Source organism: Nuphar pumila, chromosome 5 (genome assembly GCF_984573655.1).
Source record: "Nuphar pumila chromosome 5, dmNupPumi1.hap1.1, whole genome shotgun sequence".
Lineage (NCBI taxonomy): Eukaryota > Viridiplantae > Streptophyta > Magnoliopsida > Nymphaeales > Nymphaeaceae > Nuphar > Nuphar pumila.
The window spans coordinates 90,829,051-90,901,139 of NC_143253.1; positions in this window are offsets into that span (position 1 = coordinate 90,829,051).

Consider the following 72,089-nt stretch of genomic DNA (forward strand, 5'->3'; position numbering starts at 1 on the left):
GGCCAACAGCTTCTTTCAGTGGTGCAGTACCGATCCATGATTGACAACATTCAAGAAGATGACGTAGTCTAGGATTACTTTGATCGACAACTGTCTCCCCCCAGATATACGTACGCTTATGGCAAGTGGTTCAAATTGTTGGGACCATTCTTCTGCACTTACTACCAACTAGAGAGATGTGTTCGGCAGTTCTCCCAGAGGCAGCAGTACGTCAAAGCTCGATTGTTATCAGGAGATATGGCAGAATTTGATCTCACTTTCGCACAATGGTCCGGGGCATATCATTCTGCCCGCTACGGCTGGGATTCCTTTGTCTCTCTTAAAATCTTTCCTGGTCCTAGAGTGTCTGCCGACTATCGTGAATGGTGGAAAATTGTTTGTCCTCCACCTCTTTGTCAAGATCACTAAAAGTTTGAAATTTTCTCATTTTAATAAAATTTTTCATCTTTCTATTATGGTTTGACGACATCGCCTAGGTAACAAGGCACATTTTCCGTTGTTCATTTCGCTTGCAAAAGATGACAACACAATTGTTGGGATTTCTGTGACGACTCAGTCCCTAGTAATGGGATATCTTTTTCAAATTGTCTACCATATTTCCAATAAATATTTCTTCCAAAAGCCAATTCCTTCAGAATCTAATCAGGTCTTTGCCCTGCAGAGAGCATCCACAGCATTTGATGGTTCGAACAAGGTCAAGAAGAAGAACAGCATCACCACAGCACTCCTCAGCCTCAGAAGGAGAAATGGATCCTCTCGGGAGTCAAGGTCAGCAGCAAGAAGATGATGGCATAGATCTGCAAATGTATGCCATGTTCCGAAAGATGATGAACAAAATGATGAGTGAATAGGCTGGGACCAGTGCAAAGAAGAATCCATTCAGAGAGAAGTTCCACGGGCACAAGAATAAGAAGACTTCCAAGAAGCAGGTTCAACCAGAAGAAATTTCAGATGAATCAGAATCAGCGGAAGACAATGAGGAAGAATATGAGGTGCCTCCGGCATTTCAAAAACGTGGCCGAGAACAAAGGAGAAATCGCAAACCAAAGAGTCAAGCCACAGAAGAACCCCTGCAGTCACAATTTAGGGAAATGGCCAGAGTGGTTAAAGATCTCCAAGCTCGCGACAAAGGCAAGAAAGTCTTCACCAGCGAGGACTTCTATGACGGTTTCGAAGGGGATGATGATCTTGAAAACCTTCCCCAAAAATTCATCAAGTTTGATGGTTCTGGCGACCCGAAAGCCCATCTCGCCATGTTCTTTGCTGAGTGCTCAAGGTTCAAGAGAGACAACAGAGCATTATATTTGTGTTTCCCCTGCAGCTTGGAAGGAGTTGCCGCTAAATGGTATGCTGAGCATATCAACCCCATCGAGCTCAAGGAGTTTGATAAAGTGGTGAACTTGTTTATTGAACGCTTCTTGTTCAAAACAGAGGCGCTCCCGACATTAAGCCATCTCTGCAATCTAAGGCAGAATGAGAATGAAAAAGCACGGGATTTCATTTATAGATGGAGGTCAGCCTACAATAAAATGAGGGATCCCATATCAGAAAGACATGCTTTATCACTAATCCTCAACAATTTTTCGTAATCTTTGAGAGGATTGATCTCCACCGCACCATCCAGGACCTTCATTGAATTAACTGAATAAGCAGAATGGCTCGAGCTGAGTGTGGAGAATGGAGACTATGAAGGCTTCACATTTTCCAAGAACAACCCTCAAAGTGAACAAAAGAAGAAAGCTCACTTCACCTTCCCTGCCAAACAACAACAACAATAGCCAAAATCAGTATAAAGGGCAAAAGAAAGATTATTGCTATGATGCAGGCAATTCTAACAATAAAGGAGATCAGAAAATGAAGCCTGCTCTTCAATACAGCAAGCCTTCTCAGCAGGATCAAGGGCCGAAACTGCATGAGAAAGTTAAACATGAAGGATGGAGTTACGACCGAAAATTTACTCCTCTCGATCAATCGCTCGAAGATGTGCTCGAGTATATGCTGTCGAAGGAAATGGTCAAGTTGCCTAGACTGGCTGATCTTCCTGTGCCTATGGGGAAATGGAAAGATCAATTCTGCAAGTTCCACAGAACAGTGGGACACAACACTGAGAACTGTTTCGTTCTCAAGAACATTGTGCAGGACCTTATTGACAAAAATTTATTGGTAGAAGGAGAAGAAGAAGAAGAAGAAGAAGAAGAAGAAGAGAAAATGAATATTCTCAATTAGCCCTTTCCTGCACACAGCACAGCAATGATATCAGAACAAACATTTTTACCTCACGAGCACATCAAGCCATGTTCTTTTCAAGACCTCCAGATGCAACATCAGGTGTCACTGATACGACAAGCAGCTCCAACTTCCAAGAAGATGGACATAATATCGACATTTGGTAGGATGAAGGTAGCTGAAGAACCCACAAAGTCATCCCCCAAGTTAAAGGGAATTCCTGATTTTCTTAATCAGTTCATCAAGCCTATGCCGGAAAAGGAAAATCAAAAGCCTTTGACTGCTCTGTCCAATGTCTCAATTTTGGACTTAGCCAAGAGTTCCTGCAAGCATCAACAAGTACTGGATGATTTGCTTAGAAAGATTAAAGTTAAACCCAGTACCACGCCTGAAGACATGGCACAAATTGTGAATTCAGTCATGACTAATGCGCCGATCACCTTTTCGGATGAGGACCTTCCAAAGCCTCATTCCTTTCATAATAATGCTCTGTACATCGTCATTCGAGTAAGAGGAATGACAGTACCCCATGTGTTAGTTGATGGAGGCAACAACCTCAATATATGTCCTGAAATGACAGCAAAGGCGCTAGGCATCAAGGAGAATATATTCCAGATCTTATCACTATCTATGAGTTTGACAATCATGGTCAAACAGCAAAAGGCAAGATATTTCTGAAAGTATTCATCAATTATTCTGTGCATTCAGTGCTTTTTCATGTGGTCAATGTACCACCCACCTACAATTTACTGCTCGGAAGGACATGGATTCACAATGCGAATGCAGTGCCGTCCACCCTTCACCAATGTGTAAAATGGTCCAAAGGTGGAATGATCACAACAGTATTGGGAGAAGACCCAGAAGAAAGGCTCCCGCAGCCCATGATCCCTCGACCATCATTCACTGCAGATATTCCCAACATCAGGGACAACAAAGAAATCAGTCTTGGAGAAAGTCGAGAAATACTCCAGACATCCTCAAAATTATCTTTGCACGTCGTAGCCAAGACCCGATGGAGAGGTCCTCAATTCTTCAAGGTTGGAGGTCGTGTCAACTACAACACTATCAAAGATCATCCATTGTTCCCACAATTCATAAAAGCAAGAAAGGGATTTGATTTACTTCTAAAGCATGGTTATCAACCCTTCAAAGGACTGGGTAAAAATGAAGATGGCCGCATCGAGCCAATGATTCAGAAGCATCGTCCCCACAAAGCAGGACTAGGATTCTCCAGCAAAAGCCAGCAAAAGAAGATTGTTTTTGTTAAAGGGCCACATTAAGATAATCGTTGTTGCATTTCCTTTTTATTCCTTTCAAAATAAATGTCTCAGTGTTTTTGATCAAGTCAAATCAATAAAATGTCAAGTTTCTTTGTCTATCTGGATGCCATCTATCTTCCTTCTCTATATCTTCATTTTATAATTCAATGTCATTTTATGCATGATTCTTTTCAAATGATTGTTTGTCGTATGATGGACAATTTTTTTTTTCTGAATCCAATTTCTTATCCAAAATTTTAGAATATCTTCCCGAGCAATCAAGAAGCTCGTTCTCAATCCAAAGGCTTTCCGGAAGTTGACAGCAATTCATCGAGTCAAAACAAGCACATAAAATAGCAAAGTTGCAGAGCAGTCAGATGATTATGCAGAATTTGATCAGTCTCTTCAGGAATTACCAGAGTTCGCCTCAGTTCAGAAACAGGATGAACGATCTGCTCTAGTACAAGATCCTACTGAAGATGTCAATATCGGTTCAGAGGACAATCCCAAGGTTCTCAAGATCGGTACTAGTCTAAGTCCGGAAGAGAAAGAAAGGCTTACAAATTTTCTCAAGCAATATGAAGAAGTGTTCGCATGGACATATGAAGATATGTCGGGCTTAGATCCCAAATTGGTCGAACACTGACTCGTTTTGAAGTCAGATGCTAAGTCGGTTAAGCAGAAGCTGAGAAAAATGGATCCCAGAATAGAACAACAAGTCAAGGAAGGACTTGAAGATTTGCTCAAAGCAGGATTTATCCAAACTATTGACTACCCAGATTGGTTAGCCAATATTGTCGTTGTTCCAAAGAAAAATGGCAAAGTGAGGATTTGCATAGACTTCAGAGACCTCAACAAGGCAACTCTGAAAGATGATTATCCACTCCCAAGCATTGATCTCTTAATCGACAGCATGGCAGGACATGCCATGTTCTCTTTTATGGATGGATATTCTGGCTATAACGGTTACGACAATGAAGCCATACATGATACTTCAAGTACAAGGTTTTGATGATGAGCAAGTAGAATCAACTGCATTTCAGCTAAGGCAATGAAGAAATTGAAGAATTTGGTGAAGAATCCTTGAAGACTAGTGTGCAAATGTTTAATTCATTAAAAGTCTTAGATTCTTGTAAGAGCCTTACTTAGAGTGCATAATTAGGTTGCATTTCACCTTAAAAGTCTTTAGAAAAACTTTTCTAAAAGAAACTCTTTTGAAAATCTTTTTAGAAAACTCTTTTCTTAAATTTTCATGTTTATTAGTCGACCAATAGACTTATCAGTCGACTAATCCTTTCGCACCATATTTTCTAAAAAGTCATTCTTGTCAAATTAGTCGACCGAAGGTTTTATAAGTCGACTGGACAGAATGTCTGTTTTCTGTAAAATTAGCAGCAGTCGACTGAACAGAATATGTGTTTTCTGAAAAAATTTAGCAGCAGTCGACTAATGCTTTTTATCAGTCGACTGAACAGAATGTTTGTTTTTCAGAAGTTTTTAGGAGCAGTCGACTTAAAGGTTTTTCAGTCTACTGATGATATTATCAGTCGACTAACTTTTCTCCAGTCGACTAAGTTTCAAAAGTTCAGATTTTCAAATGGCTCGATTAACAGATCAGTCGACCGACGATAACTGTCAGTCTACTAATAACCAACTATTAGTCGACTAACTGATGTTTCAGTCGACTAATTTTGTTGTTTTCCTGAAACTTCAAAAAGGCGTGTCTTTTCATTTTTCAAACGTTTTGATCGTTCGAAATGAACCATTTTGACACCCTTTCATACTCTCAACGTATGGAATCTTTTAACTATAAATATGAGTGCATTTTACACTCAAAAACAACAATTCAATCGATTTGAATCTTGCTTTTCACTCCTATCAATTCAAGTATTTGTTTTCTCACTCACGTGATATTTTCACTTCAGTTTTTCACTCAAATCACTTTGAGAGATAGTGAATTCGTGAGTAGAGTGTTTCAACAACCTCAAAAGCCAATAGCATCTCATTTGCATTCAAAAGGAAGGCTCATAGGTTGTATTGTAAGTTCTTATTTCTTTTGTGTAAAAAGAAGGACTTCTTGGTGTAAAGGAGTTGTTTGCTTTCAGTTGGGTTGTTACTGAAAGTGAGACCGGTTATGGTATGTGTGATCTTGTAGTTTACAAGGTTGATAGTGGAAAATCTCAAGCGGGTTTTGCTTGGGGACTGGATGTAGGTCGGGTTTGACCGAACCAGGATAAAATCTTGTGTTCTTTGTGTGTTTGCTTTGAGATTTGCAAAATCTTTCAATATTCCGCAGAAAGTTTTTAAAAGCACTATTCACCCCCCCTCTAGTGCTTGTTGCCTCGATCCTAGTGCACTTTCATTTGATATCAAAGCACAGGTTTGCTATTACTTTGATTTGACCATCATCTAGCATGGCAACTACAACATCTCAGCACAAAGAAGGAAGCTCCTCTGTTCGTCCTCCTCTCTTCGATGGAACAAACTATGGATACTGAAAGTAAGAATGACAATATTCCTGCAATCCATTTCAATGAATTCACATATATATATATATATATAATCAATAAAATCAGACAATTATAATGAATTTTTATATTTTGCACATATACATGATAAACTAATCAATTGAATTCATGTATAGTAGCAATATATATAGTAGAATGTAGGTGATTGAACATTAGGTTCTTGTGAAAGTACTTGATGGGGTTTTCAAGTTTTTTTTTGTTTTTTTTTTAAATTCTGACCATATAGATGTGATCTAAGTACTTGATTTTATAAGGATCCACTCTTGAAGTGTTTAATTATCCAAACTATTGACTACCCAGATTGGTTAGCCAATATTGTCGTTGTTCCAAAGAAAAATGGCAAAGTGAGGATTTGCATAGACTTCAGAGACCTCAACAAGGCAACTCTGAAAGATGATTATCCACTCCCAAGCATTGATCTCTTAATCGACAGCATGGCAGGACATGCCATGTTCTCTTTTATGGATGGATATTCTGGCTATAACTGTTACGACAATGAAGCCATACATGATACTTCAAGTACAAGGTTTTGATGATGAGCAAGTAGAATCAACTGCATTTCAGCTAAGGCAATGAAGAAATTGAAGAATTTGGTGAAGAATCCTTGAAGACTAGTGTGCAAATGTTTAATTCATTAAAAGTCTTAGATTCTTGTAAGAGCCTTACTTAGAGTGCATAATTAGGTTGCATTTCACCTTAAAAGTCTTTAGAAAAACTTTTCTAAAAGAAACTCTTTTGAAAATCTTTTTAGAAAACTCTTTTCTTAAATTTTCATGTTTATTAGTCGACCAATAGACTTATCAGTCGACTAATCCTTTCGCACCATATTTTCTAAAAAGTCATTCTTGTCAAATTAGTCGACCGAAGGTTTTATAAGTCGACTGGACAGAATGTCTGTTTTCTGTAAAATTAGCAGCAGTCGACTGAACAGAATATGTGTTTTCTGAAAAAATTTAGCAGCAGTCGACTAATGCTTTTTATCAGTCGACTGAACAGAATGTTTGTTTTTCAGAAGTTTTTAGGAGCAGTCGACTTAAAGGTTTTTCAGTCTACTGATGATATTATCAGTCGACTAACTTTTCTCCAGTCGACTAAGTTTCAAAAGTTCAGATTTTCAAATGGCTCGATTAACAGATCAGTCGACCGACGATAACTGTCAGTCTACTAATAACTAACTATTAGTCGACTAACTGATGTTTCAGTCGACTAATTTTGTTGTTTTCCTGAAACTTCAAAAAGGCGTGTCTTTTCATTTTTCAAACGTTTTGATCGTTCGAAATGAACCATTTTGACACCCTTTCATACTCTCAACGTATGGAATCTTTTAACTATAAATATGAGTGCATTTTACACTCAAAAACAACAATTCAATCGATTTGAATCTTGCTTTTCACTCCTATCAATTCAAGTATTTGTTTTCTCACTCACGTGATATTTTCACTTCAGTTTTTCACTCAAATCACTTTGAGAGATAGTGAATTCGTGAGTAGAGTGTTTCAACAACCTCAAAAGCCAATAGCATCTCATTTGCATTCAAAAGGAAGGCTCATAGGTTGTATTGTAAGTTCTTATTTCTTTTGTGTAAAAAGAAGGACTTCTTGGTGTAAAGGAGTTGTTTGCTTTCAGTTGGGTTGTTACTGAAAGTGGGACCGGTTATGGTATGTGTGATCTTGTAGTTTACAAGGTTGATAGTGGAAAATCTCAAGCGGGTTTTGCTTGGGGACTGGATGTAGGTCGGGTTTGACCGAACCAGGATAAAATCTTGTGTTCTTTGTGTGTTTGCTTTGAGATTTGCAAAATCTTTCAATATTCCGCAGAAAGTTTTTAAAAGCACTATTCACCCCCCCTCTAGTGCTTGTTGCCTCGATCCTAGTGCACTTTCATTTGATATCAAAGCACAGGTTTGCTATTACTTTGATTTGACCATCATCTAGCATGGCAACTACAACATCTCAGCACAAAGAAGGAAGCTCCTCTGTTCGTCCTCCTCTCTTCGATGGAACAAACTATGGATACTGAAAGTAAGAATGACAATATTCCTGCAATCCATGGATCTCGATATCTAGAGAGTTGTTTCAGAAAAGTACCAAACTCCATCAACTGATTTCAGCCGATGGACCGATGATGAAAAGAAGACTGCTTCACTGAATGTGAAAGCCATGAATGCATTGTATTGTGGCGTTGACAAGGTAGAGTTCAATCGCATCTCTCAATGCTCTACAGCTAATGAAATCTGGCATACTCTTCTCGTAACTCACGAAGGTACATCAAATGTAAAGGAATCTAAAATTGCTTCTTTAGTTCATAAATTTGAATTGTTCAAAATGAAGCAAAATGAATCTATATCGGACATGGTAACTAGAATGACCGATATAACTAACACTTTGAAATCCCTTGGAAAAGAATATTCACAAGTGGATTTAGTCAGAAAGATTTTAAGGTGTTTAACTCCTGAATGGGAGAGAAAAACCACTGCTATTGAAGAAGCAAATGATCTCAATACTCTCACTCTTGAAGACTTAGTTGGTAACCTAATGGCATATGAGGTCCAACTTCAAGACAGACAAGAAGAAAGCCTAAAAAGAAGTCTCTTGCTTTTAAGGCTACTTCTGACTCAGAAAATTCAGAAGAAGATGAAGATGAAGATATTGCCCTCATCACAAAGCAATTTAGAAGATTCATCAAAAAGGGAAGATTTCAAAGAAAGTAGACTCTTCCATTCCCAATGAAGTAAAGTGCTTTAACTGCAAAAAGGCAGAACATATCAAGAAAGATTGTCCTCTTCTCAAATTCAAGCCCAAGGACCAATTCAAGAAGAAAAAGGCATTTCAAGCCTGTTGGGATGATAGTGACTCCTCTTCCGATGAAGAATCAAATGAAGAAGTCGCCAACATGTGTTTTGTAGCACAAGAAGAATCGGTAAGTCAATTTGACTACGATGAGTTATTTGAAGCATTTAATGATTTGTATGCTAAATTTAAGAGTCTTAGTTCTAAAAATAAAGAGTTAAAAACTGAAAATTTAACTCTTGACTCTCAAAATAAAGTGTTACTTCAAGAAATAAAAGATCTCAAGAAGGAAAATTCTTGCCAGACAATTGAGATAAAAGAAATTGGAGTTAGAACCAATCTCTTACAAAAAGAAATATTTAGTCTTACAGAAAAGTCAAATGATCTTCTTTCTATAGTGACCAAATTCACAAATGGTCAAAAGAATCTAGAAAAACTTCTTGGTTCTCAAAGATGCTCGGTTAATAAAACCGGATTGGGATATAGCTTCTTTGATACTCAAAATAGACCAAACTATGTGGTGAAAAATCAAAGACATTATTCTCAACCTTTTGTTCATAGAACTAAACTTTCTAGTTCTAATAGAAATGCATCTAGATATGATTGTTCTAGACATGTTTATTCTAAATCCTTTTATAGAAATAATACTTATTATCAAAGGAAACCAAAATCCAAATGGATATGGGTTCCTAAGACTAACTCTCATGGACCCGAAAATAGAAAGGGGTCAAATGCTCTGTTTTCTTATTTTGTTGTAGGTACACAACATAAGGAGCAAATGGATATTGGATAGCGGTTGTTCCAAACATATGACTGGAAGGCCGGAGTTATTTTCCACCCTCCAAAATAAGGATGGAGGAATCGTCACCTTTGGTGACAATAACAAGGGAAAAGTGATAGGTATTGGTAATATTGGTAATCCAAAATTTTCCTTGATAGAAAATGTTCTTTTAGTGGATGGTTTAATGCATAATTTAATATCTATTAGTCAATTATGTGATAAAGGTTTTCATGTTTCTTTTGAAAATGATTTATGCTTAATTTCTGATTTTCAATCTAAAAAGATCAGTTTTAAAGGTAAAAGAAGAAATAATGTGTATGAACTATATCTAGATGAATTACCCTCTTTTAATGAAAAATGTCTTATTGTTTCAAATGAAATTCAATGGTTATGGCACAAGAGACTTGGACATGTTAATTTTAAAAATATTTCAAAATTATCCAAGAATGATCTTGTAAGAGGCCTACCTAGAATACCATATAAAAAGGATCACTTATGTAATGCTTGTCAAAGGGGTAAACAAATTAAGAGTTCTTTTAAAGCTAAAGATATAGTTTCAACAAAACGTCCTCTTGAACTTTTACATTTAGATCTATTTGGACCATTTAGAATTCAAAGTTTGAATGGTAACAAGTATGCTTTTGTTATAGTAGATGATTATTCTCGGTTTACATGGGTGATTTTTCTAAAAAGCAAAAATGATGCTTTTTCAGAATTTTCTAAACTTTGTAGAAGAATTACAAATGAAAAATCTACATCTATTATTAAAATTCGTAGTGATCATGGTGGTGAATTTGAAAATGAATCTTTTCTAAAGTTTTGTGATTTACATGGTATATCTCACAACTTTGCTTTTCCTAGAGTGGCTCCACAAAATGGAGTTGTTGAAAGAAAGAATAGAACTTTGCAAGAATGTTCTAGAACCATGCTTCAAGATAAAAATTTACCAAAATATTTTTGGGCTGAAGCGATTAATACAGCATGTTATGTCTTAAATCGTGTTCTTATTCGACCAATTTTACATAAAACATGTTTTGAATTGTATTATGATCGTATACCCAAGATCTCATATTTCAAAATTTTTGGTAGTAAATGTTTCTTGTTAAATACCAAAGATAATCTTGATAAGTTTGATTCAAAATCAGATGAATCTATATTTCTTGGATATTCTTCTAGAAGTAAAGCATATCGTATTTTCAATAAAAGAACATCTTGTATTGAAGAATCTTTACATGTTGCATTTGATGAGAATTGTGAGCAGGTTATTCCTCTAAGCGAAGAAGAAGAAGCAACACTTTAAGAAGAACCCTTGATAGAGAGTACTTCTCAAGAAAATATTCCTCTTCAACCGGTTTGGAAAGAAGTTCCTAATCATCCACATGAATAAGTTATTGGTGAAATAAAGAGTGGTGTCCAAACTAGAAGGCAGTTAGAAAAATATATTGCAAATGTTGCTTTCATATGTAAAATAGAACCAAAGAATATCAATGAGGCATGTGATGATGAATTTTGGCTTTTAGCCATGTCTGAAGAACTTAACCAATTTACTAGAAATGATGTTTGGGATCTAGTTGATAGACCAAAGGATCATCCAGTAATTGGAACAAGATGGGTCTTCCGAAATAAGCTGGATGAAAATGGTGAAGTCATTCGTAACAAAGCAAGGCTAGTGGCACAAGGCTATAATCAAGAAGAAGGCATAGATTTTGATAAAACCTATGTACCAGTGGCTCGATTAGAGTCAATCCGTATGATGCTTGCTTTTGCTAGTTACATGAACTTCAAGTTATATCAAATTGATGTTAAGAGTGCATTTTTAAATGGACACATCAATGAAGAAGTTTATGTAGAGCAACCCCCAGGCTTTGAAAATGAGAAATATCCAGAAAAGGTCTACAAATTGAAAAGAGCTTTGTATGGACTCAAACAAGCACCAAGAGCGTGGTATGAAAGACTACGAAATTTTTTAGAACAATCTGGTTTTTCCATTGGTCGGGTAGACTCCACTTTATTTATTAAACATTTTAATTCAGATATTCTTATTGTGCAAATTTATGTTGATGACATAATATTTGGTTCTACTAATGATTCTCTTTGTAAAGAATTTGCTAAGGCTATGCAGGAAGAGTTTGAAATGAGCTTGATGGGCGAATTAAACTACTTCCTTGGACTTCAAATAAAGCAAACTGAAGAAGGAATCTTCATCAATCAGGCTAAGTATACAAAAGAACTTCTCAAGAGATTTGGGATGGACTCATCGAAATCAAGAAGGAATCCTATGAGTACAATTACTTCTCTTGATAAAGATGAAAATGGTAAAAGTGTAGATACTAAGCTCTACAGAGGTATGATCGGATCTCTATTATACTTAACTGCTAGTCGACCTGATATTATGTTTAGTGTTTGTATGTGTGCAAGATTTCAAGCTAATCCAAAGGAATCTCATTTAACTGCAGTAAAACAAATTCTTCGTTATTTGAAAGATACTTCAGATTTTGGTTTGTTTTACCCAAAATCATCTTCCTTTGATTTAGTTTCATATAGTGATGCAAATTTTGCAGGAAGTAAATCTGATCGCAAGAGTACTAGTGGAACTTGTCATTTCTTGGGAAATTCCTTAGTCTCTTGGTTTAGTAAAAAGCAAAATTCAGTATCACTCTCAACAACTGAAGCTGAATATATAGCGGCTAGTTTAGCATGTTCACAAGTACTTTGGATGAAACAGACCTTAAAAGATTTTGGTTTGAACTACTCCACAACAACTATTTATTGTGATAACACTAGCGCTATAAATCTTTCGAAAAATCCTATTCAGCACTCAAGAACTAAGCATATTGAAGTTAGACATCATTTTTTAAGAGATCATGTGTTAAAAAGAGATATTTCGTTAAATTTTATTTCCACTAAAGAACAACATGCCGATATCTTCACTAAACCTCTTAAAAATGAAGATTTTATGAGAATTAGGAGAGAGCTAGGTATTTGCTCATTTTTGGATTTATAAAAATGCTGATTTTTGAACAAAATCTCAAAATCGCACTACATTAGTCGACCGATAAAATTCTAGTCGACTGATGTTTTATATTTTGGAAAGTATCGCACCATATTAGTCGACCGATATATTTCTAGTCGACTAATGATATTTTTAGAATTAGTCGCATTATTAGTCGACCGATAAAGTTTTAGTCGACTAAAATTTTTTAAAACTTAAACGAAGGGACCCGACACCCCTTGGATTTGTTTTTTTTGAAAAACCCATTTTTTTTTAAAGAAGGCATCGTTTCATTTTTTTTAGCACCTTTTCATTTTTTTTTTAACGAAACCCTTAAACCGAAAACCCCTCTTTCTCCTTTGCCTCTCTCTCTCTCTTCCGAAAAACCCTCGGAGTACCGTTCGACTCCATCATCGCCGGGAGTTTCTTACTGTAACAGGGAGACGCCGGAATCTTCTGGCCGTGATCTTCAAACGCCAGAATCATCTTGCAGCAACTGGCGCATCTTCAAAACACTCCTGAACTCTCTTTCCGTGACAGTGCATTACCGGAATCCCCTTTTGGCCGACCTCTCCTCACCGTCAGCCACCACATTGTCCTTCATTTTTGATCGTCGGAAAGCTTTTTTCCTTTGTCAAACATCATTTGGAAGCCGACATTTTGGTAACCATGCCTCGCACGAAGTCTACATCTGCTAAAGGTTTAGGTTCTCCTCCTCCTACACCTACTTCAAGACATGGTTTTTCACTAAGATTACTTTGTAACCCTCTTCTCTATGACACTTTTGGATCAATTTCTGCACTACCTATTTTACCAGGCCGAAATGTTCTATTTCACTTGTTTTCTCGTTACAAAATAAGAGAATTATTTCCTGGTATTTCACATCTTTTTTATGCTTGTGCAGATACACTTCACTATCCTTTTCTCATTCACTTGTTTTACACAAATTTACAAATGAATCATGAAACTGGAATTTTATCTTCTCTTGTTCGTGATGTTGAAATCGAGTTTGATTCAAAATTACTTGGAGAAATTCTTGAAATTCCATCTTCAGACACTCTTTTCAACACTATTGAAATGAATGATGAAAGAGTTTTTGAACAAATTCTTCTTCCAGAAGCACCTCACTGCCCTCCTTTCAAAAATACTAATCTTCAAACTCGTGCACGCATTGCTGGACGAATCCTTGCCCACAATGTTCTACCCAAAACTGGTTCTTTTGATTATTATTCCACAGATCTATCTACGGCTCTTTATGTTTTATTTGGGAATATTTCTGTCAACTGGGCCAATGTGTATTTTACAAACTTGTGGAAACAAAAACCATTTCTTCCTTATGGTTGTCTTTTAACCCGTATTTTTAGACATTTTAAAGTTCCTTTAACAAATGAAAAGTACATTGAGCAAAAAGAGTTCTTTGATCAAACAATTTTTAAAAGAATGAAAATTAAATATCTGCCTCCCTTAAATGTTGATCAAACTGAACCATCTGATCCTAATGAACCATCTATTTCTGAACCTTCACCTTCTGCGACACCTTCATCTCATGCAAAAAGAAAAAAAATTTTGACAAATCAAGACCATGATGAAGTTATGCAGAGACTGGAAGCTTTGGAGCTACATCAACACACCTTTCGTGAAGATGTGACTCAACAACTTGCTTCAATTCAGAAGGATGTAACTGCCATTAAGGATTTTCTAAACTCTCTTTTCTGATCTTTGATCTTTGAAAAACATACTTTATGGGTTGTAATATTTTAAACTTATCTCTATTTCTGCTTATGCTATTTTTGCCCTTACTCTTTTTTATTCTGACAAAGGGGGAGAAAAAGATAAAGATAGAATTACCTTGAAATTGCAAGGAGATCTTGAGAAAAAGATGATAGCAATTACATTACAGGAGATCTTGCATGAGAAATGCAAAATTAAGAGAAAAAGAAAGCTTTGAATGAATGTATTTCTAAATGCATGAAGAAATGATGAATGGAAATGCAAACCAATCAATATGTGATATATGTGCTTTAAATGTGCTAACTTTTAATGTTTTGCAGCATATTGATAGGGGGAGTAAAATCTCCATCTATGTATCTAAATGTTTCATCTTTGATTAAGTTTGTCATCATTAAAAAGGGGGAGATTGTTACGACAATGAAGCCATACATGATACTTCAAGTACAAGGTTTTGATGATGAGCAAATAGAATCAACTGCATTTCAGCTAAGGCAATGAAGAAATTGAAGAATTCGGTGAAGAATCCTTGAAGACTAGTGTGCAAATGTTTAATTCATTAAAAGTCTTAGATTCTTGTAAGAGCCTTACTTAGAGTGCATAATTAGGTTGCATTTCACCTTAAAAGTCTTTAGAAAAACTTTTCTAAAAGAAACTCTTTTGAAAATCTTTTTAGAAAACTCTTTTCTTAAATTTTCATGTTTATTAGTCGACCAATAGACTTATCAGTCGACTAATCCTTTCGCGCCATATTTTCTAAAAAGTCATTCTTGTCAAATTAGTCGACCGAAGGTTTTATAAGTCGACTGAACAGAATGTCTGTTTTCTGGAAAATTAGCAACAGTCGACTAATGGTTTTTCAGTCGACTGAACAGAACATGTGTTTTCTGAAAAAATTTAGCAGCAGTCGACTAATGCTTTTTATCAGTCGACTGAACAGAATGTTTGTTTTTCAGAAGTTTTTAGCAGCAGTCGACTAAAAGGTTTTTTAGTCTACTGATGATATTATCAGTCGACTAACTTTTCTCCAGTCGACTAAGTTTCAAAAGTTCAGATTTTCAAACGGCTCGATTAACATATCAGTCGACCGACGATAACTGTCAGTCTACTAATAACTAACTATTAGTCGACTAACTGATGTTTCAGTCGACTAATTTTGCCGTTTTCCTGAAACTTCAAAAAGGCGTGTCTTTTCATTTTTCAAACGTTTTGATCGTTCGAAATGGACCGTTTTGACACTCTTTCATACTCTCAACGTATGGAATCTTTTAACTATAAATATGAGTGCATTTTACACTCAAAAACAACAATTCAATCGATTTGAATCTTGCTTTTCACTCCTATCCATTCAAGTATTTGTTTTCTCACTCACGTGATATTTTCACTTCAGTTTTTCACTCAAATCACTTTGAGAGATAGTGAATTCGTGAGTAGAGTGTTTCAACAACCTCAGAAGCCAATAGAATCTCATTTGCATTCAAAAGGAAGGCTCATAGGTTGTATTGTAAGTTCTTATTTCTTTTGTGTAAAAAGAAGGACTCCTTGGTGTAAAGGAGTTGTTTGCTTTCAGTTGGGTTGTTATTGAAAGTGGGACCGGTTATGGTCTGTGTGATCTTGTAGTTTACAAGGTTGATAGTGGAAAATCTCAAGCGGGTTTTGCTTGGGGACTGGATGTAGGTCGGGTTTGACCGAACCAGGATAAAATCTTGTGTTCTTTGTGTGTTTGCTTTGAGATTTGCAAAATCCTTCAATATTCCGCAGAAAGTTTTTAAAAGCACTATTCACTCCCCCTCTAGTGCTTGTTGCCTCGATCCTAGTGCACTTTCAATAACCAGATTAAGTTGGTCGCCCACGACCAATCAAAAACTTCCTTCACTATGCCTTGGGGCACTTTCTGCTACACAGTTATGCCTTTTGGGCTCAAGAATGCAGGAGCACCGTATCAACAAGCAATGGCTGTTATCTTTCACGATCAGATGCGCAAAATCATGGATGCGTATGTTGATGATATCCTCGTGAAATCTAAAGAGGAAAAAGATCACCTTGAAACCCTTGATCAAGTTTTTAAGCGACTTATTCTCTATAAGTTAAGGCTTAACCCTCAAAAGTGTGTTTTTGGAGTCAAATCAGGCAAATTATTGGGTTTTCTAGTCAGCAAAAACGGAATTGAAGTTGACCCAGTCAAAGAAAAGGCTATCATTGATATGTCACCCCCAAAGAATCTCAAAGAATTGCGTAGCTTTCAGGGATGCATGCAATCAATTCGGCGATTTATTTCCAAATTGGCGATGAGATGCGAGCCTTTCAATCACTTGCTCAGAAAAGGAGTGAAGTTCAAATGGGGACCAGAGTGTCAGCAATCGTTCGATCGGATCAAGAAATATCTTCTCAATGCTCTAATCCTGAAGCCGCCAAAATTAGCGAAGCCTCTTTTATTATATATCTCAGTCAACCAAGTCGCATGTGGCAGATTCTTGGCTTAGTATAAAGAAGGCAGTTTGATAGAGCACACCATTTATTATGTGAGTAAGACTTTCATAGACTATGAGAAGAAATACTCTCAAATAGAGAAGACTTGCCTAGCTCTGGTATGTATGTGTCAGAAGCTAAGACACTATCTGCTGGCATCTGAAGTCAAAATCTTGTCCAAACTCAATCCTCTCAAATACATTCTAGAGCAACCTTTTCTCAGCGGATGAGTCGCCAAATGGCAAGTCTTACTGATGCAGTATGAATTAGAATATGTCTCACAGCAATCAATAAAAGGCCAAGCAATTGCAGATCAATTCGCAGATTTTTCTCTGACAGAAGAAGTGAAAGCCGAAGATGACTTCCCTGATGAACAAATATGCAATATCCAGCAATCTCCAATCTGGAATTTATTTTTCGATGGTTCCAAGAATATGGTTGGAATAGGCATCGGGATCTTATTAATCACTCCTGAGAAGGAGATGATTTCATTTTCTCTCAAATTAGATTTTCAATGCACCCACAATATGGCTGAGTATGAAGCTCTGATTCAAGGTCTAAAAATTCTACTGGACTTCAATGTCACGAGAGTGCATGCCGACGGTGACTCATTACTCGTCGTCAATCAAGTCTGAGCCGAATGGCAAGTGAAGGATCAAAAGCTATTTCCTTATCAGAAAATCGTTTCGGCTCTTGTCAGCAACTTTGATTAATTTCAACTCTTTCATATCAAGAGAGATTTTAATCAAGTGGCCAATAGCCTAGCCAGTTTAGGCTCCATTATGGCATTTAAAAATGGAAAATCTTGCCGCTCTTTTGAAATTGGCAGACTTGACCAACCTGCCTTCCTTCCAACAGAACGAGTAAACCAAGCTAAGCAAAAGAAGAAGCCTTGGTATTATAATATCAAAACTCTCAAAGAAAGAGCAACGAGCAATCCATCGTATGTCTACCCGATACTTCATTCTGGCCAATGTTCTCTATCGTCGCGAATTCAGTTCAGAGTATTCCAGATGCTTAGACGAAGACGAAGCCAAAGAAGTCGTGCGAGAAGCACACGAAGGCATTTGTGGTGGCCACGTCGGCTACCAAACTCTTGTTAAGCAGATTATCAGGGCAGGTTATTATTAAAAAACTATGCAGCAAGATTGTTATTATTATGTGAAGAAGTGTGTTCAATGTCAGATGCATGCACCTTCTATTCATGCTCCAGCAACATATTTACAATCCGTTGTCTCTCCATGGCCGTTCTCTATGTGGGCCTTCGACGTCGTAGGTCCCATCACTCCCTCTGCGTCAAATGGCCACAAATACTTCCTCGCCGCAATGGAATATTTCACCAAGTGGGTAGAAGCCATCACCCTACGTACAGTAGAAGGCCGACACGTGGTCTCTTTCATCCACAAGAGCATCCTTTGCCGTTTCGGCATCCCACATGACATCGTGTCAAATAATGGCAGTCACTTCAAAAATGAAAGAATGAAGACCTTTTGCTCAAAGTTCAAGATATATCATCATTTCTCTGCTCCCTACTATCCTCAAGGGAATGGTCAGGCAGAGGCCACCAACAAGATTTTAATTCGTATCTTGGAGCGAACTGTAGAAACAGGCCGTGACTGGCATGAAAAGATCCATGATGCACTATAGGCCTACCAGACCACCATTCGCACTCCCATAAATGTTACTCCATCAGAATTGGTCTATGAAACAGAAGTAGTATTGCCGCTACATGTTCAGAAGCCCGCTTTGAAATTTGTTTCACTACTACAATTACCCCTTGATCAATACCAACAGCAACGACTAGTACAGCTAGACTTGCTCGATGAGAGAAGACTAAAAGATGCAGAGCATGCTCAATCCTATCGCCAGAGAGTAGACAGGCAGTATGCAAAGTCTGTCATCGAAAGGAGATTCAAAGTCAATGATTTAGTGCTTCGATCCACAGCTTATCTCAAGCATCATCCTGGCGGTAAATGGTCGCCAAATTGGGAAGGTCCCTATGTCGTCAAAGAAGCATTACCCCGCAACTCATATCGGCTCATCAACGCCGATGGGGTAGAATTGCCAAATCCCATTAATGCTCGACACTTGAAAATATTTTATACTTGAAGCATCTATTCCTCCTCTTGTAATCCTCCTATTTTCTTCAAATAATGATCAAACTTTCTTTCCTAGTTACACTGGGGCATTTTTAAAATTTTGTTTTGTATGCAGGCAGGATAAATAAATTCCTCATTTTACACACTCATGCATTCATGAGCATCAATTTGCATTCATCTACATTCAACTGCATTAATAACAATCTGGTCAATATTGGGATTTCAACAAACAGTTCCATCACAATTCCTAAATTGCTATTCAAAAAATTGAAAAACAACCATTAATACTGAACCAAAATCCAATGCTCGAACTGGTATTATTTCAAAAAAAAATTAGTGCTCGGACTGGTACTATTTTCAAAATCCAACTTTTAAGTCGGTCTTTAAAAAACCGAGTTCTAACTCGGGTTTTTATTCAAATTATTCTTTTTCCTTTGAAGATCCGAGTTCCGACTCGGGTTTATTTCAAATTATTTTCTTTGAAAAATCGAGTTTCGACTCAGGTTTTTCTTCAAAATTATATTTTCCTTTGAAAAACCGAATTCCAACTCGGATTTTCCTTTAAATTTCGTTTGAAAAACCAAGTTCCGACTCGGGTTTTCCTTCAAATTATTTTTCCTTTGTTGATCTGAGTTTTGACTCGTGATCTCTTTACTTTATTCGAACTCTGATTCAAGCTCTTTATTTTCCTTGGTTGATCCGAGTTCCGACTTGTGATATCTTTACCTTATTTGAGCTCTGATCCAAGCTCTCCATTTTCCTTTGTTGATCCCGGTTCTGAATCATGATCTCTTGATTTTATTCGAGCTCTGACTCGAGCTATTTATTCTCCTATGTTGATCTAAGTCATTTCGATCCTCAGGGTCAGTCAACTTCGCAAATTTGATATTTTGCCCACCAATTCCCAATTTAAACCTTCGGATCATTCAAATTCTCAACTTCGACCCTCGGGTCATTCAATTCCCAATTTCGACCGTCAGGTCACCCAATCTTCAATTTTTGACCTTCAGGACACTCAATTCTCAATTACGACCTTCGGGTCACTCAATTCCCAATTTCGACCTTCGGGCCACACAATTTCGACCTTCGAGTCAACCAAATTCAATTTCAACCGTCAGGTCATTCAATTATCCAATTTTGACCTCCGGGTCATCCAATTTCCAACAATCAATTTCCTAATTTCCAATTTCGACCTTCAGGTCAATCAATCTCAATCTCCAATTTCAATCATTTTCTCTTACGAGAGACCTTTTTTTTAGGGAGAGTTCGAGGGAGCTTGTTCTTTTCGCATGCTATCCAATTCGTTCACTTAGCCCTTTTTCAGGGAGGGTTTGAAGGGACTAGCGTCTTCATGAACCGTTTGCAAAACAATTTCCAATTTCACACAAGGAACCATTTTAAAGGGAGAGACTCGACGGAGACTCGCTTTTCTTGTGACCCCCCAATTTCATACTAGGCCATTTTCGTCATGGAGGACCCTCTTTTTAGGGAGAATGTGATGGATTCGTTCCTTCATGACCCAATTTTCTGACCTCACTATTATCGGCCCCCTTTCCATAAGAGAAGCCTAATATTAGGGAGCTTTGACGAAAGCTTAAATTTCTCTTCGAAAGTTCATTTTGCAAACACCTCCTCTTCAGAGAAGAGAGGAGTATCTCCCATTTCCCATTTAGGTAAGGGCTAAGCCTGAGTCTCTCTTTTTGGGGAAAAAGAGAGGAGAATTTTCGTCACGGATGTATTCAGCCGGACCTCAAACGCTCTCTTTCACCCAGGATTTCAAGAACATTTTGTCAATTTGTCAATCAATTAATTGTTGATTTCAGAATCTTTATTGCACAAATCTTTACCTCAGTTTACCTTTAGCATTACTTCCAAAAGAGTGAAGCTTTTGCGAAAAGAGATTCAAAATTCAAATTCTTTTTATTGGCCAACCAAAAGGATAAAGGATAAATCCTCGATATGGCCAGAAAAGAAGATTCAACGTTATTGCAAAGCCATAAATGATTTATATTGATCTCAGTCAATGGCACATCTTTAAAGACAATTCTTGCAAAAATAAGGCAGTGAAAATATCCTGAGTGCTAGAAAAAGAGAGAATTCACCCAAGCCCTGCCTCCTTAAAATCACCTAAGCTGCAACTAAATATCCGCAAAAGGGATCTCTCAATTGTCATCAAGATGAAGGCGAATTAAGCGAGTAGACCCTCGGAGCCAAAGAAGATTTGAAACATCTCCAAGATGACAGAGTTTGTGACGGATCCTTCCAAGGAAAGTCCAAAGCACTGTCGAGATGAAGGCAAATGTGATGAACCTCCCGACAATCCCTAAAAGATATTTAATTTCAGCTATCATCTAAAGATCTCTAACCCATGAGCCAATATCGTCAAAGAAGGATCGAAACATCTCCAAGTTGAAGAAGTTTGTGACGTACCCTCCCAAAAGAGAGCGAGAAAGGAAAAAGAAAGAGAAAAAAAGTCAGAACATCTCCAAAATGAAGGAGAATATAGCCAAAACCCAAGAAAACCAAAAGAGTGCAGAAAGATTATCATGAGAGAGGCTCCCAGAATATCAAACTACCACATCTATCAAGAATCTTCTTTAAATTCATGAAATTTTATTATCAATATCCTTTCATCAATTGCTTTTATAATATTAAATTCTCTCTTTCCTGTTCATATCAACGAAATTGATAGCTTCCTTGAAGAAGGTCAATTGCAAGCAATTTGGATTTCAAATCTCGATTCTACGAAGTAAACCTTGTTTGGAGGTAATACTTTAGGTAGAATGAATATTTTGCAACAATATCCATCATTTCAAATATTTTGAATCAACAAAAAAACTTTCAACATTTTGATGATATTTTCTAGCTATCCTGACATGAAGTGAGAGCTTGATGTCCGTCTTTGATACATCCAGACACCAATTTTAAATCCCTCTTAAGGACTTGATTCCTTCCCTTCTTTGAGAGCGTGAGCTCTCAGATTCACACACTTCTCTGTGTCTCCACTCTCCCACCATAGACAGTCCCATTTCGGTTCAAGGTCGAACCACCAATCATTTCCTCGCAAAAGGCAATTTCAAAAGCTATTTAGTCTCAGCAATGAGATGCCCAAAATCAACCCCTTTTCAAGCTTTAGGGACCCCATTTTCCTTCCTTTTGCAAAAACCCCTGTCGGATTTATTGTGCAAAATCTGAAGGCTCCATCATGGTCTCTTTTTTCGAGGATTCTATTTTCCGCTCGATCAGGATAAGGGTACAAACTTGAGCCTCATTCAAAGAGGTATTCCATTTTTCCGCCCAATCAGGATAAGGGTACAAACTTGAGCCTCATTCAAAGAGGTATTCCATTTTTTCGCCCAATCAGGATAAGGGTACAAACCTGAGACTCATTCAAAAAGGTATTCCATTTTTCGCCCGATCAGGTTAAGGGTACAAACTTGAGTCTCATTTCGACGAGATATTTCATTCACCAATCAGGTCAAGGGCTAAAACCTAAGCTTTGTTCCATACAAAGCATTTTCTGTCTCATCCAGGTTAAGGGCAAAAACCTGAACTTCACTCGAACCAGAACAAATCTTTTCTCTTTATTCTCCATTTCATATCTACCATCTTCCTCGGACTAATTTCTTCATACCCAGTCAGATCCTTCTAACTAGGGCATTATATATATAGCCTAAATTTGGAGTGTTTTCTTTGCCACTAAGCTCGACCACAAGCCGGCTTAGTAGCAAAGAGGGGCATCTGTAAACACCCCAAATTTTCACTCACCTTCCTGACATCTCTACCAATTATCATATTTCAGTTCTCCGGAAGCAATAAAGGGAAAAATGGTCATTTTCTGAGATTGAACCTTGCAGAAAGTCTAAAATTTCATTTTTTGAGCCTCAAAATTTCTATATTTAGGTTCAGAAACATTTTCAAGCTACAAATTTTCAAAATCCTATTCCTGACAAGAAGTTAGAATTTCCAATTCTAGATTCAGAAGGACATTTCATAGAACATGTCTTTGCATAGCATTGCATGAACACTTTGCATTATTTCACTGCACAACATGTCATTTTGAGATCCAGAACTCCTGATTTTCCAAATTGTCAATCCAGATTTGATTTTTAACTTTTCAAAGTTGATTTTCAAAACCCTGGGTATTCAAAATTACCAATTTTTCCGATTTTACCCCCCAGGACTTTGAATTACAAAAGTTTTTCTCAGGAAAATAATCTAGATATTTGGATATTGATTTTAAAGATTTTATCTCAAAACTTTTTGCAAAAATATTTTAAATCTCTTTACAAAATTACTGTACTTTCTTTATCCATATTTTTGCCCTGAAAAACCATTTTTTTCCAAATTCTTGAAAACAAACAAAGTTTTATCTCGTATTATAAAAATTCCAAAAAAAAAAAAGTTATTTCTTCTGTTTTTATTTTCAAATAAATGGAGCGGGATCCGCCTTTGAACTAGCATCATACTCAGTTTCTCAGGTAAGTTTCTTATTTTCAAGCGGGACCCACCCGGAGATGGCACCAATTGTGCAAAAACATATTTGTATTTTTCTTTTTATGTTGGTCATCTTATAAAATATGTTAGTAGGCCCACACACATGTGGCGCCCCACTAAGCTCCCTGTAAAAGAAACCAAACCAAAATAAAACTTTATTTTCAAAAGAAATTTAAAAAAAAAGTTGGCTGAGGTGGCATCTCCCATTTAATTTTATTTTTTATTTTTATTTTATTCACTGTTCCTTTTTTTTTTAAGAAAAGGCCACAAAATGGCGCCACAACCATACTTTCCAAAAAAAAATCATCTTACCTAAAACTTAGGTAAATGAAACAAAATTTTGAAAAACACAAGACGCGCTCCTTTTGCAAACGACAACATTGAAGTTTCAGTTTCGAAAATTTTCAAAGAGATGTAACAGAATCTCTGAAAGGAAACTGCGATTTTTTTTTTAAAGGAGGCTCAAAATTTCTTTAAAAGAAGGGGCTATTGATCGAAAAAGGGGAGGGGATTGCGTTGTTTTCCATTTTGTGGTTTTTGGCAGGTGCCCTTTCTGGAGAGGCGTGGAGCTTTTCCCTTTTGGGCAGGTTGTTTCTTCCCATCTTCTTCAGCCCACCAGCAGAAGGTCCAGCAGCTTCTCATCCACCTTCAAGCCAGCCGCAGGTCACACAGCAGCAGGGGATCCAGCTGCTCCCTCCTTTTCTTCAGCTCAGCCGCAGGGGATACAGCAACACTTCACCTTTCCTTTAGCCCACCAGCAGGAGACCCAGCTGATTGCCTTCCCATCTTCTTCATTTCCCTCCTGCAGAGATCCAGCCACAGTAAGATTCCTCACCTTCTCCTGTTTAAATTTTGTTTCCCTGGTATATACCTCATGGACGCCCCTTTTGCAATATCGATTTGCCAATGAAAATCTCGATTTGCATATAGGCTACATCAACAGAATATACGTCTACCTATATTCCAACAATCTGTTGTGTGTTACTATGATTCATATGTGAATCATCAAATCAAGCATCTGTTGTTGATGGGGAACAAGTCGTTACCCTTTTTGCAGGGGATCTTTTCCAGATTCACCATTAACGGCTCCCCAAACCATTTGTGAGTGCTGCATTTTAGAATAGTCTGGTACAACTTCCAGATAATCAAATATGGTAGGATGCCATGAAATGTGCCAAAGATGTGGTCCATGTGGTTGTATATTGAGTTTTTCTGATTGTGATGGTTATTTTATCATAGTTATGCAGTGAATGGCTATTTCATGCTGATTTTGTTTGCAAGTGTGTTGGTAGCTTTCAACTATGTGTGTTCAGTTTTTGCAAACATGTGATTATTGTTACCCAAAGTAGAGAACCTCTTAATCATGCAGTACTTTGCCTCTTATTCATATGCTTGAAGAAAAGCTGGTCATGGTTGTAGTTCAGAATCAGGTTGAGGTCAGCCTTGTCTGGGCCTTCCCAAATGGTATTAGGCTAGATTCACTTCTGAGCCATTCACAGACCCTTCGTTCTGGGTTTAAGCACACTTTGTAGTGATTTTCACTTTTCCAGGCTCAAGCCTGGCCCCACTGAGCCCCTCTATCTTTAAATGGGCTGCACACTGGAGACACGGGACCTAAAAACCACTCTCAAGCTTGAATTAAATTTAGTTGGACTATGCCACGTTCTGTGGGCAAGCTTGTTGAGATTGCTTTTGTAGCTCAAGATCAGCATGCAACAGTAATAGGCTAGACTGGGTTACCAGATTTTACAATTTCTCTCAGTTCTCAATCACCAACTGCTAAGGACCAGTGTATTGATCCATCTATTACTCTCATCAATATACTTTAGTTTTTGTATTATTGACTATATCATTGGTAAATCCTTTCACCTTTTGTTACACAAACCTATCACCCTTCACAGCCACCACTTACAGTAGCACTTTTGTATGTGCAGTCTTGAGAATGAGCCATATTCATGGATGGATATGTCAATATCCATTCATGATATCTGGACCATCTTTGGCATGCTCTCTTATTGATATATAGGAAGTCTTCATACCAAATTTTACTGAAAAATGTGTTATAATTTAGGAATTATGACTTTGCAACGTCATGTACAGAAATTGTATATACCCTGTATTTTCTGATTTTACCCATTACATATGGGGTTTCAATTACTATGTGTATTTTCTCATTATATATATATATATATATATATATATCTGTATATATATATATATCTATGTATATCTACACACACATATATATATATACATCTATATACATATATATATGTATATATACATGTATATATACTTATATATATATATATATGGATATCTTCATGTGCCTTTGCTTTCACATATAAGCATTTATGTAAATATTTTTTTTTTTGTAAATACACCTTCATTATCACATGTCATTTAGCACAAATTTTAGCATTTAGGTATATATATATATATCTTCGTTATACAGGTTCTATATATACCCATTTTCTTGGGTATCTTGTATATCCATTCCTTGTACTAATTCTTATTTTGCAGGAAAATCTGGAGGATGCTGATTATTTTACACTATGTATTTTTTTTATTTCATTTATTTTGATTCATGTCAGAGATGTAATAATCAAACTTGGAATAATATTTACTTTTACTGCTTAGATTAGGATGCATCTCATGTAGTTTGATTCATGCAATATCCTGATTCTATGATTCATATATCTCATTTTGCAAAAACACTATGGATGTACACGAATGGCATGGGCACCCACTCTTAGAGAGTTGATGAACTCGGTGGAGTCCATATTTACAGCCCTAGTCGGAATATGGACGAGACCCAGATCCATCATCTTTCTACCAGTCACATTGAGCCTACACTCTTAGGCTATCTTAAAAATGCACATCATATTTTCAATTTTTCAAAATATTGTGAATTAACTCAAATAAACTCTGAACATATTCATGGCCACAGTCAGAATATGTGAAGGATTTACTTTGGCTTAATATACATTTTTCCAACAAATTTCTCAGAAAATCTTTTCAAAGTGCATTTATTCATTCAAATCATCTGCATCATGGCATCATTTGTTTTTCTCATAATTTTCTCAAGAAAAATTCACTCAATGGAAATCGATTCCTCAAGAAACTGTGAAGATTTTCGAAGTTGGATTTCTCAAGTCAAGTTTTCTCGTGATTTTCCCTGGAAATGTTATTTTCTTAAGATTCTTTTCAAAGGGAATTTCTCATCTTTCTCAAGAATCAAAGTCGATTTTCTGATACTTCAAAGACAATATTCTCAGGATTTCAATTTCCTAAGTTTTGAATTTCCTTCTCTAATGAGTTTTCCTATAAATTTTCCATCATTTTCCTAAGAAAATTCTCAAAGTCCGAGTTTTCCTAACAAGTGTTTTCCTTTTCAAGTGTTCATCTTTTCTCAAGAATTCCTTCCATTTTCTCGAGATTCTCATTTCTTCATGATTTTTCAAAATCTTTATAAACTTTCTTGAGATTTCAAATCTTCTTCATCTGAGTTTCCTAAAAGATTGATTTCCATCTTTTTCTTGAGAAATGCTTTTCAACTCCAAATGTTTTTTTAAAGCATACATCATCTTTTTCCAACTTATATTTTACAAAATCTCATAGCACATGCCTGAATTCTCTGTGCATTTAGGATAGAACACAATTTCGATAATTTCACTAAGTCAAGCACATTTTTTGTCCTTGGTTCGATTACCCCTGTTAAAGGTGGCAGGAACGGTCGAACCTTGTACCGACAGGTCGAGCCTCATCCCATAGATTTTCTTGCTTTTTTCAAAATGGAGGCGAGTATTTCAAAACAATTTCCAAAATCCGGTCAAGTTTGAATCGCAAAAGCATTTTCCTCTCTCTTTCGCAGAGAAGGGAAGACGGAAAAAATTTGTGACGATAACAATTGGCAACCATCCAGCTCGATCAATGGCCAAGATCGACGTTCGGTCATTCTGACCAAGGCATCTTTAATATCCAACCCATTGACATTAATAAAAAAACTGTTGCTCAATAGGATCATCAGACTGACCAACTGGTTCTGGTAATCCCATAATGTCATTGAATTCATCCATCAACATGGTCATCTCTCCCCATGGGAACCAGAATGTACAAGTGTGAGGATTCCATCGCTTCACCAAAGCTTGAATGAGATTCCCGTTGACTGTTTGTTTCTCAACTGCTGATGCCATCTCCAATCCACATTCATCCAAGTGGTCCGGGAATATATGCGAGAACTTGGTATACGAAGAATAATACCAACGTAGGAAGAATGGAATTGTATGAAAGGCTCGATAATCTGGGTATCCTTCCCTTATCTGATAGGAGACATGATTCTTGGAAAAAATGGTATCAAGTGAAAGGGATGCCATCTAGATAGAATTGAAAAAGACAATAATAAAAGAGATTAGGAAATGCAAGACTTTATTGAAATAAAACAGAAGGTAGATCTTTGAAGAGATCGAGATCTAGAGGGAAGGAAGAGACACCTAAAGTTTTTGAAAGGAAAATTGAGAAAAGATTTCTAGGTTTTTTTTTGAGATCTAATCTGAAAAAATATAAGAGATATCAAAAGAAGAAAAATATATGCCTAGATTTTCAAAAATAGAAGAAATTTTGGAAGAAATATCCAGGGTTTTAAAAATGTAAAGAAATACTAGGAATAAACAAGAATTACAAGATAACATCCACCTTAACAAGCAAAACTATACAAGAAATGATGCGCAGAACAACATTCCCTAAAAGCTTACTCTAATATGCAAACTTTGAAAGAGGTTGTAGGACCTTAATCCTAACTCTAAGGTTTAGATCATCTAAATCCAATCAAGATATGCCAATATACTCAAGCTCGAAGCATGTGGCATAGAAATTTCACCGGTTCTAGGGTAATGGTTTTTCAACATCCTTGAGCGCCTGCCGATATACTTTGGACTATGGCCCTTAGTACGTGGCAGGGGGGTATTAACCCAACAAAAGTAGCCCAGTTGTGAGGTTTTTTCTCGAACTATGGTTCAATAAGAAAGCCCAGCAACGTGAAGACTGAGACAATATAGGTGAGGATGTTTTGAAAATATGATTCAAGCATGCAAGAAATTAGATGGCTCTAATGCAAAGTCCTAAAGAAATAGAATTTTGAAAACCATAAAGAAGCACAAACTTGCATACATTGTTTGCATTCAATCCCTTGATTGAGGAGAGTTGTATTTGGCCTAAGTCTATGTGAACATGCATAAATCTCCTCAATTTGGTCCTACCAAACCATACTTAATCCTATATGCATTAATGTCAACTGGGTTTAATTCTTGGTTTCTAAGGCTGTATGTAAATGAAGCTGACATTTTAAGAAATATAACTTAGTCAAATTTAGATAAGGCAAAGGCATTTATTTGATCAAATAAAAGACAAGTGTCATCACTGTCGCCAATTCTCTTGTCCATACAAAATTCTCCTTTGAGCGGAATCCTTTCGTATTTCAATATTTTTTTTAAAAATAAAAGATAACTCGCCTCCATTTTTGAAAAAGATGGGAAATAGGGACTCGCTCGTCGGTACGAGGTTCGACCATTCCTAGCGCCTTTACCAGGGGTAATCGAACCAAGGATTGAATCAATGCCTTTTGCTTTGCCTAAATTTGACTAAGAAATTATTCTAAAATCCTAAATGCATATCGAATCATGCTTGTACTATGAACTTTAAAAAAATGAAGATTTAAAATATGATGTATGCTTTAAAATTATTTTGATTTGAAAATACTTAGAAAATATTTCAAAATTATAATTTCAAATGAATTTCAAAATTGAGTTAAAAATACACTTTGAAAAATATTTTGAAATGACTTTAGAAAATTATTTGAAGTAAAAATTGAAATTTGAAATGGAAAATGAAAATGGAAATAAAATCAAAAATTGGATTTGAATTTGAATTTGAATTTGAATTTGAATTGGAATTAGAATTGATATTGAATTTGAGATTTAAAATTGAATTTTAAAATTGAAATTTAAGTTTAAATTTTGAAATTCAAATTTAACTTTGAAATGGGAGTTGAATTTGAAAATTGAAATTGGGATTTGAAATTAGACTTTGAAATTGAACTTTAAAATTGGAATTTAAAAATGAATTTAGAAATTGAAATTTGGAATTTAAAAGTAAACTTTGAAATTGGATTTCAAAATTGAAATTCGAATTTGAAATTAGACTTTGAATTTGAAATTGAAATCAAATTGGAATTAGAATTTGAAATTTGAATTGAAATTGAAATTCAAAAATTTGAAAATAAATTTCAAAATTGAAAATAATTGAAATCAACTTAGAAAACATTTTGAAATTAAAATGAAATAAATTGAAATTAATTTCGAAATTAGGTTGAAACTATCTTGAAAATGCTATGAAAATAATTAAAATTAACTTTTAAAATAAATTGGAAGAATGTTGAAAATGTTTGAGAAATAATTGAAATGAAGAAAAGAATTTTGAATGATTCAAAAACATTTTGAAAATGCTTTGAAAATATCTTGAATTTAAGAATATTTTGGATTTTTGAATTTGAAAAATTGACTTTGAAAATATTATGAAATTGAATTTGGTTTTTGAAAATAAACTTAAATTTATTTTGAAAATAAGTTTTGAAAATGAATTTTGAAAATCACTTGGAATATTTTGAAATTTGAGATATTAAAGTAATTTGAAAATAAGAAATAATGAAATGATGTAATTTTATGATGAATGTATTTAATAAAAGAAATTCAAAATATTTTATTTTAAAAGATGATTCTGTATTTTTACAGAATTTAAAATAAAATTTATTTTCAATACATTCATGACTATGGCCACAAATGTATCTCAAATTAATTTATATTTTAAATTCTGATTGAGGAAGAAAAGGAAATTAATTTTAGAAAATATGATGTTTTTTAAAAAATAAATGACCTAAAGTGTAGGTCAAATTTTATTCAATAAAAGATAAAAATTCTAAATATTGTTCACATTCTGACTATAGCCATAAATTTGAATCATCTACTTAGGATCATTTACCTCTTATTAGAATGGTGCAGGTGTCATTCGTGTTTCACCATAGTGCCCTTTTGAAAAATAAAAATAAAATGACACAATCAATTACGAAGATTCAAAATGCAACTACATGCTCATCCATTCTAATCTATGCACAAAAATAGAAATTCTCATTAAATAAAATTATTATAACCCTGTGATCATTGCAAAAATTTTCCTCTTGTGTTCCCTCTTTTCCTCCTCTTTCCCTTCCTAGCCTCTATTCCCTTTTTAAAGGAGAATAAAAGATAAAAAAAGAAGAGAGAAGAGAAAAGAAAGAAGAGAGAGAAACTCTTTTGCAAAGGTCTCACTTGACCTTAATTTTGAAAATATTTTGAAATTACTCGCCTCCGTTTTTTAAAATTTTGGGAGAAAAATAGAGAGACGTGGTTCGCTCGTCGGTACGAGGTTCGACCATTCCTGGCACCTTTACCAGAGGTAATCGAACCAAGGATCAAACTTATGCCTTTTGCTTTGCCTAAATATTATCTAAGAAATTATTTTAAGTCTAAAAATGCACAAAGAATCATGTTTGTGCGAATGCAAAGATCTATGCACTTTTGAAGATATTTTTAGAACTTTTTGGGATTTATCCAAGTGATTTTGAAATAAATTTGAGGATTTTGTGAAGAAATGGTTTTTGAAAGCTGAAATTGGTTTGAAAAAGTTAGATTTTGAATCTAACTTAGAACTTGGAAATGGATCTAAAAGAAGAGACTTGAAATTCCAAGTCTTGGGATAATTAGAGTTTAAAAACTGGATTTCGAACTTGAAGAAAGAAAAGGAGATTTTGGAATTTGAGATAGAATCTTGAAAAAAATGGAGTTTCAAAGTCAAAATGGACTTTTAATTTGAATGGATTGATTCTGAAAAAAGAATTCTTAATTTTAGAACCTGAAAAAGGAATTGAGATTTAAGAAATAGACTTGAAAATAGTTTTGGAAATATGAATTGGAAATGGAAATGGATTTGAAATCTAGAATCTAGATGGAATTTGATCCGAAATCTAGAATCCTAGATGGAATTGGATCCGGAGTCTGGAATCCAAGATGGATTTGAATCCAAAGTCTTGAATCCTAAATGAGATTGGATCTAAAGTCTGGAATCCAAGACAGAATTGAATCCAAAATCTGGAATCCTAAATGAAATTGGATCCGAAGTTTGAAATCCTAAATGGAATTGGATCTGAAGTCTGGAATCCAAGATGGATTTGAATCTGAAGTCTGAAATCCTAAATGAGATTGGATCCGAAGTCTGGAATCCAAGACAGAATTGAATCCAAAATCTGGAATCCTAAATGGAATTGGATCCGAAGTCTGGAATCCAAGACGGAATGGAATTCGAAATTTGGAATTCTAAATGAAATTGGATCCAAAGTTTGGAATCCAAGACGGAATGGAATTCGAAATCTGGAATCCTAAACGGAATTGGATCCGAAGTCTGGAATCCAAGATGGAGTTGAATCCGAAATATGAAATCCTAAATGGGATTGGATTTGAAAATCTGAATCCAAGGTGGAATGGGGTTTAAATTTGGAATCCAATATAGAATTGAATCTGAAATCTGGAATGGGGAATGGATTTCGAAAATGAGACTTGGATTTTGGAAATCCAGATGAAATTCAGAATTAGATCTAAGAAATCCTAAATTGATTTTGAAAGGGAGATGAAATTTAGGAAAAATCAATTTTCAGAGTGAATACCAAGTTTTGATCTTTTAAAGTCTGATTTAAGACTTAGAATTTTGGAATTTTGAGAAATAAAGAATAAATCTTGAATTCTGAATTTAGAAGATGATCTGGAAGATTTGAAAACCTGAAGTGAAGAATAAAGAATAAAACTTAATTTTAAAACTAGAATTTTTTTAATCAGATGATGAATATGGGAATTTCAAAGTTAAATTGAACTTTGAAATTTGATCTGAAATATTAAGTTGAATTTGAATTTGAATCCTGAAAATGAAAAAATGAATTTGAATTTTCAAAGTTGAATTGAACTTTGAAATTGGATTGAAAATTGAATTTTTTGAATATAGAAGTGAATTTGAAATTTCAAAGTCAAATTGGACTTTGAAATTGAAGTTTGAATTTTGAAATGAGATAGAAAGATGAATTGGAATAAAAATTGAAGATTGGTTTGAAAAATGAAGAAGATATTTGAACAATTATCTCAAAATCACTTGGATTATGAAAAGAATTTTGAAAATATGATGTAATTTTATCCTACATGATGAATGAATTAAAAGAATTTGAAATTGGGTTTTTGAAAAAGCATATTTCATTCTTTAAATGAATTGAAATAAGATTGAAAATATAATACATTTATGACTATGGTCATAAAATGTATTATATAATAATCGTATTTAAATTCAAATGAAGAATAAAACACATTTTTGGTGCCTTTATAGAGTTTAAAATGAAATTAACTCTCAATATATCCTGACTATGGCCATTGATATATAGTTTGAGTTAATTTTAAGTTAAACTCTGATAAAGGAAGAAAATATTTAGAAAAATATGATGATTTTTTAAAGAGATCCGGTGTGGACCTAATGTTATTCCATAAAAGATGAAAATCCTAAGTTTTGTTCACATTTTGACTATGGCCATAAATGCAAATCGTCAACTTAGGATTTAATCACCTTTTATTAGAATGGTGCACGTGCCATTTGTATTCTCATTTGTGAATTTTTGAAATAAAAGAAAAGAATGATATAAAACAAATAATTCAGGATATTTACATGCTCATATAATATATTCTAATGCTGGAAAATAAAGATTTTCATTAATGCCTAATTATTACAACATTGAATTGAATTTAAGAATATCAAAATTTTCTCATTTGAGTAAAAAAATCAAAGTTTTCTATCATTTCCTGCAAAATCGAGTTAACCACATGCAAATATAGGAAAGAAAAGTCATGATATTCTTGGACATATTATTTCACCTGTTATCAGCCCTTTATGATAGAGTCATGATATTCTTCAAGATCTAATTGGCATCTATGCCTAATGCATGATTATGGAACAATGAGAGTTTCAACTTTGAATATATGAAAGAGGGGATCAGAAATTGCAGAGGGCTATTATGGTGAAATATCCCAAGATAATGTCTTCACACATAAATGATTTTCAGATTATTGAAAAACCCACCCATATGTCATAATACCATGATCCAAGACTGGTTTCCTGCTAAATCAATGTACAAGGATCAGTCGGTCAAAACCTAAAGCCAAATTGGATTTGCAGGCACACTATAAAGCTATCACAAGTACAATCCATCATTTTTTCATACAGACTAAGTTGTGAACAAAGCATGTTGAATCATGGCCACTTGACTATATATGTTATAAGGCAGATATTCCGATCCCATGAAAATCCTGTGTAAAGGGATCATCCTGGGTTTCAATGTTGTTGGTAAGTGGCAAAGGGTGGCTATGGGTTGGGTGATGGGTGGTAGAGCTGGGAATTGGCAGCATGTGAGGTATTGCAGGGAGGTTGTGCAAAGGGATGATAGGTATGTGGAGGCTGTGGCAAGGTGATGCAGTGCAACAGTGAATGTAAGTGCAGGGAAGGATGTGTAACAGTGGGGTGAGATGACAGGAAAGGTAGGTTGTGGCTGGAAGGTGGGCTGAAGGTGAATGAAAGTGTGTAAATGAAGCAATGTGAGGGAATGGATGTAGCAGTCTAAGAACACACTGGGGGATGGAATAGGGAAGTGGTGGTTACAGCAAGGTAAGGGAATTGACTATGTGGTTGTAGCACATAGGTATTTAGAGGGTGAAGCAGGGATTAGCCAGTGAAGTTGAACCGGCATCAAGTGCTGCCATGAATGGAGGATGGATGGCATCACAACAAATAATGCTGATGGGGAGTGGGTGTGGTGATAGTAAGAGTTGCAAATGTGCTTTGCAAGGGGTGTGGGAACATGGCTGGGATGACAGGTGAAGTGGAAGGATTGCAGCTCATGCTATGTTGCTGAACCAAACGACTCAGCTATATTATTTCAGCTTGTTAGCTTTGAACAAAAACATGCAAATGAAATAGCAATTCTGACTTACCTAGGCAGAGCTAGGCCACCTTTCTTGCATACTTTTTGAAGGCCTAGCAGGCGAACCCTAAAAATTACCTCCCAACCATATGCCCAAGTTGAAGTTGACAAAGGCATGTCCAATGTTTGTTGCTTGACTTTTTTAAAAAAATGTGTAAAGTGAACCTCATTTGACACATCAGAACCTCCTTCACGATCACAGATAGAGGCATATGGATCCGATAATATATTTTGGAAATGTGACTCAGAGACTGATGAATTTACCCCTAAAATATACAAGATCTAGTTCAATGGCTACATGAATTGGACTTCACTGCCTGGCAATTACAGAACTCATATAATCCATGCCATCATCTCTTTCCAGATGGCCTGTTGTGGACTTTAGCCTTTGTGATCTAGGAAATAGATCAATTCTTACTAACGACAAAACTCTCTCAGAAGGAACATAAAACATAATCCATCACACATCCAATAATAGAACACGAACTAATTAACCACTCGTAATATCAAATTTTGAAGGAGAAACATAAAATTGCTAGCATATCAAATTCAGGTATAACTTGAAAAAGCAAACCTTGTGAAGATGGAATAATGTCTCATCAACTTGGAGTGTTATATCACTGGGCAAAGATGCATTGAAGAACTAGGCAAATGAAATAGCAATTTATATTAAAAAATGGACTTGATGCAGATGATCTGGATCACTGATGACACAGGATGACTTCGATCCAGGTTTCATATACAGGTGAGCATAGTTTCATCTAGTTCTTGATAGAACTAAAAGTTAACTAGCTTATGCAGAATGGGTTTGTTGGTTTAAGGATTCTGAGATTCTTCCTGAAGTACTCTCTTTGTTGTCACATATAGGGGGGGTGGGGGTGGGGGGTGTGTGTGTGGGGGGGGGGGAGTAACATAGCAGATGCTGACTGAATATCTTCATTTCATCGTCTGGATCATGGTAGATCCCTAGATTCATTCACCATGTCTTTGGCATGATCTCTCAATCGAGACTCATTGTAAACAAAACCATGTTCACAGACTCACACACAAGGGACATTGACATACACGTTTCAGGGGCTTCTTAAGTGTTAAATGGAAAGCATGTAAACACAAATGAGATGGAAAATCATTAGATGCAACAGATAAAACAAATTGAAATTGTCATAAATTAGAAATTTCCAGAATCATGACTTGATGCAAGCAATTTTCTGTAATAGAGCATGTAAATGAAAATTAATGGCGTATAACTGAAATTCAGATTTTATTAGAGTGTAAATAGATGTATATAAGCAGAGAAAGACAAATAATAGCAGATCAAACTACCACTGGGAAAAATAAGGAAGCTGAAGAATATACAACGTTAGTGGTACGAGACAATGTGGAACACAGTTCTAATATGATAAAAGAAAGCAGCATATTACCAAATATGATAAACGAACAACACTTGAATGATGAGAAGGGAATGACAGGAATGAAATACTATGAAGCAAAACATATGTCTTAAGATATTGGGGATGCATATAAAACATGGGCATGAATGCAATTCACAGATGATTTGATGGGGAACTATCAATTCGGGTAGATGCTAGACCATGATTTGGGAAGAAAATAAACCAACATGGGGCCTCTCTTTACGATGAATCGAATGTGAACTCAGCTTTGATAAGTTGAACAGGACCTTTCATGGCAGATGCTAATGTTTGCAGAATGTCAATGCTCAATCATTTGGGTTTAAATTCAAATGCAAATGTCATATCACGTTGGATTGGTACAAACAAGATTAAACACTGAAGAGGAATGAAATGTCATGAAACGGAAATGAGAAATGATAATGACAATAAGAGCATGAATCGAAGGGAATTGCTAGAAATCTGACTATACATTAATCCAAAATAACAACAATAATTGTGGGTAATAAAAACATAACGACAGATCTACAGAGAAAAAAAAGGAAGAGAACGATCATCGACTAGTCTCAAAACAAGAAATCGAGTGTAAACATACGATCAGAATAAACTGGAAATCAAAAGAAAATCGAAATAAGAACAGGAAAGGGGATCTGGCTATAAGGAAATGTTGAACCAACTAAAGTTTAAATTACTTAAATTAAAGGAAAATTAAAAAAAAAGGTAAAACGAATGTTGGAAACAAACGTTCCATTGTTGTAGCAATAGGTAGATCGATTCTGCTATATGAAGATTGATCTTACCCTTGATGCCTTAAAAGAAAGAGAAAAGAAGTGAAGAGGAAAGAAAAAAAGAAAAGAAAAGAAAAACAAAACAAAAAAATCTTAGGCAGAATGACATTATGTGAAAACATTTGCAGAAAATCGAAGAGGGAAGAGGAGAGTCACTTACCGTGATTCTGCTAGAATCCTGAAGGAGGGAGTTCTCCTTTGCTCTCTTGTTGAACTCCCTTTTGGATGAAGAAGAAGGAGGGAGACAAGAAAGGGGAAGAAGGAGCGAGAATATGCAGATGGAGGGGTAAAGAAGTAGTCGTGAATGAGAAGAGGGAATTTGAGAAGAGAAGTGCAGTGGAGAGGTGAATAGCGGATGCTCTTCGACACCCCCCCCCCCCCCCCCACGGCTCTTCTTATAACAGAAGGCCGTTGGGGGATTTTTCAAAAATGGTCTGAGAAGTTTTAAAAAAAATGAGGAAGGTGGCTCCTTTATAAAAAAAAAATCTAAAAAGGGTTTGTACTAAAAACAACTTTTATAAAAGGGGTTTCTCAACCATTTTTTTTGTGTTTTCTTTTTCCATTTTGATTTTTTTGTTCTTTTTTCTTTGTAATTTCTACTTTTTGGTATTTTTAAAATAAAAACTCAGAAAACTAACTAATTTTGTGAAATTCAGAAATATTTACAAAAGAAAGGTTTTCTGAGAATTCGGGTTTGATCTTTGGAATTTTCTTCAGAAAACGGGTTTGGATCTGGATTTTGAGGAAATATTCGAGTTTTGAACCTCGAATCAAGAAATACAGAGTAGTGGATCCAAATGGATACCGGATGGACTGTCTGAGCCTTTCAGAATTTATTTTTGGTATTTTTGTAATTTTAATTTAAAAATTGGATAATGAGTCTCAGATTTGGGTTTTGACACTGGATCTGAATCCAAAATTGAGTCAGATATATAAAATGGATTCTGATTCCAGTGAATCCAAGAAATAACTAGAATTTAGATCAAAATTGACTCAATTACTCAGAAAATGGGGGCCAGGGGCAAAAAGGAAATATTTATAAAATTTTGAAAATTTTGGGGTGTTCACAAACCCCAAATTTAAACTGAATATTGAAATTTCCTAATCTAAAAGAGAAACCAGTATCTTTTGTGATTCCCTGCAAAACACAAGATGATACAAAGCAACAGAGATACGAGACACAAGAATGCAAAGTAAAAATTGTGAGAAAAGAAACGTAGAATTTAAATGGATGCGAATTAAAATGCAGTAAATGAAAATGAAAATTATATTATGAAATTAAACATGCAATGATATGAATGTGCAAGGATTGAGTGTAAATGCAATACTGATATTATTTGCAAGTTTAAACATTTAAATGCAAATGCATTCATAATTGAAAGGCTAATGAAAATCAAGAAATAGAATACAATAGAGAAATATCAAATTGCCGGGAACAAAAGAACAACTGCAACAAATAAAATTGCAAAACAATAGCTAGAAACCTCTATATTGAAATAAAGAGATGTCATAAAGTTGAAACACTGAATTGCAATGAAACGAAAGATGAGAATGCCATGTAGTGAAAGAAAAGCAGACGTGATAATATGCAAAACGCAGGAAAGGGCAATGCATAAATGATGGTATGATACATTTGCAAAATAATGAATGAGATGGATGCCTAAGATGAGACTGAGATACAAAATAACATTGTGTTGGTGTTGCTGCATTAAATTCGTGAATAGTATGCAAATACAAAGTGGCATGAACGTGAGGAAAGTGCTTAAAAAAGTGTGATGATATGAATGAATTTATAAGATGATATGAGTGAAAACGGATCAGCACAAATGAATATTTAACAAAAATGTGGAGATGATGTTATATTAGAATGCTAATAAAATGCTAAGAAATCAGCAAATGCATGAAAATATGCAATGCTATAATGAAATGCTAATGAGCCAGCAAATACATGAAAACATGAGATGCTGTAATGGAATTCTGTAATGGAATGCTGTAATGAAATGCTCTGCTTATGCTATGCTATAGTTTGATGCATACAATGACACACAGATACTAATGAAACAAATGAATTTGCAGGTTAATGCAGATCGTATCAAAAAAATGAAATCGACTAATGAAATGAATAGAAGAAATGTAATGAATACAAATGTTGGATTTCACGGCAATTTAAATACAAATGCTTTCATGGCAAATCAGATTAGTTGATCTTTCACGGCAAATCAGATCAGGGGATCCACGACAGATTCAAGCAGAGGATTCACGGCAGAACAAAGCGGATGTTCAAATCTGCTTTCACGATAAATCAGATCTATTTTCACGGCAGATCAAAGCATATCTGATTCCACGGTAAATCAAAAGAAGCATTCATGGTAAAGCAACTTTTCACAGTAAATCTGAACAAAAAAATTCATGGTAGACTGGCGTAGATGCTCAAATCTGCTGGAATGAGGCAATGAATGAATGTGCACAGGTGAATAGATACAAAGATGAATCTGATGTCATAAAAAAATGCAATGAAATGAATTGATGTTGAGTAATAGATCAATGTAGTGTTAACAGGAAACAAAATATGGTGATGATGAAGATGTTGCATAGAGAAACATAAATCAGATAAAATGAATGCTATGAGGATGATGTTGAAACAAACTAAAGAAGCAAACATGAGAAATGAGATGCGTGAAACGAGATGGAATGAGAAGAGAAGAGAAGATGAGAAGAAGAAAGAAAGAGAAAAAGAGGGAGAAGAGAAATTTCTTACCGTAGGATCGGTTGAGAGGAGAGGGAAACTCTTTCTTTGCACTCCTGTCGGGCCAATCAAACTTCCTCACCAGTGAAGAAAGAAAAGAGAACCAAAGGAAGAGAGAAAGGGAAAAGAGAAAGAAGAAGAAGAGAGGAAAAGAGGAGGGAAAGAGGGAGAAGAAAAATTGGAAGGGAGGGAAAGAGGAGCTCGTGCTCTTCTTTTCCTCTTAAAAGACCGACCCCCTCCCTCTCCTTTACATGAGTTTATAAAGGAGAGGGTCATTATGCAAATTTCAAAAACGCTCCTTCCAAGTTTTAAAATTTTTAAAAAGGGGTTAGTTGCAAATTTTTTCCGAAAATCTTCTTTTATTTGACCTAAAACCACTTTTAAAAAGCTTTTTAAAATTTTACTTTTTTATTTTTTTAGCCTAATCTAAAAACAAAGTCTAAAATATCGTGAGAAGTACGAGTGACTTAGTAGGTGAGTCTTAGGGTCAGAAAAGTAATTTTAGAAAATTTAGGGTGTTTACAGGTGCGAGACTATCTGACCACGATATTTGGCTATTTAGCAATTATGAGGCCGAGTTGCAGCATGGTAGTCGAGTTCTCCTATAATCTGGCTTGAGACAATCTATCCAAAAGAAGCTTGTGGAAGTCAGAAGGAAGATGAATAGTGTTGGGGCCAGGAACGTGAATTGGCACGAACGCTACAGGGAACAATTGTATAGCTGAAACAAATGAGGTGTTTATGCCATAGAGTATGATTATAAAGAACGACAATATGATCCCAACTATTTCCAAAAATATTATGAACCCATGCATCAAAATCTAGAGATTGAGAATATTGGGAACCCATGCCTCCCTCATGTCCCCCATCATGTCACATCCCAACATAGAAAACACATCCATCATCTTCCTCCGGCTACAACAACGATTACCTCAGTAATTGTACACGATGAGAAGCAAACACAACTCACAGAAGAGAATATAGTCTCTGGCACAAGGTTCAAGATGTTGGATAGGGAGAATAAGGACTTACGAAAGGAGGTGAGCAATTTGAGGAGACAAATGTGGTCACTGGTAGAGAAGATGACCAGTGTTTATAATAAGATCAAGGGAAGCAAGAGGCCATCGAGGATAGAGAGTCCACCAAAAAAAAGGAGACAATTCTTATGTCATAGTCCATATGAGTTGTCAAGTGCCACTGAATAAACGATAGCAATTCTTTTTATCCCAATAATTATTTGTTGTAATTCTATAATTCTTTGTTGTAATTCTATAATTATTTTTTGTAATGTGACATTCTTTAATTGTTTAATTCTTTTTTTAATAATTGTAACACACAAGTGCCACTAAACAAATCATTGTAATGTTCAGCCTTCATAAATAAAAGTGATCACATTTATTTTTTATAAGAGATCACGATTGACTTGCAATCAATTGTATATAAGAGATCGCGATTTGTTTTTTATAGAAGGTGTTCTATCACGATCTGTACAGCCAACCCACCTAAACCCATTAAATAATCGAGCCAAATCTACTTGAATATCTTATTGTGATTTGTCTTCATGAGCTTTGTCCTAGAGAATGATATGTTTCATCGCGATTTACACAATGACATTTGAAAATGGTAGAAAAGAAAAAATAAACAAATCGACATGATGTTTAAACTTAATAAAGAACAAATCAAGTTAACTTGACTGATACAGACGTCTTGTATATATCGCTTTGGGATAATATCTGTTATAATGATTCAGATATAATATATGTACAATGATTTGTCTTATCACGAATTACACAATGACTGATAAAAAGTGAAAAGTAGAAAGAAAAAATTGTTGAAGGTTATAGTCTTACTAATATATTGATTTTGTAGACCTGGGCGTGGGAGCATATTATGGCGTTGTGGCCTTAGTGTGGCCCTGCAATTTGTAGTTTTCCAAAGATCGGTTGGTGGTGTAAGGCCCACGATATTTCTGAGATAATATTATATGTGATGGTAATTTCTTGCGAGAATTTTTTCGCAATTATGCATATATAATCATATGAGGTCCTAAATCATGTAATTTTGATGTATGAAGCAATTAAGGGCAAACCATGATAAATTAAATTCTGATATTCCTAAATTAGATTTATAATACATCTAATTAGTCACTTCCCGAATTTGGAACCTAAACGAGGAAAAAAACCTTGTTATTGCATGTGAATTGGCGAAAAAGGGGTATATCGACAAGATATGAGTCATAACGGGAATGAATTTTGATCATGCATATAATTCAGGGTTAATTAACATTAAAATATGCATGATTTTATAAAATAAAGTTTCAAAAACCTAATTTTATGTTAGTTTTCGAGTAAATGAGCTAAAATGATTGAAAATTAGAAAATGCTTGAAAAAGTAGCTTTATTTTGCATTTTAGTACATATTTTAATGTTTGTATTTACGTAGTAGTTTTAGTTGTTAATAAAAATTTTAAAAAAAATAGAGAAACATAGTTTCATTTTGCAAGTTAGTTAAATCATTTTGGTTTCTTTATAGAAAATAAGAAAAAAATTAAATATATAGAGTAGAATAGTTATATTTTTTTTAGAAAAAAAAAATAATAAACCAAACCGGTTTAAATCGGTTTGCATTTAAAAAAAAAAAACTCAAAAAAATAATAAGTAACCGGCTTGAACCGGTTTGAATTTTTAGCTGAAAACATTTTCTGTTTCAAACCGGTTCCAGTTGGTTTGAAAGGTTTTTAAAACCCAGAAAAACGAAAAGGGGCGCCAAACCCAATTCCTCTTTCCCCTCTGTTTACTCTCTTTTCCCCTTTTTCCACCAGATTTCTCCTTCCCTCACTTTTTTCTTTCTTTTCCCTTGCCTTTCCCTTCTTCCTCCTTATCTTCTTCTTCAGTCTGGTGGTGCTTCTTCAGTCGGCAGCAGCGCACAAGGTGGAGGCCGCCAACATCTTCCCGATTTCCTCCAGGTGAATACCGTGTGACAGGCGGGAATACTCCAGGTGTGATTTACGGAAAGTAAATTTCTACTTCTTCTTCTTCTTCTTCTTCTTCTTCTGATTTCTTCTTCTTCTTCTTCTTCTTCTTCTTCTTCTTCTTCCTCTTCTTCTTCCGATTTCTTCTTCTACTTCTTCTTCTTCTTCAGCTTCTTCTTTATGTTCTTGCTATTTCTGTAAAACGAAAAAAAAAATGAAAAACGAAAAAAAAAAAATGAACTTTATATTGTTTCCAAAATTTTTCTTCATTACATGATTCGGTTTATTCTGTATTAATCATTTGCATATTTCTAATGTTCTTCATTGTTTCTTCATTTTTTTTTCATAATAGAAAAAAAAAAAAAACAGTAGATCGCATGTTTCTTCTTTTCGATTTTTAGATTTGATTGTGCTATTCTGATTCTCCTGTTCTTCATTCTTTTGATTTTATGTTTTTTTTCATTTTTATTTTTTTTTATTTAATTTTCTATTCGATTCATCATTTCCTGTTTTTGATTTTGCATATAGATCTGCATATGTGTTTTTTTAGTATAGTCTGTAGTCATTGTAATTCTAATTTCCTGTTTTTTTCATTTTTTTATGTTGAATATGTTTTTTTCATTTTCTCTAATTTCCTTTTTGTTCTTACATTCCGATTACCAGTTTTGTTTTTTTTCTTTTCATTAATCCTTAATTTCCTGTTTTTCGTTTCATGTATCTTCTGTTTTCAATACACTAAAATTCCTATGTACAATTGTTTTCTTGTTGCTTTACATCACGGTTTCTAGTTAGTTTGTTTTTTTTAAACAAGTCATTTCCAGTGTGTTTTTTTTCTTTTATTTTCCTATTTCATTTTTCTGTGTTTTTTTTAACATTCATTTCTTGTTTTTCCTTAATTTCATTACATGAAGTTCTTGTTTTGTTTTAGTAATTAGTTTACTTTCTTGTTAGACATTAGTTAATTGAGCTAGTTGTTAGTTAGTTTTGATTTTAAATTTAGTCGTAAAAGTTTTTAGTCATAATATTTTTAGCATTTAAATAATCTGTTTAGTAGAATTTCCATTTCGATCTTTTGTACTGCTCGTGTTCATTTGAATTGTGCAGGATAGCACAGGAGTGGAGCAGAATTGATTATGTAACACGAAGTACGAAGAATAAAGCTTCTTTTTACTTTTTTGTTTAGAATTAGGAATTTGATTGGGTTTGTAAATATTGCACTTTACGCCCTCTACGAAGGGTATTCATTTGTTGTAATAGTTAGTTGATTTTACATTTCTTGAACATTTTACATTTCAATAATTCGGCAATAAAGATTAGTTTAGATTTGTGTATTTGAATACGATATATTCCCGTTCCCTGAGTTCGACCCGGTCTCATCTACTAGTGAGAACCGGTTTTTATTATTTGATGTCTGGTTTTCACATGTTTTTTATTTAAAAATCTTTTCAAAATTACAACGATTTAAAAGAAGACATCAAATTTTTGGCGTCGTTGCCGGGAAACGGCGTAATATTAGTATTCACTTTATTGCCTAGTGTTTGTGTGCATTTAGGTTTAGAACCACGCATGTGCATATCTTAGAGACGAGCTTACTTTTCTGCACAGCCCACCTACTAGGAGCCCCTTAGAGGTGACTGTGTACGATTGGTACCGTACACATAGATTGTATATTTCTTTGTATAATCTCTGTTATGTGTAACTGCGTGGTGTTTGTTTAGTTTTGTTGTTTTTAGTTTACTCGCTTTGTGGTTTGCGTGGTTTGGCCGCTTAGTGCGTTAGTTAGGTAGAAAACTCAAAGTTAGGACGTGTGCTACACCGGTCTACTCAAAGGTGTATGCAATGGCTGACGATCATCAATTGATCCGTCCTTTGAGGGAGTACTTTATGCCAAATACGTATACTCCCACCTCCTGCATCACGAGACCTGATGTAGGAGCGAGCCATTTTGAGATTAAGGCCAGTGTAATTCAAATGTTACCCTCGTTTTATGGCCTTAGCAATGAAGACCCATATTGTCATCTCGACGAATTCCTTGAGATTTGCTCGACTGTGCGAATCAATAATTTTGGAGACGACGCTATGAGGTTAACTTTGTTTCCGTTTTCTCTCAAAGATAAAGCTAAGCACTGGCTAAAATCTCTTGAGACGGTTCATATTACTACTTGGGAAGGATTGCAAAGAGAATTTTTAAAAAAATATTTCCCAATTGGTAAGACGAACCAGTTTCGTAAAGCTATAACCAGTTTTTCTCAAATTGAGGGAGAACAATTTCACGAGTCTTGGGAGAGATTGAAAGATCTTCTCCGCAAGTGTCCCCATCACCAGGTGCCTTGTTGGCAGTTGGTGCAGTATTTTTATGACGGGCTTACTGAGAAGCATCGTCAAATGGTTGATTCGTCTTGTGGGGGCACTTTTATGCTCAAGAGTGAGGACGAGGCGTGGTCTCTATTCGAGACCTTGAGTGAAAACACGATGCATCATACCTTGTCTTCACGGCTCGATAGGACTACATCTCTGTCTAGTGGTCCCAGGAAAATAGGGATTTCTGAAGTAGGGTCTGAGTTAGAATTGCGTACCAAGGTTGACCAGTTGACTAGGAAGTTAGATCAATTCCTAGCCAATTCTTCGAGAAGCCCAGTAGAAAGAGTGTGCGAGCTATGTGCTAGCCCTGCACATTGTGTTTCAGATTGTCCGGCAGCACCATTATATCCTGAATTCGTTCAGGAGCAGGTGAATGTTGCCCAAGGTTTCGCTAGACCCATGCCTGATTCATTTACACCATCATATACCCCAGGTTGGCGAAACCAATCCATTTCCCTATCCCATCAGCCCTCCCAGACACAATATAGACCCAGTAACCCTTCACAAGGTTACTCGCATCCCATTTTTCCACAGGTTCATCCCCCAGCCCAACCTCTTTATACTCAACCCCATTCTCATGAGCATTCACCTAGTCAATCCTTCCAAGATAGGATATTACAACTTTTGAGCTCCCATACGCAGTCAATAGCCAAGCTAGAGACTCAAATGGGACAATTGGTTGAGACTTTCACTAAGCAAAGTCAGGGGAACCTTCATAGTCAGTCTGTTGTCTCAAAGGGAGAGGATTTCATGTCATTTGACTTGCAACCCACTGATTCACATCATGAGCAAGTCAAATATGTTACATCCTTTCAGTATGAGAAGGCGTGTCACTCCACTCAGGAATTGACTCATGAACCCCATATCATTTCTACTGACGAGTCGATCTCCATGATACCTCAGCAGAAGGGGCCAGACCTACAACATGCATTATCATCATATAGAGCCCCATTTTCTCAGCCTTTAGGATCACCAATTTTTACTAAGCAAGAGGTGCAGATGCAGAAGGTGCTTGACCAAGTCAAGCCAGATCATATTCACCACTTGTCTGAAGTTGCATTCATTGATAGTCTGTCGGTCCTAGACTCTCGATTCTTGACCAGTCTCTCAGATGAGACTAATCTATGTTCTTCACGTCGAGAGAGTTATGATCCTACAGTTAGAGGTAGACGGGATGGAAACACAGTGCGTAGTGTCACAGATGACACTTTTTTCTTCATAGAGCCTCATTGAGCGATACTTCATGTCCATTGATCTCATGGACGATGAAGGTTTTTCCAGGGATCCGTCTGGCTGGGGACGTGAAACTTAGCGCTTTATGGGAGGCAACCCATATCTTGTATATTATTAGATTTGCTTAGAATTTATAGATTTTATTTTGTTTTTACTTTTTCGTTTTATTCATGAGTTTTTCATGTTCTTGTTTCATTCATGGTTTTCATGTTTTGTCATGTATACATTGCATTCATTACATTCATAGAACGTATATTTTTAATTCATGTCAGGTTATTCTACTCTTTTCCCTCATTTATTTCTCTCATGTGCATTCACGTAGTTTCATATAAGCATGGGGGAGTGCCACTGGGACAGTGTCATTCAAGCATGGGGTAGGGTGTAGAGTGCACACCTTGATATTTCTGTTTACGTTCTTGCACATGTTTACACATCTCTCATGAAAAGTAGATTTTTAAAGAAAGAGTTTGAACTTATATGAATGTTATTTCAAATCTGATGTTTTTAGAGGATTTTTAAGCCCCACGAAAATTTTTTCTGACATGGATCTTAAATTATGGTTGTTTATATGGATTTCAAAGAAATGATGATAGAAACATGTTAGAATTTATTTTGAATCATAAATATGAATATGCACAGTTTTATTTTTGAAAAACTAAGCAAATGAACAAAAGCGTAAAAATGAGCTCAAAAGAAAAAAAATAGCATGCGTTAGGTTGTTTGGATAATTCCACAATCCTTAGTAGATGGAACTTAGATGTAAGTTGAAACTTTTAATTCCATTTTCGAAAAGGAGAGTGGAAAACTTCGTGATCCTAAGTAACTGAGAACAGATACAAGTTGAAATGTTTGACTCTCATGTTATAAGGGTGAATGAAGGAAGTCACTTTTATGTCTTAGTTGATATCTGTTGGTATGCATTGAAAAAGTATAGAAGATATTGACATTGCACAAGGCATAAAAGCAGACCACACGCAAGCTATAAGAGAAAAATAAGTGCGCAAAAAGAAAAAGCGTGAAAAGAAAAAAAAAGAGAGAAAAGAGCTTAAAAAGAAAGAAAAGTTCAATGCTTAGAAGTGTGATTGAGAAAACCTGTGCAGAAAACATATGAGTGAGGATAAGTAAATAATAACTTGTTTTTATTGTATTTTCTAAGAATAAAACATAAATAATTATGATATTTAGAAAAGTGAAAGAAATTCTTTTTCTGTGGTGGTATATAAAAGACTCTAATTATGTTTTGATTTTAAAATAACAAGAAATATTTGTAAAAATAAAGTCTTTGATTACCTACTGATTGTGAGGATGTGTAATATTATGCATACATGACAGAGATGTTTGTGGGTAGCATCACTGCAAACCCTCACGAGACCTTACTCGTCCACTGGGGTAACCCAGGGGTTGAAAGGGCTTGTTGCATGAGCTAAATGCAACCGTGATTCCTAAAAAAGTGAGTTAGGTGATAGTTTTCATTTCATGCATTTTTCTAGTTTGCTCGAGGACTAGCAAAACATAAGCATGGGGGTATTTGATCATGCATATAATTCAGGGTTAATTAACATTAAAATATGCATGATTTTATAAAATAATGTTTCAAAAACCTAATTTTATGTTAGTTTTCGAGTAAATGAGCTAAAATGATTGAAAATTAGAAAATGCTTGAAAAAGTAGCTTTATTTTGCATTTTAGTACATATTTTAATGTTTGTATTTACGTAGTAGTTTTAGTTGTTAATAAAATTTTAAAAAAAATAGAGAAACATAGTTTCATTTTGCAAGTTAGTTAAATCATTTTGGTTTCTTTATAGAAAATAAGAAAAAAAATTAAATATATAGAGTAGAATAGTTATATTTCTTTTAGAAAAAAAAAATAATAAACCAAACCGGTTTGCATTTAAAAAAAAAAACTGAAAAAAATAATAAGTAACCGGCTTGAACCGGTTTGAATTTTTAAATGAAAACATTTTCTGTTTCAAACCGGTTCCAGCCGGTTTGAAAGGTTTTTAAAACCCAGAAAAACGAAAAGGGGGGCGTCTTCACACTGTGCGCCAAACCCAATTCCTCTTTCCCCTCTGTTTACTCTCTTTTCCCCTTTTTCCACCAGATTTCTCCTTCCCTCTCTTTTTTCTTTCTTTTCCCTTGCCTTTCCCTTCTTCCTCCTTATCTTCTTCTTCAGTCTGGTGGTGCTTCTTCAGTCGGCAGCAGCGCACAAGGTGGAGGCCGCCAACATCTTCCCGATCTCCTCAAGGTGAATACCGTGTGACAGGCGGGAATACTCCAGGTGTGATTTACGGTAAGTAAATTTCTAGTTCTTCTTCTTCTTCTTCTTCCGATTTCTTCTTCTTCTTCCGATTTCTTCTTCTTCTTCTTCTTCTTCTTCTTCTTCTTCTTCTTCTTCTTCTTCTTCTTCTTCTTCTTCCTCCGATCTTCAGTTCTTCTTCTTCTTCTTCCTCTTCTTCTTCTACTTCTTCTTCTTCTTCAGCTTCTTCTTTATGTTCTTGCTATTTCTGTAAAACGACAATAAAAAAAATGAAAAACGAAAATAAAAAAAAAGATTGAACTTTATATTGTTTCCAAAATTTTTCTTCATTGCATGATTCGGTTTATTCTGTATTAATCATTTGCATATTTCTAATGTTCTTCATCGTTTCTTCATTTTTTTTTCATAATAGAAAAAAAAAAAAAAAACTGTAGATCTCATGTTTCTTCTTTTCGATTTTTAGATTTGATTGTGCTATTCTGATTCTCCTGTTCTTCATTCTTTTGATTTTATGTTTTTTTTCATTTTTATTATTTTTTATTTAATTTTCTATTTGATTCATCATTTCCTATTTTTTATTTTGCATATAGATTTGCATATGTGTTTTTTTAGTATAGTCTGTAGTCATTGCAATTCTAATTTCCTGTTTTTTTTCATTTTTTTATGTTGAATCTGTTTTTTTCATTTTCTCTAATTTCCTTTTTGTTCTTACATTCCGATTACCAGTTTTGTTTTTTTTCTTTTCATTAATCCTTAATTTCCTGCTTTTCGTTTCATGTATCTTCTGTTTTCAATACACTAAAATTCCTATGTACAATTGTTTTCTTGTTGCTTTACATCACGATTTTTAGTTATTTTGTTTTTTTTTAACAAGTCATTTCCAGTGTGTTTTTTTTCTTTTATTTTCCTATTTCATTTTTCTGTGTTTTTTTTAACATTCATTTCTTGTTTTTCCTTAATTTCATTACATGAAGTTCTTGTTTTGTTTTAGTAATTAGTTTACTTTCTTGTTAGACATTAGTTAATTGAGCTAGTTGTTAGTTAGTTTTGATTTTAAATTTAGTCGTAAAAGTTTTTAGTCATAATATTTTTAGCATTTAAATAAGCTGTTTAGTACAATTTCTATTTCGATCGTTTGTACTGCTCGTGTTCATTTGAATTGTGCAGGATACCACAGAAGTGGAGCGGAATTGATTACGTAACATGAAGTACGAAGAATAAAGCTTCTTTTTACTTTTTAGTTTAGAATTAGGAATTTGATTGGGTTTGTAAATATTGCACTTTACGCCCTCTGCGAAGGGTATTCATTTGTTGTAATAGTTAGTTGATTTTACATTTCTTGAACATTTTACATTTCAATAATTTGGCAATAAAGATTAGTTTAGATTTGTGTATTTGAATACAATATATTCCTGTTCCCTGAGTTCGACCCGGTCTCATCCACTAGTGAGAACCGGTTTTTATTATTTGATGTCTGGTTTTCACATATTTTTCATTTAAAAATCTTTTCAAAATTACAACGATTTAAAAGAAGACATCAAATTTCATCGAAATTGGAAATCTAAGTAAATGATTCAAAAACTTAACTTGTATTCCATGAAATATAAGTTTAAAATAAAGCATTTAAATAATTTAAAACCTAGCTTTTAAATAAAAAGCAATTCGGGTTTAAAAATAAATAAATTATCATTTTTACAAAATCTAAATTAGGTTTTTCAAAAATATTTCAAGAGGAAGCTTGTTTTGAAATATTTAGAAAGTGGTTAGCATGGGGCCCACATCAGCCCATGCTACCTTGAGATAAATTAAAAACGAATTTCAAAAAAATGCATTTAATAATGTGCTTTTGAAAAGTTTGGAAAAAAATTCATTTGAGGGTGGTTTTTGGCATTGTAGGAAGTGGTTGGCATAGGCCAACGACTTCCAAGGGAGCTTGGGAGCCCCTTAGGGGGTAGCCCAAGCTGTATTTAACGAAGATTCAAAATATATATATATATATATAAAGTTAAAAAAAATGGATTTGGAAAAGGAAGGCTACTTTGAAAAGTCAAGAGACAACACCCCCCCCCCCAAAAAAAAAATCAAGGAGTGATTTAGGGGAGGGTTGGTGGGAGTAGTTAGCCCCTCAAGGCCTATCCTTTGACCCAAGGAGAGAGGGGGGGGCGTGGAGCTGGAGAACCCTCCATCTCTACCTCCATGCTCCCAGCCCTCCATCTTCTCCTCCTTTTGTCCCCTTCTATAAGACTAGAAGAAGGAGAGGAGAGAGAAAGAATCGGTTCTTTCTCCTCCCCTCTCTCCTTCTTCTCTCTTCTCCCCCATCTTCTCTTCTCTTTTTCCATTTTTCTGTGTGGGTGTGTGTGTGGCATCAACACCCTTCCCAGCTGAAGGACACCATCATCCCCCAAAGTGAGTTTCCTCCCTTGCACTTCGCTTTAAGGAAAGGCCACTTGGTCTTTGCATGAGCACATAAAATCGAATTTTGCATACAATGTATGCAAATGGTCTATGATGATTTGGAAACCATGTGCATGCTTTACGTTCAATAAAAAAAATATGCTCCTTGAAATCTCCATTTGCCTCTTTTTGTTATTTTCCTTTTGGTGGTATTTTTCGGAAATTCCTTAGCACTTGTGTTTATGCTGGTTGATTCGCTGCACAGTCAGGATGGGCTCTCTTGTAGCCAGCTCAACCACTTCATTTTGGGCACCATGGCCTTCTTTGGTGGTGGCTGCAACCATTGCAGTAGGGTCCCTGACTGACCAAGGGGTGGTCAGTCCGGCCACCCATGTTTTTCCCCTTATGCGCCTTGACAAGCCACCGCAGCAGCCCCAGCTGGGCTGCTACGGACTCCTCGTTGTAGCAAGGTGGCCTGGGCCACTTCAGGACCCAGACCCACCTGAGTGACCCACTCACTTAGTGGGGTCACAGCCGGGGACCACCTCCCCTTAGTTGTTGTGAAGCAACAGTGAACCGGGTGCACACAGCACCCGGGTTTGGCCTTGGAGCGCACCCACCCAGTGGGGGCTTGGGCTATGGCTGCAGCCCTGGTCCGAACCACTACCAGGTTTGAACCAAGGGGATTGCACAACCCTTGGTCTTGGACCCAGCTGGGTCTGGACCCACAGGGTTTAAACCATGCTGATGGGGTCTGGCGCACCTTGTGGGGTGTTAGCCACACCCCTTGGGCGCACCCATTTGTGGGCACAGGCCACGGCCTGTGGCCTTGGTCTGGATCCTAACCTGGGTCAAACCAGAGGGTACAGACCCAGCACACACCACTATGTTCCCCCTTCCCCTTTGGCACAGCAGGGTCTAAACCCATAGGGTCTAGACCGTGTTGTCAAGGGTTGACCCACCGAAGTGGGATGCTAGCTGAACCTCTTGGGTGTGCACCTTCAGCCCACCCGATAGTTGGGTGTGGGATGAAGTTTGCAACCCTGGTCTGAACCCTTTGGTTCAGACCAAGGATGCCCTATGTTGAACCCAACTGGGTCTTGTCCGACTTGGACCAGACCAAGCTGGTTTGCCTTGGCCCAGCTCACTCGGGTGGTGTGCTAGCCGCACTCACCTTGGTGTGGCCTTTGGGTAGCTCACCAGCCTGGCTGCCATGTGGGGGCCTTGCTACTAATGCATCACCTAGTATGAACACTCGATTAGATCCGAGATGGTGGCATGATTGCGGTCTGGTCTCGAGGACCAGACCCCACCATTGTCATGGTTCGCCTTGGCGCCATATTAACACTGGGTGCTAAGGCGCCCGACAGCCTTGCTGCCCCTAGTGCAGACTTTGGGCTGGACTACCCTCAGTTCGCCACCCGTGGTCTGAGCCATTTTCGGGCTCAGATCTGTGTTGCTTTTGGCCATGCTGAGCATCCCTTGGGAGGCAACACCTCCCCCTCGTTGCCGCCAACCGACAAGGCAATGTAACTAGCTATAAAGCGAGGAAATCATGAGAAGTTGCGAATTTGGGCATTGGATTCCTCGTGCCCCATTGTCCCATCGGGGAAACAATGTGTTAGGCTCATGGAAAGTGTTATGCTATACACTTGCGTGTACTTTCCCGCCTTCGTCAGACACTCTGGTAGATGGCATTGTTCGTGCCCCGATAGTGTTGACAAAGTGCAACAACACATTTTGGAAATGCGAATGTAATTCTCATACGAATGGGAATAAGTTAAGATTCATTCACGACACTCGTGAGTGTTGTTTTCGTGAAGTCCCTTCGCAAGTGGTCTCGCTACGCAAAACTTGTCGTGGTACGATGTTTGGAATACACGTACTTGGGAAATTCATATTCAAACACCTTGGACACTCAATCATGATTGAATATGCATTTTGAGTCTCGTATTACTCAAAATTAGTGAATTGTGCCATGTTATAAATATATATTTTTATTGTTGCTCTTGCTCGATACTTGTGTGAATGTTTGAGACTTTGTAGCTTTACTTGTTTCGCATGTGCACGTTGGCACATCTTGACACGTATGTCACTGGTTTTGGTTTGTCGAGTGTTACCTGTTGATTGGCTCATGTTCGTATATTGATGATTGTGTTATGCACCAAAGGCGTGCTACACACTCGATGTGACATACACTTGAAAACTGGAACACCATAAAAGTATAGCATAGAACCCCTGTTGAGGGTTGTGACTCGATTGGAGTCTTTAGGCAATGGCCTCATGATCGTAAGAGAACTCACATACTGTGAAACCCTAGGAATGGAAATGGTGTTAGATCGCCTTTACCGGCAATGTGCTCTATCTAGGGTCGTGTGAGGCCGAGCACGTGAATGAATTGGCTAAGACCTTGTTGCGTACCTGCGGGGACCATGAGGCATTTGTATATAAACATCTATGCGAAGTTTAAGTTCGTTCAAAGCGGCACGTGTTAATACGCTTAAACTGTCATAATGACAAGTATCGTAAAAAGGGCACTAGCACTTGTTACTGATGGTTGTCTGATCTCACTTAGCACTTGCATGTGTTCACACGTGAACAAAAATGAGATACGTGAATATTAACAGCTACATTTGATGGTTGAGCAATTACACTTTGCACTTACACATATTGACACGAACGTTCTATGGATCGTATGCGACATATATATATATATATATATATATATGGTAATCCACCTCTTGGCATTACCCTAATGCAAGTCGCATATTTTGTATCTGACATGTCCCGATAAAGGTTTGGGATCAAACACTACGTTAAGATATAGGCACATTTTCCAATCAATGTTGTTGAACTCTGTTATGAGTTAAGCATGGGCAATGGACCCATCTCGTGAGTGAAGCTCACTTGTTTAAGTATGTTGTATCCTTGATTGTTAATGTATTGTTATTGCCTTCCTCGGCAAGATACTTCTTCATACTTGTTGTGTTGGAGCGCGTAAATGTTTGAGTGTGACCTTGACATCCTTGCTCGTGTTGCCCTACGGGAAACACAAGACCAGATGGGCCTAAGTTCCACATAAGGAGGAATTGTGACTGGATACGCATAATTAAGCCTAACTGTAGATTGATGAATGCAATGATTTTCATCATCGTAATGGCTCCATTATTAAATTGTTTTACTACTTAAATGCCTGATTAGTTTCGTGTGTGTTGGGAACACGATTTACCCTTGACACTTGATCTGTCTCGTAAGTACAAAAAGGGGACTTGAAGCGCATTGTAGAAATATATGCTTGTCTTTGAGACTGATTTGAATGCTATGAACTCTGTAGCGAGTTTGTGTGGGCTATAGACCCTTCTCGTGAGTTGAGCTCACCTGTGCTGAAAATGTGTGGTTACATGTATCTTCTTTCGTAGTATATCCTGTGTGCTTCAGATATATAATTGATGAAACATTTGTCGTTGCCCTTGAATGCAAATGCTAATTCCATAATTCTGCTAATTGTGTGATCACAATAATACTTCTTATCTTGGACCATGATGTTAAAATTGTATCTTCCTTGCTTACTTGCTCAGATGTTTGATGTTACCGTCTAAGAGTGTTATTGATTGACATTGTCACTTATTACTCAACATTACCTTTACTTCACTGTTGGAGTTAATATTGTTTTAGTGCTTGTCTTGCTCGTGGCTCCTTAGTTACTTGTTGTTCAGCAGTTGTTTAGCTCAGTTCTTTGTTTTTGTTAGTTATCTCGTTGTACTTGCTACTTTCACTGTTGTTTAGACTTGTAGCACGTGCATTCACCGACCACATACACATGTATTGTGATTAAATGTTTCTAACTGTGCCATCATGTTAGCAATAGCCTGTTACTTGTAGTTTTCAAGTATGACATATATGTATCCTGCTTCATGCTTTATACAGTATGCTTTTCCTTTAAAATGATATTGTATAGATGTGATATCTCATCAACTCGCAAGAGTACTGACCCTGTTTTATGGGGATACAGGTGATGGGCTTCTAGTGGTGCAATGGAGCTCGATGTGCGGTGAAGGAATGAACCCACACTCTAGAACATGACATCTTGGCAATTGTATTTTGTAAAAAGGGAAATGATGTATATTCCTCATGTATCAAGTCGTAATAAATAAAATGTTTCTACTTGTTGTTCAGCCTGTAATCCGCTCAGAATTTTCAGTTGTTTTTCCCTCATGGGTTTTTTGCTTTCCGCAATGCTTTCAAAAAAAAATTAACCTAAAAACTTAAGGATTTTCCAAGTTAGGATTCTGGGGCGTTACAGGTGGGCTAGAATTAATGTAAAGCAAGATAATGCTAAGTTCATTTTAGATGGTTTGCAATTAAATGAGGTAAGTGGTTTAAAATTGTTTACAATCGTTTCAGCATTTATCATTCAATAGTATAAATCATTGAAATGTTTAGCATTATTAAGTAATCATTGCTACAAGATTTTGTCTTCGTTAATACAAATCGCTTTAGCATTTATCTTTCAATATTGTAAATCGTTGTAATCATTTACATTCTTAAGTAATGATCATTGTAGGATTTTGTATTCTTTAGTATAAATCGTTATCGCTTACGCATTTAACTTTCAGTGTTATAAATCATAGAAATCATTTGCATTCTTAAGTAATGATCTTTGCAGGATTTTATATTCCTTAATACATATCGTTATGGCTTTAGCATTTAACTTTCAGTACTGTAAATTGTTGTAATCGTTTGCATTCATAAGTAATGATCGTTGCAGGACTTTGTATTCCTTAGTACAAATTGTTATCACTTAAGCATTTAACTTTCAGTACTATAAATCATAGTAATCGTTTGATTTCTTAAGTAATGATCTTTACAGGATTTTATATTCCTTAGTACATATCATTATGACTTTAGCATTTAACTTTCAATACTGTAAAACATTTTAATTATTTGCATTCATAAGTAATGATCATTGCAAGATTTTGTATTCCTTAGTACAAATCATTATTGCTTTAGCATTTAACTTTCATTAGTGTAAGTTGTTGTAATCGTTAGCATTCTTAGTAATAGTTGTAAGATATTTAGCACTCATTTTTATAAATAATTTTAATGATACATTACAACCACATTCATTTACATGAGTATTTAGTTACAATACATCATGACCAATGGTTTGGCTTAGAAACAATACATGACCATCATCATCATCGAAGAAAACAGACATCATCATCGGCATCAACCCACGTCCAAATAATGATGTGCTTCAAAACAGACATCATCATCAGCATCAACACCTTCAGTTTACTAAGTGGCCTTCACTAGTCACTAGGAACGATTGAATGCAAATCTATCTACCAATGGAGGTCCTTATCTGTTTGTAAGTTTTTTTTTATGATGTATATTGGCAGCAGATAAAGGTATGGATCCCAACAGGTAGAGAAGATGCAGCCCGCACGACTAGCATATTTGTCATGAAGTATATCAAAGATTAGGCAAATATTTTTTCAACTGAAAAGTATGGTTTGCGAATGATTGAGAGTTCAACAATAGGAATAGATCAAATAGATGGTCATCAGCACCTACCTATCTATCATGCAGAATATTTGTGCTTGCTCTGGTATGGCGGCTGTTATCATCGCAAAAATTTTCCCCTCCCTCTGCGATAGAGAAACGAATTTTGCGAGTCAAACTCGACCAAAGTTTTGAAATTTGGTTTTGAGAATTACTCGTCTCCGTTTTGAAAATTTGTGAGAAAATTTCGTGGAATGGGATCTGCATGTCGGTACGAGGTTCGACCGTTCCTGGCACCTTTACCAGAGGTAATCGAACCAAGGATCAAATGTGCGTTTTAACTTGACTCAAATATCTAAATGATGTTTTATTTTACTAGAATGCACAGAGAATCAGGCATGTGCTATGGAACTTTGAAAAGATGCAAGTTTGAGAAATATGATGTTTGCCCTGGAAATTTGAGATGTACTTGGAAAATGATTGGAAAAGTGTTGGAAAATGGAATTCCTGGGAAAATCCTTGAATTTTATTGGAAATTAGAAATTGTATTGGAAAATGGAAACTCTGAGAAAATTGATTTTTTGAGATTGGAATTGCTTTTTCTAAGAAAATCGATTTCTGAATAGGATTTGAGAATTCTAGGAAAATCAATTTCAGACATAATTCAAAGTTTTGAGAAAATCGATTTTGGGATTTTAAAATGAAATTGAGAATGTGGAAATCATGATTTGAACTTGGAAAATATTTGGAATTTCATTTGAAAATTCAGAGTTTTGAGAAAATCAAATCCTGAGAAAGACTTGAAATTTTTTGGGAAAATCGATTTCTCTGAAATGGAATTGGGAAAAGAGTTTGAAAATGATGTAAATTGAATGAATGAATATGAATTTGAAAGATATTTCATTGAGGAATTGAGAAAATCCTTTTGAGTTTTGAGAAATGCAGTGCATTTTTTAAATTAGCTTGATTGTGTAGACTGAATGTGGCTAATACGAAGATCACAAATCTAGGTTTCCTTCGTATTTGGACTATGGCCATGAATATGAATTCTACCAAGTTTGTGAGCTCCCTAAGAGCTTGTGCACGTGCCATTCGTGTCAACCATAGTGGATTTCAAAAAATGTGCATGAATGATACATCAGGTATTAAAATTTGCATAAATTAAACTATATGCAATACAGTCCTATTCTAAGCTGAAAAGTAACTCTTATTCCAAATATTACATCTTGATATTATATTGAATTGAACAAAAGAAAAGAAGTAAAATAACTAAATTTTCTTCTTGAATGTTCCTGCAAAACTAGAAAACAAGTTAGCAAAAAAATGTAGGTTCATCTGAATTTACCCAAAAATATTGGAAATTATCGAATATTATTCAGATATAAAGCCTAATTCATACCCCTTTTGATATAAACATGAGAAATAAGTAATCAAATTCGAAAATAAACTTGGAAATTCGAAATTAGAATAAAATGACCAAAATACCCCTGATGACCTTGAAATCAGGGTTTTCTGAAAGAATTTTTGTAAAATTTGGAAATTTGGAAATCAAATGAAATAGGACTAAACATAAGATGATGCAATATGATGATATGCATGAAAACTTAGAAAATTAAAGATTTAAATTTCGAAATTGAGGTCAAATAACCAAAATGCCCCTGATAACAAGACTATGGCCTTGAAACTAGAGTTTTGTGAAATAAATTTTGCAAAAAAGAAAAATTAAAATGCAAATGAGACTGAAATTAACCCTAATATAACATGATATGCTTATTCACATGATAAAAACCCTAAAATGGCGAAAATATCATAAATTATTGAATTTAACTTGATTTTCGCTTTTGAATTTAAAAGTAAACTAACACATAAGGTAAATGAACTTGGAATTGAGCCAAATTTGGCATGGACACCTAGACTAACCCTAAAAATAGAATAAATCTCGAAAACCTATTTTTTGATATTTTTTTATATGAAAATTAACTAGAAATCCTAAAAATCAAGATTTTGCCTAAAATTTAAATCTAAACTGGATTTTTGGTACTAAACTACCATAGAAATCTCCCAAATTTTATGGGGTGACAGAGGATAGTTATGCAAAGTTTTTTGCCTTTTACAGATTCTGGTTTTGACCTATGGTTGGAGCTTGACAGCTCCGGCAAGTTGGATCGGAATTTGGTGACTCTAGGATTTAGGGTAGACTGATAGGTTTTGGGACAAATTACAGGAAAAATAGCAAACAGTAGAGAAAATGATTGAAATTTTAGGATAATGTCTCTAACAAACAGAGGAAATTTTTTTATAGTTTTGGGATTAAATGAACGGTTTGTAAAAGAGCAGAGGATTATCAGAGATCTAGATCTCTATAATTCTGAGACACTGAAATTTGACAGACAGAGAATTTAATTCTGGGAAAAATATCTAAGATGCTTCTAAAATTCTCAAATTTTGGAGAATGACAGAGAGAATGGTGAGGAATAACTTCACTGTTGAAAGTTTTAACATCCAACCTATAGATTGAAGCATCATGGCGGGTTAGGGTCCGTCTAGACCCTAACAAGGAAAAATTGAGATTTTTAGAGGTTTCAGAAAAACTTAGTTTTTATAAGAGACTAAACCTCATTGAAAAAAACTGGAAAAATACTGAAAACAGTAGATTTTAACAGGGATCCACTGTATCTTTTTTAAGGAAAATTTGGATTTCCCATAGGGGAGATTTCAGATGTTCTTGTGTGCTAAAACAAAACCTGTAATTTCCAGAAGGGTAAAAATAGATGCTATTTTTTTATTTTTTTTATGCAGATAAAAATTTCAAATTAATCCAATTTTTTTGCAGAAGTTTAATGACGCACAAGCCTAATGACCATGGAATTTACAGAATTTATGAATGAATAAAATAACATGAAATATCATATGGACTTTGCATATGAATGAAATTTATAGATTCTAAAATGAATATTAACAAAACTATATAAGATGAATGAAATGCATAATAAAACTAACCTAAATGCATCTTTCGAATGTAAGACTACATGAATACAAAAATAAAATAAATATCAATGGGGGTGCAATCTATTTTTTTATATTGGCTTATGAAATGAAAGATCCACTCCATCGAATGGAGGGATCTTTCCGTCTTTTAGCCCACATACGTAATATGTATGTGTTTAGAATGAAAGATGCTTACTAATGAAAATACAAACCTTAAACCATTAGATCAAAAGAAACCACAATGTTTCATAAAAGTGAACTTAGACCACATATGATAATCCACCCAAATTTCACCATTTTGGTCCTCTTTACTTGAGGAATTCAAGAATAAACACCACCATGGTTTGATTGACATCAAACCATGTTCATTTCTTTCATATGAACATGATGTTTATTATAGCAAGAGGGAAATCATCACAACCAATCAAAGAGATCAAATAAAATGGTAAAACCAAAGAGATGTCGTGCCTTGGATCGATTGAAATGAAGTAAGGAAGATAGCTTGGGCGTCGGCTACTTGGAGGTGGCTGGAACCGATTGAAGAGGAGGCTGCCAAAGTGCTGGGGGTGTTGAAGTTGTGGTGGAGATGCTAGAGCAATGGCTGGAAGAGCCCTTGAAAGGGGTGGCACCGAAGGTGATGGAGCTGCAGTGGTGCGCTGGCTACTTGTAGGAGAAGAGCTGCAACAAGGCTGGAAGTGGATCGACTGGAAGTTGGTGCAGGGAGATAGCGATCTTCTGTTGAACCATCTGGAACAAGTAGGTAGCTGGTGGCGGCTGATCCGGCTGGAGGTTGATGGTGGTTGCAGCTATAGTGAGTGAAGCCAAGGAGATGAGTAGGCTACACCAAGGAGGGTTGAGAAAGAGAGGTCCAGACTTAGAGAGCAGAGAAATTTTTTTTAGGGTTGAATAAGAGAGAGTAGGCATGAATGGGAGAGAGAGAGTTGAGAGAGTTCCAACGTGTGTTCCTTAAGAAATAGCAAGAAGAAGGCCTTTTATTATGGCTGGACCAAAGAAAGGGGAAAGAAAGAAAGGAGGGAAAAGAAGAAGGAAAGAAAAGGAAGAAAGAAGGAAAGAAAGGGAGGAAGAAGGAAAAGGAAAGAAAGAAGAGAAAAAGGTAAGGAAGAAAGAGAGAAGAGAGGAGGAGGGAGGCTTGGTCGACCAAGGGGAAGAGGGAAGGAAGGAAGAAAGAAAAAAAAGAAAGAAAGAAAGAAAGGAAGAAGAAAAGAAGGAAAAGAAGAAAGAAGAAAGGAAAGAAAAGAAGAAGGAAAGAAGAGGAAGAGAGAAAAGGAAAGAAGGAGAGAGGGGGCTGGTCGACCACCTTGGTCGGTCCCACAGGGTGAAAAGATAAAATAAAATAAAAAGATAAAAAAATAAAATAAAATAAAATAAACGATTACAATGGAATAAAATTTTTTTTTTTAATGAAAAGGTAGATGTGAATGAAGGAGCCATCTTAGAGTGGGCTCACTTTCCAAATTTGAAATTCATTTTGAGAATCATAGAGTTAGAATAGTCTTTTTAGAAAATTTTCGGATGAAACAAGCTATTTTGGGCAATTTTTGAAACGAGCTCAGAATTTGAAGTATCATACCTCGTTGCGAAGCAAATCCATTTTAGAATTTGAAAATTTGAGTTTAAAAGAAATCTTGATTGTTTTTCTCAAGAAAATATTTCCAAATTTAGAATCCTAGGGGTAAAAATGTTAATTTTGGAAATCTAGGGTTTGAAATTGATTTCTAAAAACTTTTAAAACTCAATTTGGATTGGAATTTTTAAAACTAGAGTTCTGGACTTCGAAAATGAAATGAAATATGATGAAATGTTATGAAATAATAAGAAATGACACAAAATGCTATGCGAAATGCAGACCCTGGATAAAGAATTTTGGATAGTGGACCTTGATTGACACTTGTACCAGTTCAAAAAGTGACAATTTTGACAAAACTGAGCAAAATGGTTCGAGAAATGGTTCTCGGGCTCTATCGGGCCAGAGCGACACTGAAAATTAGGTTTTGAACTAATTTAAACTAAAATGAACTAGACTGAGCTGGGTTTTAGAGTTTTAGAATTCGACTGGGCTGATAAGGTGCTGGCTCAACTAAACTCCTAGACTGAATTATCAAGAAAAGATGTGAAATGGTGAGAAATGGTCACTGGAGTGAAGTGAATTACAGACCAAAGCTAGGTTCGAGCTGGAACAAAGATCAGTAATACTGAGATGAACTAAAATTGAAGCTCAAACACTAGCTCAACTGGTTGGACTCAGCTCAGTTTCAGCTAAATGAGCTCCTAGACACTTGGAAGTGGTTTTGAACTGAAACTGGAGCACTTGAACTTCTGGTGAGCTCAAGCTAGACTCTGGGGAATAGGATTGACTAGGAACGACTAACTTGGAGACAATTGTCTTGGATTTGAGTGAGAAATGAGCTCATTTCTGAAGAAATGATCCCATTTTGGCAGGAATGGTCAAAAATAAAAATGGCCTTCTCACTGTGAGCTCAGGTGAGCTAGAAATGACTGACATTCTAACTATTCTGAGTTTATAAATGAGCTTGGTTGACTCCGACTGACTAAGGTCCAGGATGACCTAGGGGTAAAATGGTTATTTTCCTAATAAAAGTGGGTAAAATGATAATTTTCTGACACAAACTTGGGGTTTGACTCCTATACTGACCTACCAGAGTTGGCACTACACGAGAGGTGTGTCTGAAAATAGATGAGAAAAATTTGGGGTGTTTACAGAGGCAAAGATTGAGAATGATTATGGTCGTTATATTCTGCATAAGCTTCGATATACTTTACGACAAATACGCCATAGTCGTATGTGTCATGAATATATAGATGTATCCACAAAAGATAACCACTATAATCATCATCAAAGATTATACAGATCTTTTTGCACAGCATGAAACAACTACGGTATCAGCATCAAACACCATCCATCAAGCAAAGGTAGAAGGAACACAAAAGAACAAAGAAGAAAGAAAAATACAAGGAATAAGAAGGAAAAGAAGAAGAAGAAGACGAAGGCGTAAGAGAAAAAAGAAGAAGAAGAAGTTGCTCTGCCGCAAAAAAGAAAGAGGAAGAGAGGTTAAATAGATTAGGGTTTTAGATCTAGACAATGGGTCGGGTCGGGTCACTCCCCACGATGTTTATTGGTAAACTACAAATCTAGGTACCTTAATAAATATAAAAAGACTTACAACCACAATACTTTAAGTTCCATAATTTAACATTATTTGTCCTATTGCGATTTGTTGTTATGAGCTTTGTCAATATGAATGATATGTCTTATCATGATTTACATAATGACTGATTCATAAATGGTGAAAAAGAAAACAATAAATAAATTGACATGATGTTTAGACTGATATGTCATATCGCGTTGACTAGTTTTGTAAAAGGCAGATGAAACGACATTTTTTCATTTAATTAATGTTTATTGTATATAATTTGTGCATGGTTTTTTAAAATGGGTAGTAGGTGAAATGACGTTTCCTTTATATATGAATGACATGTCGCACAAGTTCAGGAGGGTGTCGCTTCACTTTGCTTCATGATTAAGGAACAAACAAACCTGTAATTCCTTTAGAACGATGTGTTCATGAAACAAACATATAACTTGATTCATCGTAAAGGGGGTATCGATGTCGAGGAAGGAGACGATGACTGCTACATAGCTAGCAATGTCGATGAAGAAGACAATGACAGCTAGACGGCCAACAATGGCGATGAAGGAGATGACCACAACTACACGACCAGCGATGGTGATTCAAGCGTATATTTTCTAAACCTTGTGACTAGTTTCTACAACATTTGCCTCTTTTATGGCGTATATTCGATTTGTGTTATGTACAGTAGAAAGCAATTTCAATGTCGTTTACTGAATATTTTGCTCATGTCAATTGAACATCCATAAAAAAAGGTGGGCAAAAATGCTGCAAAGAGCTCCAAGAGAACATCAATCAGCTGCAAGATGAATTTGCAGAAGGGAACACTATTAGTAATTTTGTACGTATGAAACCACTATCAGTTAAATATTTATATATGTCATGGTTATGTATGTTAACAAGTTCATATTTGTTGCAAACAGACTATATCCGATTTCGTCATGTATATTAAAAGTAACGCAATAAGTAATACTAGATGCATCGCCACCCTTATTTCATGGTATATTGGTACTCTTATTTGTTTATTTTCTTTTTTGATTTACTCTTGTTGCTTCATGTTTTAACCTTACTATTATCACTCTTTCGTTCAACAGACTTACGTCTGCCAAAAGCCATACATAATTAGATTTCAAGATGCACTACCATGTTGGGGTAACGATGATCACTGCGAAGACTTTTGGTCAAGTGAAAAGGTAAGTGAACAAACCTCTTGTCCAAGGTTTAGGGCTATTCCTAACACGATTTGTCGATCAATTTCTAATATATTGTATTGATTTACAGATATTAATTCCTACACTCTAGCAAACTGTTGAGCATTGGGTCTTATATGTGATGGATTTACAAGAAAAACAACTATGGTGCTACAACTCATTGGACTTTCACACCGGTGTACAATGTGATGTTATGCATTTGGTAAGTTTTTGTCTATAAGTGTATCGTATCTTTTATGGTGGCCTGAATTTTACTATATTCTGCATTAACCACAGGAGGGATTCCTAAAAGACGTTTTGGGTGTCGACATTGACGAGTGGAGCTTGCTTTGTGAAGACCATGCTCCTTTACAAAGTAATGGCATCGATTGTGGCGTATTCATAATGAAGTATATTGAAGCAATATATATGGACGAGAACCTGATTTCGATGTTGTATGCTCTTTATTATCCTCTGTTATTGGGGACTCAATTTATATATTGGTTTTACATTACATTTATGTTGCAGGATGATATACCAGGATTCTGCACCAAACTATGCCAAAAATTGACTGAGTTTCTAAATGTGGAAGAGAAAAAGAATCAGTCGTCAAGAGTACTTACAAGGCAACGAACGTCATGACCCCCCCAGGATTAATATGATATACAGATATTTCTAATAGATTTTGTAGACTATGTATACCAAATTTTATATACAAATTTTGTAAGACTGTATTCAAATTATGTAATTCTCTCTTGGTTGAAATAAAATTTCAATTTTACTAAACACGCGAATAAGTTGGACTCTTATTTGTCACCTCTATAGACAACTACTCTCTGTATATGTATCTCTACTTACAATTTGAGAAATCTGAAGTATTTTAGGCCATTAGTATGGTATCAAAAAGAAGAAGGCATTATGCCTCAGTATACAATGCGTATGTTGGCTCTGACATAGATGTCATTTTGCAAATAGTATTTGTCTTATCGTGATTTGCTTTTTGCGAAGTTTGTCTATGTGAACAAATTGTTGTAATGTTCTCTTTTTGTAAATGAAAAACGCAAAAAGGGATTAGCGATGTATATGGTGAAGAAATCGGTGTAATGTTCACCATTCATCAATGAAAATCGTAAAAGTGATTAGAGATGTGTATTGTTCAGAAATCGTTCTAATGCTCACCCTCCGTAAATGAAAATCAAAAAGTGATTGCCGTTGTGTACAGTGAATAAAGCCTTGTAATGTTCGCCCTTCATAAATGAAAATTCTATAAGCGATTAGCGTTGTGTACAGACTGTATATACCAAATTATGTATACAAATTTTGTAAGACTGTATACAAATTATGTAAATCTCTATGGGTTGAAATAAAATTTCAATTTTACTAAACACGCGAATAAGTTGGACTCTTATTTGTCACCTCTATAGACGACTACTCTCTATACATATATCTCTACTTATAATTTGAGAAATCTGAAGTCTTTCAGGCTATTAGTGTGGTTTCTAAAAGAAGAAGGCATTATGCCTTATTATACCATGCGTAGGTTGGCTTCGACATAGACATCATTTTGCAAATAGTATTTGTTCTATCATGATTTGCTTTTTACGAAGTTTGTCTATGTGAACAAATCATTGTAATGTTCTCTTTTCATAAATGAAAATCGCAAAAGGGATTAGCGATGTATACGGTGAACAAATCGGTGTAATGTTCGCCATTTGTTAATGAAAATCGTAAAAGCGATTAGCGTTGTATACTGTAAAAAATTTGTTGTAATGCTCACTCTCCATAAATGGAAATTGTAAGGCGATTACCATTGTGTACAATGAACAAAGCCTTGTAATGTTCGCCCTTCGTAAATGAAAATCCTATAAGCGGACAAATGTCATTGAATAAATCATTGTAATGATTGACCTTCATAAATTTAAATCTAATAAGCATTTATATAAGTCTAAAAAGATTTGCACAAACCTTCATAAATGGCTGAAATGATTTGCACAAACATTGACCATGCACTTTTACATCATTTTGTACTCATGCAAAAACTTTCATAAGCGGTTTAGGGTTTTGGGTTTAGGGTTAGGGTTAGGGTTAGGGTTAGGGTTTAGGTTTTAGGTTTTACGATTTAGGGTTTAGGGTTTAGGTAGCAAGGTTTACGGTTTAGGGTTTAGGATTTAGGTAGTAGGGTTTATGGTTTAGGGTTTAGGTAGTAGGGTTTAGGGTTTAGGGTTTAGGGTTTAGGGTTAAGGGTTTAGGGTTTATGGTGTAGGGTTTAGGGTTTAGGGTTTTAGGGTTTAGGTGTAAGGCCCACGATATTTCTGAGATAATGTAATATATGATGTGTTTCAGTAGATGGAATTTCTCGTATGATTATGAGGATTTTTCATAATATATATACCTATTGATGAGCGAGGTCCAAAATCACGTAAGTAAGATGTACGAAGTGACATGAGTATAATTTATGATAAATCAATTTCTGAGAATCCTAAGTTAAATTCATAATATATAAGATTAGTCAATCCTCGAATTTGGGACCCAAATGAGGAAAAAACCTTGTTATTTCATGTGAATTAGTGGAAAGCATATATCGATAAAATATGAGTCATAACGGGAATGATTTTCACAAGAGGTAAAAAATTAAAAATATACTTTAAAATATTTAGTTATAATTGAAGATTTAATTAAAATTTTCTTCATTTTTTAGCATAGATCCGACTAGGGGGTTAACCCAAGCCCTTGGTCGACCTCTTTTGGGGATGTTGGATGACCCTAGCCACGAAGACCAGCTGGTCAAGTTGACCAACTGGGGCGGTGGCATACTTGTAAGAAGTAGAGCAAGATCCAAAGGAAGGGCCACGATTTGCCCTGCCCATAGCTTAGACCTCATGATGATGCATGGGGCATCGTCATGAGGGTGGGGCGCTCTCCCAAGGCATTTGCATGGGGTTTCGCCCCATGGGATTTTTGAAAACCCCTAAACCCATTTTCAAAAGAAAGAGCATTTATGAGAGGGGTGAGCCCTGATTGGGTGCACGAGGCGGCAAACCCATGGCACATTTGAATTTTTTTTTAGCCCTTTCAAATTCTTGAAGTCGTGTGGCTTATGTTGGGCGGCCATTCAAGGCAATCACAAGATTGCCATTGCATGGAGGGGTGTGAAAACACCCCAGCCCTCCATCTTTTCCAACTTCTACCCAACCGTCCATCATGTCCTCCCCCATATTTAAGCCACCAAGAAAGATAGAGAGAGCCATAAGTGGCTCTCTCTCTCTCTCTCTCTCTCTCTCTCTCTCTCTCTCTCTCTCTCTCTCTCTCTCTCTCTCCTAATCGTGTAAGGTGGGTGGGTGCTCTAGGGGTGTGGGTACCCTACTTGTGGAACTCCTAAGCATCTCCATCAAATTCGTTCCTTCTTCTCCATTCGAACAACTCAAAGTGAAGCTTCAATATCTTATTTTCGCTTCTCTTGTAAAATAGTACATAGTATAAGCATGAAACCAAAGAGCTAGATTGCATCTGTGGTATGCATGGCTCATGGTGGATTAGAAACATATTTTGGGCGGTTGAGCATTTCCTCTATTTCAATCCATGAAAATAAGAAGATGCTCTAAACGACCGATGTTCATTTGCCTTTTTACATCTCCTTCGTGACATACTAATTTTTGTCAACATGCATTGATGTTCTTGCTTTCCATAGTTCACAGCAGTCCATGATTTTTTTTTCTGTATGCTTTTATTCAGCCATGACCTTTCGTTTCTATTTTTTTTTTTGTTTCCTTTGAGCTTGCATTCCAATAGTATGGTTCGGGTCGCTTGGCATCCATGGAGATGTGTGTTCCTTCCTCTAGCTTGCCTAGTTCCCCAGCCCTCTCTATATCATGAGGACAGCTGGGGGGCTTCTCTTGAACCTTTTTGGTGGCTGCCATGCCGGACTGGGTTCGGTTGTAGCCTAGTCCGACCATGGCTATCACCCTAGCCGCGCAACACCCCAGTGCGATTTTGCATTTTGTTTTCTCTTTAATTTTTTTCTTTCTTTCTTCGGTTGCATGATTTTTTTTTATTAAGTTGGTCGGTCCCCTATAGAGACAGACCCAACCAGGTGCACCCTGATCCGAGCAGGGCTTGGCCAAGTGCACCCAGTCCACCTTAGCTTTCCCCTTGGTGCGACAGCTAGCCGTTGGGTGCTAGCCGCACCCGGGTAGCCTACCAACCTGGGTGCCATGTTGTGGGTCTGCTGCTACGTGCAGCACCTGGTGTGAACACTCGGTTCAGACCAGGGTCATGGCAGACTCACAGTTTGGTCTCGAGGACCAGACCCCATTTCCTCTTGGCTCCGCTAAGGTGCAGCAGTGGCACCGAGTGCTAGTGCACCCAGGTGACTTAGTCGCCCTGTCTTTGCCCTAGACCGGGCTGCAGGCCGAGTGCAGTGTCTAGTCTGAACCATTTAGGTTCAAACCAGGGTCCTTTGTAACCCCTGGTCTGAAGGAATGTACTTGGTGGTCTGGTCGTTGGCTTGGCTGGAACACTGAACTGAACCAGTCTGGTGCGGTTCCAGCAAGCTTTGCTCCTTGGCAGCACCACCTGGTCCGAACCACTATGGTTCAGACCCGGGACATGGGAGTGCCCCCTGGACCTGATTCCAGTATGGTCTAGGTCAGGGTGGACTCCCCTAGCCATTCAGTCACATGGCCCGCGTATCCTCTTTTCATTGCCGTAATCTATAATATATTAGAATAATAAAAGTTTTCCTAAAAGAGTTTTGATATTATGTGCTCTGGTGGTGGCTGAAGCATTCCGTATACGTTGTCCAGCAGCCCCGGTTTGGACACTTGACACATATTGTGCATTGTCTAGACATGTGGCCTTATGGGTCATAGTTGGTGTTTTGGGGTTGTCGGCACTTCGTGCCTCGTGTCGAATGTGTGTTGGGCCCAAAGCAAACCCCATGGCTCTTTGCTATCTCATCTTGGCAGCATTAGTGCGAGTTGTTGGGTGAGCAGTATGCTGCCCACTTATATTACGTATGTCCCTTCGTCTTAGGTTTTATCTGTTCATCGCAAACTATCATTCTTGCATTGTTATTTCCACAAGCAAACCCCATGGAAATGCTAATGTAATTCTCATACGTATGAGAATATTCTAGATTTCTATCTCAACACATGAGTGTGTCAAAATCACATATCTTTCTTATGAAATGGTCTCGCTATGCTAGAATTGCCAATATATATATATATATATATATATATATTTTATGACATTTAAAGTTCATTTGCTTGGAAATTTGTAATTATAGCTCGCACTCAAAAACATGCAATACTTGACAATTCTGATATACATGCAATTATGATAAAGTTAGGCTTGTGAGTTTCATATCGCTTGGGAATGTTAAATGGTACACTCACTTGCACCTTGTCATTCTGTAAAAATGTGTTTTTTATAGATATGCATATCTCTGCCTCGGTTTTGTTAAATGTGCGAAAGTCTTGAGATTGTGTGGCACTAAACTTTGCACGTGCACTTAACACTCCTTGACACATGTACTATTTGGTGCATACCATGAGTGGTATACTTTGGTCTCGCGCTTGAGGCATAGGTGAGTGCACGAAGTGCACATTACATATTTGATATAAAGAATGACAAAAAATTGAACACCATAAGGTATGAGCAATACACTTGTTGTGGTTTTTCGACTCGGTTGGAGTCTTTAGGCGATGCCCCATGTTCGTGAGTGAGCTCACGTATGTCTAAACCCTAGAATAAAAGTGACAAAATGGTGTTGTATCGCCTTCATAGGCGATGTGCTCTTTATTGGCCGTGAGAGGCCGAGCACGTGAATGGGCAGGCTAAGTCCTCGTTTGCATATCTCGTGGGGATCACGAGGCATATACACCTCAAAAGGAGGTATGTTGTCAAACCAAGCCTAAGAAAGATAAATAGTTGTGCCCCATTCACAAAACGATTTGTTACGACAATGAAGTTGTACATGATACTTCAAGTAAAAGGTTTTGATGATGAACAAGTGAATCAACTGCATTTCAGCTAAGGCAATGAAGAAAGATGACAAGAATTGAAGAATTCGATGAAGAATCTTTAAACACTAGTGTGCAAATGTAAAATTCATTAAATGTCTTAGATTCTTGTAAGAGCCTTACTTAGAGTGCATATTTCAATTGTATTTCACCTAAAAAGTCTTTAGAAAAACTTTTCTAAAAGAACCCTTCATGAAAATCATTTTAGAAAACTCTCTACTTAATTTTTCATGTTTATTAGTCGACCAACAGACTCACCAGTTGACCAACTTTCTCGCACCAATTTTTCAAAGCAAAAAAGTCAATTTTCTGAATTAGTCGACTGAAGGTTTTATCAGTCAACCGGACAGAACGTGTGTTTTCAGAAAAATTTAGCAGCAGTCGACTGAAAGATTTTTCAGTCTACTGATGATATTATCAGTCAACTAACTTTTTCTTTAGTTGACTAAGTTTCAAACTTTAGATTTTCAAACGGCTTTGTTAAACACATTAGTCGACCGACGATAACTGTCAGACTGCTAATATTTGATTTCAGTCGACTAAATAATGTTCCAGTTGACTAATTTTGTCATTTTTCCTGAAACTTTTAAAAGGCGTGTCTTTTCATTTTTCAAACGTTTTGATCGTTCAAAAGTGATTGTTTTGACACCCTTTCATACCCTCAATGTATGGAATCTTTCAATTATAAATATGAGTGCATTTCATACTCAAAAACATTGAATTCAATCGAATTATATTGAATTACAAATATCAAATTCTTTACTTTTCACTCCTACTCATTCAAGTATTCGTTTTCTCACTCACTTGATATTTTCACTCTAGTTTTTCACTCAAATTCCTTTAAGAGATAGTGAATTCGTGAGTTGAGTATTTCAACAACCTTAAAAGCCAATTGCATTTCATTTGCATTCATAAGAAGGGATCGTAGGTTGATTGTAAGTTGATTATTTCATTTTTCTGTAAAAGGAAAGGACTCCTTGGTTTAAAGGAGTTGTTTGCTTTCAGTAGAATTGTTACTGAAAGTGTGACTGGATTTGGTCTGTATATTCTTGTGGTTACACAAGGTTGATAGTGAAAATCTCAAGCGGCTTTTGCTTGGGGACTGGATGTAGGTCTGGAAGACCGAACCAGGATAAATTCTTGTGTTCTTTGTGTGATTGCTTTGCGAATCTCAAAATCCTTTAAAATTCCATAGACGTTATTTAAAAGCACTATTCACCCCCCCTCTAGTGCTCGTTGCCTTGATCCTATAGCACTTTCACGATTCACCTTAGAGAGGATGAATGGTACAACCTTGAGTGGCTAATCGTTACTATGATGCATGTTTTTTATAGGAGTTGTAGTGTCCTTTGACCTCCAATCACTCAGAGTTAGGGAGGTCGAGGTAACCTTTTAAGGTACCTCATTGCTACAGTAGTATGGATTGCAATCCTTTAACTATGCATGGATTTTCTCTCAGCTATGGTTGTCCGCATGAGGTTTGACTCGATTTGTAGCACCCCCGGTTACCATATTAGAACTTGAATAACAGACGTCATGTGCATGTTTCACAGAATACGAGGTTCCTTCATGTACCTGAAAGAGTAATCAGAAGAACATAATTACTAACCAATCACAACTAACTTACTTTAGTAGTTATGTTACTTGCTTACTTTGTCATCGCTCTCATACTGCCTTGTTGCTACTTAGTTACTCATCATTCAGTAGTTGTTTAGTTCCTTGTTTTGTTACTACTGCCTGTTGCACCTGTTATTGCCTTGTTAATTAGACCTGCAACACGTGCACTTACCTGACACATGCACACATATATGATGCTTCACTTGTTTTCATGCTATATGATTTTTCCTTGAGAAATGGATATATGATGTTGTTCTTCACCAACTCGCAAGAGTTCTGACCCCATTTTATGGGGATGCAGGTGATGAGTAGGTATAACTGCGATCTGATAACGCACGATCTGGTGGCTTGGGGACCCACACTTAGCTACCGATTTTGGCTTCTTTTGGGTTTTGAGAGGATTTTCCTCTCATTTTGAGAGACTGTGAGAATGGATGTATATTGTCTCATTTTGTAAAAGTGAAACACTTAAGTTTTGTACATTTTGGACCTTTTGATGTATATGTATCACTTGCTCTGGCCCACTCAGACTTGCAACCTTTTTACCCTTGTTTACTCATTTCTTTTGTCTTTCCGTTGTTTGTCATAAAACCAACTTTCAAAAAAAAAATTCTCAAAAAAATCAAAGAATTTTTCCAAGGTCGGGGTTTGGGGCGTCACAGAGATTGGTATCAGAGCAGTGTTAAGTGTGGTCCAAGACTTCAGCGTGCATCGTCCATTGCACTGTAAGTATGCTTAAATTTGAATTTATGTTATTTAAATGCTCTTTACTTGATTAGTTAGAATTATATGCTTAATTGAATATGTATGGGTTAGATGTCGACGAACCCAAGTTTTGAAAGGATTTTTGAAGCTCTTCAAGACTTGGTTCGAGGTGAGGAATCCTTGGGCTGAGTTGTTCAACACCTTGCTCGAGGTGTTTATATGATGGCAAATCAGGCACTTCTGTGTGTCAGGTGTCTTGTGGATCAC